At 36.3% G+C, this 72,089-nt stretch overlaps 1 protein-coding gene across 3 annotated transcripts; it reads left to right on the top strand.

Annotated features, from left to right (window-relative positions):
• Positions 1–22,604: 22,604 nt before the first annotated feature.
• OLFM3 (olfactomedin 3) lies at positions 22,605–66,259 on the top strand. 3 transcript variants are annotated; one of them, XM_042996553.1, is made up of 7 exons: positions 22,605–22,720; positions 26,872–26,905; positions 33,017–33,163; positions 40,160–40,315; positions 45,318–45,537; positions 64,389–64,495; positions 65,582–66,259. In XM_042996553.1, exons 1-7 carry the CDS (start codon positions 22,605–22,607, stop codon positions 66,257–66,259), a joined length of 1,458 nt encoding a protein of 485 aa, XP_042852487.1. The 3 variants fall into 3 exon arrangements, with proteins under 3 accessions (XP_042852487.1, XP_042852488.1, XP_007093681.1); XM_042996554.1 differs by lacking the exon at positions 26,872–26,905 and adding an exon at positions 23,324–23,337 and having other exon boundaries at positions 22,605–22,733; positions 33,028–33,163; XM_007093619.3 differs by lacking the exon at positions 26,872–26,905 and having other exon boundaries at positions 22,605–22,733.
• Positions 66,260–72,089: the final 5,830 nt, after the last annotated feature.

Genomic DNA, 72,089 nt, shown 5'->3' with positions numbered 1-72,089 from the left:
TTACTACAGTCTTGCAGTATAAGTCGAGGTCTGGAATTGTGACTCCTCCAGCTTTGTTTTTTGTTTGTTTTCTTCGGGATTGCTTTGTCTAATCAGGGTCTTTTGTGATGCTATACAAAGTTTAAAATTGTTCTAGTTGTGTGAAAAACACTGTTGGTATTTTAATAGGGATTGTGTTAAATGTGTATGTTGCTTTGGTGAGTATAGACATTTTAACAATATTTGGCCTTCCAACCCATGAGCATAGAATGTTTTTCCATTTCTTTGTGTCCTCTTCAATTTCTTTCATCAGTGTTCTATAGTTTTCAGAGTACAGGTCTTTCACCTCTTTGGTTAGGGTTATTCCTAGGTATCTTACTGTTTTTGGTGCAGGTGCAAATGGGATTTTCTTAATTTCTCTTTCCACTGCTTCATTATTGGTGTATAGAAATGAACAGACTTGATTTTGTGTCCTGTGACTTTACTGAATTTGTTTATCAGTTCTAGCAGTTTTTTGGTAGAGCCTTTTGGGTTTTTTACAGAGTATTACATCATCTGCAGATAGTGAAAGTTTTACTCTTCACTACTGATCTGGATGTCTTCTTTCATTTATTTTTTTTCTCTGATTGCTGTGGCTAGGACTTCCAGTACTATGTTAAATAGAAGCAGTGAGAATGCACATCCTTGTCTTGTTCCTAACCTTAGGGGAAAAGCTGTATTTTTCCCCAGTGAGGATGATGTTAGTGTGGGTTTTTCATATATGGCCTTTATTATATTGAGGAATATTCCCTCTAACCCTACTTTATTGAAGGTCTTTATCATAAATAGATATTGTCCTTTGTCAAATGTTTTTTTCTGTGTCTACTGAAATAATTATATGGTTCTCAACCTTTCTTTTATTGATGTGGTGTATCATGTTGATTGATCTGAGAATACTGAACCACCCTTGCAACCTAGGAATAAATCCCACTAGGTTATGGTGAATTATTTTTTAATGTATTATATTTGATTTGCTAATATTTTATTGAGAATTTTGCATCTATGTTCATCAGGGATATGTGTCTTTTTCTCTTTTATAGTGGTATCTTTATCTGGTTTTGGAATTAGGATAATGCTGCCCTCATAGAATGAATTTGGGAGTTTTCCTCCCTTTTCTATTGTTTGGACTAGTTTAAGAAGAATAGGTATTAATTCTTTAGATATTTCATAGAATTCACCTGTGAAACCCTCTAGTCCTGGATTTTTTTTTGGTAGGAGTTTTTGTTTTGTTTTGTTATTTATCACTGATTCAATTTCTTTGCTGGTTACTGATCCACTCAAATTTTCTATCTCTTCCTGTTTCGGTCTTGGTAGTTTATATGTTTCTAGGAATTTATCCATTTCTTCGAGGTTGTACATTTGTTGGCATATAATTTTTCAGACTATTCTAATTGTCTGCATTTCTGTGGTGTTGGTTATTTCTCCTCTTTTATTTGTGATTTTATTTGAGTCCTTTCTCTGTTTTTTTCTGGATAAACCTAGCTAAGGGTTTATCAATTTTACTGATTTTTCAAAGAATCTGCACCTGGTTTCATTGATCTGTTCTATGGTTTTGGTTTTTTTGTTTTTGTTTTTAGTTTCTGTATCATTTATTTTTGTTCTAATCTTTATTGTTCCCTTCCTTCTACTGGTTTGAAGTTTTCTTTGTTGTTCTTCTTCTCGCTCCTTTAGGTGTAAGGTTGGGTTGTTTGAGATTTTTCTTGCTTCTTGAGATAGGCCTGTATTGCTATAAACTTCCCTCTCATAATGCTTTTGCTGCATCCCAAAGGTTTTGGACAATTGTGTTTTCATTTTCATTTGTTTCCACATATTTTTTTATATTTCTTCTTTTAGTTCCTCATTGACCCATTCATTGTTTAGTACCATGTTATTTAACCTCCATATATTTATGGTCTTTCCATATTGTTTCTTGTGGTTGACTTTTAGTTTCATAATGTTGTGGTCAGAGAGTTGCATGGTATGACTTCAATCTTCTTGAATTTGTTGAGGCTGGTCTGTGGGCTGATATGTCATCTATTCTGGAGAATTTTCTGTGTACACCTGAAAAGAATGTGTATTCTCTTTCAGGATATAGGATGTTCTGAATATATCTGTTAAATTCAAGTGTTCCAGTGCGTCATTCAAAGCCACTGTTTCCATGTTGATTTTCTGTTTAGATCATTTGTCCATTGATGTAAGGGGGCTGTTAAAGTCCCTTACGATTACTGTATTATTGATTAGTTACTTCATGTTTGTTATGTTTTATGTATTTGGGTGCTATGGTGGGTGCATAAATATTTGTTATTGTTGTATCTTCTTGTTGGATTATCCCCTTTATTATTATATATTGTGCTTCTTTGTCTCTTGCTACAGTCTTTGCTTTAAGTCTGTTTTGTCCAAGTATTGCTACTCCAGCTTTTGACATCCGTTTCCATGATAGATGTTTCTCCATCCCCTGTCAATCTGCAGGTGTCTTTAGATCTAAAATGAGTCTCTTGTAGGAAGCATATTCTTGGATCTTGTTTATCTATCCATTCTGTCACCTTGTGTCTTTTGATTGGAACATTTAGTCCAATTACATCCAAAGTAATTATTGATAGATATGCACTTATTGCCATTTTATTACTTGTTTTCTCGTTATTTGTGAAGATTTTTTTCTGATCCTTTTTTGTCTTTCTCTTTCATGTGGGTAATAGCTATTATTTTTAATGTTAATATATTTCAGACACTACACTCAGCATTTTAGCTGGTCATTTATTCCACAATAATCTTCACAGTAACTTTATCAGCTAAGTACTAGTAACTATTCCTATTACAAAGATAAGGTGGCTGAGTAATTTCTAAGTTAATTAACTTCTTTAGAGTACACAGTTGTTAGGTAACAGAGCCAGAGTTCACACCCAGGTGTAGGTGACACTAGACTACAAGCACTTTATCACTGAGATATACTGATATGATTGGAAAAAATAATTATGAACTTCACTCTTCTTAAAAGAACAAAATACCGCCTACCATGAAAACAACTTAGTTTGGAGTAATATTTTAGTCTAGATTCCCTTTATAAGAACTGTGTAGCTGCCAGAGTATCACAATCCTTCAGTGGCACTCTCCATGGAATTTAAGAACATCAGTGCCTTAGGAAGATTGAAATGGCAGCTGTCATTTTTAGGTTAGTGACAATGTTCTGATAAAAAAAAAAAACTTTAGTCATAGAAGATCACAAAGAATAAAATGACTAATACCTATAACCTCCACATCTAAGAACCAGAGGTTTGATTTTTGTCTGCTACCTTGCTCTGTAACAGTGTCTTTAACCTCTGTGGGTTCATTATTAAAACAGATTTAACAATACAAAGCAACCACAAAAGTATCAGAAATGCAACTTCTAGTGAGGCATTTGAACATGCTACTTGCAATGTATTGTCATACCCCTATCCCCATGGCTGCAGGAGAGGCAGACCTGTAAGTCACTGCTACCCATGTCAGCAAAGAGTCAAGTACTTCAATTTGAAAGAATGGTATCATCCTCCAACATCAGCAAAATATAATGCCCTTGCTTGCTTTCTCTCTGGCACAACATATAGTAAAGCGAAATAAGTATTTTAAATTATACACAACAACAAAATCTAATATTAGTGAAGCTATCTATATTCCGGTACTGAGCCATGCTTACTATTAAAAAACACTTCAAATATTTGAATAAATGATAAGTGATTATTACATATTGCATCTCAATGATTACCTAACTTGCAATTTTTTATGTAGAATGCATATATAAAAACATTAATATGAATAGCTGAATGTTTATTTGCATAATTTACTGAATTTACATTAAGTACTACTAAATGTTCTTTAATTCCCCACATTCTTTTTTAGCTATTTTTTAAATTAACATTAACCAGCTTTTGGAATGCAGACTGCATTCCTAAATACTATGACATTTAACCACTACTTACAATTTTATGAAGCCAAGCATTTAAATTAAGGTACTCATCACTGTAAGCTAAAAAGATATGGCATTATGTTTTAAAATTTTATTATCTATTGATTCAACAAGCAAATTACAATATTTGAACAATGATACTGAAAGTATTTAATTTTGATAAAGTAGAAATAGAATATATATTGTTAAAGAAGTTTTATTAAATTTAATACCAGCACAAAAATACATTTTAATCCAAATGAATGATTCTATTGACTAAAACAGAAAAAGTACTGAGCCTCTACTTTCAAAAGAGCAATTACATTTTCAAAGTTGAGATAATTGTATTATATTCATTTATATTTACCAAACATAAATAATGTTTCCTTAAATACATTTGACTGTTGAAACAATTTTGGGGGAATCAGAGACATTTTATTTCATCTGTCTATATCTTAAATACACAAATGAATCATCATTAGTGTTCTACGTATTGATAGATTCCTTCAGCTGATGAAATATGATTGCTATTTTCTCTGTGTTCATTTAGAAATGCAAAAGGCTTTGTTATGTCTAATGGCATATGACTCGAGTTTCTCTTTAAGATTCTGACCAAACAAATGAACATTCAACCAAGTTGAAATGTGCAAATTCTTTAAGATTTCAATAAAAACTCCTTATCTTCTTTTTAAGAGTAAATCTAGGAGAGATAAATGCTTTAAAGTTTCATGTTTTCATCTAGTAGTCCTTGAACTTGCCAACTCTTGAGTTAATGTGAACATTACTTACCCTGGACTGATGGCAGCACAGTCAGTGTCTCCCAGGATTTGTCTAGGCTGTGACTTTATAGGGCTGTTAGATATGCTAGGATAAATACTAATGATTTTAGATTAAGAAGTTGTTATATGGTGCATTGGCACAAAACACTGCTGAATGACCTGCCGCTGATCTAAATTAATATCCCTTCTATACAAATTTCCTCCCAAAAGTAGAATATCATGTACTCAGTCTACCAGAATGTAAAGTAACTTTTAAAAACACTATGAAAGAAAAATGAAAGGCAGTTTAGACTGAATTCCACTTTGGCCTTGCACTAAATACATTACTTTTGCAGATATGAAGACCAAAAAGGCATAGTTTTATTGGAAAGTAATAGTGACTGTGAAAGTAAGCATGCAGGATCAAAAATATCAAAAATGTCATCATGCACTCCCATGACACTCCTTCTAAATCAACTTCCTCTTAAGGATCGGTTCGAGCTGTTCCAACCAGAGACACTGCGGAAAACTCAGCTTGGTTGATCTGGCTCCATAGTGCTTAGAACTGGAGCAAGGATGACAGAATAAACATGAAACCTTGCAGAAAGTCCATAATGAAAATACATGAAGAAAGGCAAGGTGAATTCCACATACAGAGGGAACAGAGATACTGATCAACTATGGGAGTCTGAGACAAGAAATTGAAGCCAAGGAGTAAAGATAAAGCACAATTATATTGGATAAGACTAAGTAGAATGGGCTAGAGTTCATTGAAATGGAAAACAAATGTGGGAATTCTGAGAAATTGTTTTTAAGAGCCAGCCTCTATATGTAGTGGTATGAGGTAGCTTAAAATTCCTGAGAGAAAAAAAGTGTCATCTTTTCAGCTATTCATATTTCTCATTTACCAAGGCATATTAGCACTGATGTCAAGTTAGAGGAGAGATAGACATTAAGGCATATTAGCACAATGCTTGAGTTAGAGGAGGGATAGGCATTAAGTTGGGTCAAGTTATAAGGACCCCAGGCACATAAAACCCTTCAAACCACATAGTTTCTCAACCAGTTCTGTTTGGGAGACACCTGATCAATCTGCAAATAAAATGCAAAATATACATTCCTGAAGAAAACATGTTTCCTGAAGGCATGTATTAAAAACAAGAAGGGTTATGGAGTAAATAGATTATATCAGACCACTCAAACCCATATAATTTGGTTAGAGAGCAAAAATAATAACAGTGTTAGCATACTAGCACAGTTAAAAAATAGCTTCTAATAAATAAGGAAGTATTTCAGTCAATATAGGATTTAACTTTCAAGAAAATTTGAAACCAACTTGATGGAAGAAGATGTAAGGATCTACTGAGGCTGCAAAGCTGCAGAGACAAGAGCAAGATGCACAATCTAGAAATACCACTAACAGAAGAGACAAAGTGTATGTCCACATCAAGTCAGGAAAATGGACATCAGATCAAGTATCATCATGTACAGAACTATATAACTCTGCAGCTTGCTATGTTCACCTGTTTTACTATAGTTTGCTTCTGTTGTTTCTCGTGCAAAATATTAATGAGTTGGAAAAAATATGTATGAACTAACAAATTCACATTATACTAACATCATTCCTGAATTAATCAGTTGTGTATCAGGTAACCCAATATGTTTGCGTTTGTTAGGAGAGTAAGGAAATGGGGGAGAGTATTGAATTTGAGTATCAAGTTCAAAGCCATAAAACAGAAGAGGCACTGGTGGCCTTTGGGCTGGTCTGAGTCTCAATCCACTTCTAAATCCACAAAACGCTTGGAGATCTAAAATGTAGGACTCTGAAATTCTCTGTAGATGTAAACAGCTATTTGGGAAACCCTAATCTACTGACTCCTTAATGGGATTTAAAGATGAAATATATTTTAAATCATCCTGTGGACTGATGAGAAAATTTTAACCTAATTCATCAGTAAGCTATGTATTATCCTAAGTACAAAATTACCATGTTCTCTGAAACTGGACTTGACTTTTAACATACAGCAGTTGTTAGAGTTAAAAATGTTTCTTTATAATTCTTATAATCATAATCACAATGCTTTAAGGAGAAGATATATTTACATTGTGATACACTTCATTAATCCTATAAAGGAAAAATGTATCATCATAAATAAGCCTTTTTACTTTTCTCCAATCTAGGCTGATCAGACCAACCTGGAGTATTTCAAAGAATTTCATTCTGTTCTTAGCATAGTAATATTGACCGACAAGAGTGTACTCAGATGAGAATAACCAGGAAGGTAGAAGCCCTGAAAGTGTGTCATAAGAGGAACAATCAAGAAATCTGGGCATATTCTTCTTGGAAAAAGACCTGTTTAAAAAACCCCTGATATTTTAAAGGGCCATTATGCAACAGTGAGAAGTAGACCTTTCAGTTGGTACTGAGAAGGCAGAACTAAGTAATGAACGGAATGAGTGGTAACAAGGACTTATTCGTGATTAGAAATGTCTGATATCAAAGCATCTAGTTGCACAGAATCGATTTAACACTGAAAGTATACAAGTTGAAAAATCAATGGCTCAGGGATGCTGCAAAATGCATTTCAAGATTGAGTGAAAACTGGACTAGACGATCTTTTTCAACCACATTCTTTGATGTTGTAAACCTTTACTCTTAACCATTTGGGAGTGACATACATACTGTGATGATCCTTCCCCATGCTCATTTGGTTACATGAATGTTTCTGAAATTTGGCTGTACATCATAATCAGAAGCTTTTGAAATGTGCAAATACATGTTCCATTTCAAGCCCTTTGAATAGCATTTCTGGAGAAGTGGGGCCAGAAATCTGTATTTTCAAAGGCAACAGGCAATTGTGCTGAATCCAGATCACTGTTTGAAGCACAGGGCTCCTAAGGTCTAGGCAATGGAGTCCTTCCTTTTACTGGTTGGTTAGGTTTTCAAAATTGTGCTTTTTAGTGACTAACGTGCCACTTTAACTCAACAGCCAATTCTATTATGGGGAGGTATATTCATCAAAGGACAGCTAAGCAGTAGTACTCCTACTACTAATAATAATAACAGTAATTGCTTATAAAACAGGCACTGTGCTCAGTCGGCACTTCGTATGCATGATCTAATTTTACTAGTATGAGCCTGTTAGGTCAACTTCTAAATACAGTTTTTGTTACTTTGCTGAAGGATGTAGCGCTGAGACACTTTGTTCTCTAAAATCATAGGCTCAGAAACTTAGCTGTTTAAAATCAGATCAGTTACAATGGAGCAGTCCACTCTTGTCTGGAAGATTTGAGTCACTGTGACACTGAGAAGCAGCCTTAATTTTCAACCCAGGTGCAAAACTTCAGATAAGAGCTTTTCGGACACAACGTTCAACATTTACCTTAACTTTTCCAAGGAAACAGAATCCAGAGTTCCCCCACTCAAATCCAAGCTTCATATTAATTATTTTACACTATAGCCTTGCTCTTTTTAGCATAAATTCTACTTTATTTATTAAATATTGTCTAAACTCTAATCTTTCCCAAGACTTATTTTTAACCATGCATCTTCCTTTGCTTACTGAAATGTTCCATGTTTCCTCAGATGTGCAATCTTTCTCGATGCAATAAGTTAATAAGCCCAACTTTATTGGGTTGTATGCACATCCTTAGTATTATTTGTCAGATGGGCTTCATCAGTAACTACTGTAGTCCTTAATTTACTACAGAAATGGTAAAATAACATTCAGAAAAGAAGTTACTCAGGATCACATGGTAAGTGACAGAACTGGGATTCCAACCCAGGTCCAATTAATTTCAAACTCTTCATGCTCTTAATACAAAGTGCATAAAGTCCTAGAATGTCAGAGCTGAAAAGGTAATGAAGGCATGCCATCCTGGTAACTTTAAACAAAGAATTAAGACTGGAATCTAAGTATTCTAACCTCCCAACCCTCATCACATAGGTAGTTTTGTTTTTACTCATTTGCCAGTCAGGAACTTTTCAGGCTTTCCTGTTTGTCTGCACCTTCTATGGACCGAGTATTTTCACGGGGCTTTTGGGACAGTAGGAGCCTTCTCTAAGATTCAAATGCTTGTAACTTGAGGCGGTACCCAGAATTCCCAGTATTTCCTGATTATCCCCTGACAGTTAAGAGTATAACCAAATCAAACTAATGCCTTTCAAAGTGTCCACAGGTGCTGAAACCCAATGCATCAACCTCCTAGGTATAGCTAATAGACTAAATTCCCAAAATAAGTGAACTGTGTGAAATTATCATCTTTTTCCTTCCTTTCCACCCAATCCCCAAATCAGAGTACAATGGCTGACTGCCTATTCTGCCTAAGTCTCTGGTCAACCCTGAGTTATGGTTATCCAAGGATAATTACCCCAAGTCCTGCCATTCTGAAGCTCTGTAAGGCAACGACAGCCATCAAAATTCAAAAATAGTCACTAATTAGTGAACCCCTTCAAATCTCACTACAACATCTCTCACTGCCTTACAGTAGCATCTATCCTGAGTCACTGATTTTGGGATGTTGCATCTATCTAATGCTATTAAATACAAATATGATAAATAGTCAAAATCATACAAAAAATACATGCTTTCATGAAATTGATGGAAGCGCTAAAAGGCAACTGCTCTGTTTAAATGCAAAGGGATTATTAAAGAGCAACTGGCAGATTTATATCATTTAACAATTGAAGAGAGAAATTTTAGGCTCTTCAAAAGATGATAATTTCAATATCAAAGGAATAAGAGGCGCCCTGGAAAAAAAAATGGAAGTTCTTGAAGAGTTTTGCAAAACCAAATCTCTTTTATAATTGTACTGTGAAACCAAATGAGATTGTTTTAAATCACATCAACACACACACACACACACACACACACACACACACACACTTTAACATTTCATGTATTCTTTGCTCATGCTGAGTTAATGTATACTTGTAAACACATCCTCTCAACTATATGGTTATTTATTTTGTGTTCATCTTCATTGTTTTCAAGATGAAATTTCAAATACAACTTTTCTTCACTTCTAAGAAATTTTAGTACTCATTTAAAGTGGATTAATTTTAAATTTCTGTCTCCCGGTAGTGATAGTCTCTGGTAAGAACTTTTGAACCTCTTCCTGGGTTAGAAACATGTTTGTTTTGGAGATTCTCACTCTCATTTCTCTAGCAGAACTGAACTTGTCCTTGCCTTTTCCTTCCCCTTCCTCCTTTCTTCTGTTGAGTTTCCTTAATGTTGTCCATACACATTAGCCTTCACTTAGTTCTACCCTCTGTGAGTGGGCTTCCTTGGCCCCTTCTACTCAAAGTATTGTCTGTAGACCAGCACTTCTCTATCACCTGGGAGCTTGTTAAAAATGCAGAATCTCAGGCCCTGCCCCCTACTTTTGAAGCAACATCCACATTTTAATAAAATCCCCAAATGATTCATATGTACCTTAATGTTTAAAAAGCACTATTCTAGAAGATTCCCAAGCACATTTTCTGCAATTTTGTGAAATTTAGAGGACAGTCTTGTCTCTGCATCTAAATTCACAAAGCTCTTTATCAAGTGCCCCCTCCTCTATCTTTCCACTAATTCTTATGGGGACACCAAAATATCCTTCTCTCCCAGCTGTCATTTTCCTTCTCACCCCTCTCCTCGATATTTATTGCATCTTTTCTGAGTGATCTCCCTCTAAATATTAAAGAGGCCTGGCATCATTCCACTTTCTGCAATTCTTCAAAGGCTAGTTGTAGTACGATCTGACCTCCTTGGAGAACCACAATCATCTGCTGGTTCTTGCTCCCTCCCCTAATCCCATCTTCTCCCTCTTCCACCCCATCATGTACTCTACACTGCCCCACTCCAAGCTAGAGTTCCCTAAATGATATGTGACTTTAGTGGTACATTTTCACATTCTCTCCCCAGAGCAGAATGGCCTTTCCTTCCTGATCTATGTGAGAAATTCTACTGAGTCCACCTAACCCTATTTTCCCCTGAAGCCTTTTCTATCCCACCCGGAATTCTATCCCACCACAGAATTAATAGCTAACCTGCTTTGTGTCCCATTGCATTTTGTACATACTATACATCACACTATATTGAAATAATGTTTATAGATATATTTCTCCCTTGTTCTTATCAGTACCCAACCAGAACATGAGATCTTGAATGAGAGTTAATTCTATTAATCTTTCATCTCTAGCATTTAGTGTCTAACATGTAGAGGATGATCAATGAATCCCTGTTGGATGCATTAATGATTCACAATGAAACAAATCCTGCTCCTGAAATAATTTTAAATGTAAGTTTATAGAAAACTTTGACTAACTTGTATATGTTTTTTGATAGGTACTAATAAATATATTATTAAAGGCAAAAATATATAGGAGAAAAAACTTAGTTTTAATCACTGATGTATATATTCATCACTCTTGGAAGAAAATTAATGAGGTTCAGATGGATGATGTACCACCATTCTTGAATAAAGTTAGGAGTTGTTCCCAGTTTTAAACTCAGTAACTTCTTAAAAACCATATGGACTGTAATCAGAGGTTGATTATAGCCCAAGCATGCCTAAGCTATAGCCTAAGCTTGAATGTTACAGGAAATTTTGTTTAATTTTGTTTCAAAAACTGCTGAAGGTGTACAGAGGTAAAACATAAAACTTCATATGTGAAGTACAAAATATTAGAATTAACCAAGCTTAAGTTGCAGACCTACAACCTAAGCAATAGTTAAAAATTGACAACACATCCGGGTGCCTGGGTAGGTCTGTCAGGTAAGCGTCGAACTCGATTTCGGCTCAGGTCAGGATCTCACAGTGGTAATATTGAGCTCCATATTGAGCTCGACAATGGGCTGTTCACTGAATGTGAAGTATGCTTAAGATGTTCTCTCTCCTTCTCCCTCTAACTCTCCATCCCTCCAGCACTCCCTTTTTCTCTTTCTTAAAAAAAAAAAAAAAAAAAAAAAGGAACACCTCAGTATCTCCTAGGGAGCTTTTGCAAACCATACTCAGATCCTACTTCAGTGCAGGACACCTAGAAAGGCTCAATCAAGTTCAATGAAAGTGAAAAAGAAAAATAGCACAAGAAAAAAGAAAAAAAAAAAAAGGAAAGGGGTAAGAAAGAAAAGAGGACAGGTGGAGGGGGAGAAAAGAAGGGCACAGAAAGAAAATGCATTACAAGGACAATCTACTTCCAATAATGGCAAATATTCAACATTTCCTCAAGTCAGGTCTCTGCAGAAAGCTATGCAGATACATAACAAGAAGACTCTACCCTAGAATTAAATTTTTAGCTGTATACTTTACCACTCAGATTATGTGTAAGTATTAGAATTCAAACTACTCCTTGTTGATGTGTGCATAAAATTTTGAATACTATATTCTTGATGATGCAAGGTCCTTCAGAAGCTCTGATATTGCTATTTGTATCCCTTCTCAAGAAAAATGCTGTTTTCATAATAACATCCATTTTCTCTTCATAGTCTCTTTACACTCAGTAACCCTATATTATAGTTTGGGTAAATATCATGATTTTATTTTATTAATCCAAAGAGAGGTCAAAATGTATTAAAATAGTATGACAAAAGATACATACTGACAAAGGGAGGGCTAAAGTACATAAATCTCTACTATTTGAAGCACAGAACCAAATTCCTTGTGGCTTAAATTTTATATTATTAAAAGACCCATAATAAATTACAGTCCATTTCCCTGAGGGAATAAAAAATTAAGAAATTAAGAACTAGACTTTTAAAATTAGCTCAAGCACTATTTTTTTCCAATGAAGTTTTTCCTGACCATTGTATCACATGGTACTAACCCTTTCCTTCTTTTTACTGCACCACATGTTCATACTTACATGACTGGAGCTATTCAGCTCAAATGTGCATAACTGTTTATGTACTATTATAGTCCCAGATTGATAACTTACTCAAAAGATGAGGCTATATCATACCCATCTTTCATTTTTCAGTGTAGTCCAGTTCTTGGCCCAAAGAATGAACTTAATAAACATTTAATGTATCCAAACCTTTAAGAGTCAATGAAAGTAATAACCTACTGCTGCTTATGTTTTTCTAATGACAGAAAATAATACATAATTAAACTGGAAAACGTGCAGAGTATTACAAAGCTGAAAAAATCCATTCACTTTCAGTAACAAGAGATAACCTTTGTCAACACTGTTTTCCTTTACTTATCTATTGTGAAGTTCATATTTTATATGTGTTACTTAGGCACTTTTAGATGAGTGCTTACAAAGGGAGCTATTTCTAAGTTACTATTTATGCCTCCTCCTAAAACCGTTTTTAAGGCCAATAGTTCTTAATTGCATCGAGACAAAAAAAGGACAAGGCAATGAGGTAATAATGAGTTTGTACAGCTTTCATCTATGTGGTGATTGTTTCAGTGACCTGCCCTCTTCTGTTTTTCTGACCCCCTTTTATATAACTGTGTAACTCTCACAACACCTTCAATGACAAAGCACGCCTGACTTGTTTCAAGTCCAGATCTTTAGACTTTTATGTTTATGTTTGTCTGCCCAGAGATTTCAAATCACAGAACAACCTTGACCACACATACTGATGAGGGGGCAATGCTGAAAAATAGTATGGCTAATGCTGCTACATGAGAATTAGCTCTGCAGAACTCCTGCTATTGATGAATTTGACGTGAATTTGTTAAAAACCAGGCTACACACATAATCTTTCATACTTTGATGTTTGGGGTTATTTACCACCACCAGATTTTTGGTTCCTGCCAAACGTACATTTCAAATTTCACAGCAGAGATAAGCTTTATCAACTTATGACAACTTTTCAGAAAATTGCACATTTAAGGACCGAATTTCATTCTTTCATGCTACCCCTGAAATCAGTCTTCTTTTAACCAGGCATTTTTCTAACCTCTTTGAGATTTCTCTACCTGGACTATTTCTTCCAAAAAAGGTTTTGGCAATAATTTAACATTTCAGTCTGCCCTGGTGATTTAAGTAAATTTTTAAAAAACCCTGAAAACAGATTCCAGTGAAAATGAGCAGAGGCTGAACTTACCTGACAGTCAGCGTCTTCAAAAATAAACTCCACAAGTGGAGATGTGTTATTTTCCATTTTTGTGCTCAGCTTTAAGGATTCATCTACCAAGAGAATGTCACTGACTAAACTGTAATGCTTCCCCCAAATAATACCAATTCTTTTTTTTTAAGAGACAGAATTGCAATCAGCCTTTGCTACAATACAGTGTGTTTGTGTGTGTGCACAACAGTCAAGATCATACTTAGAATGTGACTGTTGGGGTTCAAATAATGGCCTTGCCATTTATTAGCTGTGTGACATCAGCTAGCTTAACTTCCCAATGCCTCAGTTCCCCATCTGGTTTTAGTAAAAATACACATTAAACAAGTTCATATAAGTCAAGTTCTTAGAACAGTGCCATCAGGCAGGCTTACATAGGCAGCTCAAGGCTGCCTATAGGATGGGTACGTTTTAGACCCTTCCTAGAATACCATTAGCAGTCATTCTCTATGAACCAACCACATTATAATCAAGAGTATTTTGCATTTTTAAAACTCTTAAAGACAAGCCTTTATATCGGTAGTTCACCACAAAGTTTGATGATCTTCACCATTTTATCACTAACAATTTCTATCTTTCTTCCACAAAGATGGAGAAAAGATAAACATCTTTTGCACTGGAATAATGATGATTAACATAGATTGGAAGCTCTTGGTTTACCAGGTCCTATAAGTGCTTTATATGTAGAAGTTTATTTCATCCTTACAAATGCCTAAGAAATCAGGTTTTCTTATTGTCACCAATTTACACACAGGGAAACCAAGACTCAGAGATCACAGAGCCAGTGGTAACAGAGCAGAGACTGAGCTGTCTGTGTGACTACAGAGACAGAAGCTGAATTCTTAAGAATGGCACTTAATTATGGAAGGGACTGCATGGGAAATTCAGTTTAATACCCTCATTTCCCAGGTGAAGAATCTACAGCAAGACAGTGACTAAGCTCGTGTAAAATCAGTCTGGGGGACTTCGTCTGAGGGCCTCTCTGTCACACCACTCTGCATCCTTCTTTCCTCTAGTCTAATCCTGGATTTGTATTTCCCCACTTCTTCAATGTTGAGTAGAAAGTTAGGGGGAAAAAAACACGTTTGCCCTGAACATATTCCTCCCCCACACATCAATTTTTTTCTCCTTTGAAGTAGCAACAACAGCTGCCAACCACGATCCCCCGGGCTTATAGAGCATCAGTCGGCTTCACAGATGAAGGCAAAGATGAAAAGACAGAAATCCCTCCTTTAAAGAACTTTGCTAATGTTTTTCACTCTAAATTCATTCTTTCATTAGTGAATACTTTTAAGACAACTCTGAAAGCTCAAGGCAAGAGTAGCAAAACACTGAATTCTAGGAGCTACAGGTGGTCCCTAACTGATTGCCAAGGGCCAGATGAAGGGGAGTTAGGTGAATGGACACTCAGGTCTCCATCTTCTGTAACTCATTTTATTTAAACACATCCTTTCCAAACTTACGATCTCTTCCACCTTCCCTAGGTTATTAAAGACAAACTTCATTAGCCAAAGGCAAGAGGAAGAGAAGACCACTTCCACATTTATTTAGGGTTCCAGTGATTTGAGCCCTTTAGCAAGAGGAGACTTAACAGGAGTTAGAGACTCTATTTCTTGGCTTAGACCCAAAGTGTGTGCATTCTAAATCTGAAATTGGGAAAGAAAAAGCATTCCTAACTATAAGCATAAAGTTTCAGTATTTTACAAAATTGTTTTAGTCACATAGACATCCATCACTCACATAAAAACACATGCAAAATGTGTGTATTACACAGATTTGTTTTGCAATAAAATAGGCTCTATTTTAACTTCACACTGAAAATGATCTTTTAAAACCAAGGGCAAGTCAGGAAGAAAACAGTAACATTTTCATTTAGTCATTCATTTAATAAATACTTATTGAGAACCTACTATATTCTGTACTGTCCTAAGCACTGAGAATGCCCCAGTGAACAAAATGGGCAATGTTCCTTCCTTCCCGAATCTTCATTTCTAGTGGAGAATACAAATAATAAAGAAGATGAATATAAATAAAATATATTGGGAATCTAACTTGTAGTAAGTTCTAACAAGGAAAAAAAAATAATCAAAAGACATTAGAAGTAACCAGATAAAAAGAATAGAAACTTGAGATGGCGTGGTCAGCAAAGACCTTATGAAAAGGTGATCTTTGAAATGAAACAAAAAGGGCTAGAGAGATTGGATTTCACCAGAGAAGAGCAAGTCCAAAGGTCTTGAGTTGGAGGATTATCTTGTATCTCAGAGAAAAACACCCAGAAGAGCAGAGTAGCTCCAGTAAAGTTAACAAAGGGAAGAGTTGTAGAAACAAAATCAGAGATAAGAGGAAACCAGATTATGTACAACCTTACAGTTCAAGCTAAACATTTTGACTTTTACCATGAGCTAGATAGGAATCTATCAAAGAGTTTTAAGCAGAGGGGTAACATAATCAGACATATTTTAATAGAATCACTCTGGTTCGGGGAGTTAAAAATGGACTGATGTAGTACAAGGTCAATAACCAGTGGCTTCTATAATCAACTAAATGAGAGATAATGGGGACTTGGAGAAGTATGGTGGCAGTGAGCATGGTGTAAAATGCTGGATATATTTTGAAAGTAGAGCCTAGAAGATTTGTTGATGGAACTGGTAAGAGATGTAGGGGAAAAAAAATAAGGTTAAGTTTGAAACCTTTCTGGTCTGACCAACTGAACCACAGAGTTCAAATGGGAAGACTATAGGAATATCAGCATGCATCTGCTTTGTTTTGCTGTTTTGCTTTGTTTTTTGGTTTTTTTGGCTTTTTTTTTTTTTTTGGCTTTGTTTTGTTTGCTGGAGATGGGGAAGGAGCTCATTTTTTAACATGTTCAATTTAAGATGTCTATTAAACATCCCGGTGGAGATGTCAAGTAGATAATTGGATATACAGGTCTGAATTGATAGAAGAGGTCTGCTAGGAAGAAATGAATTTGGGAGTCATTAGCATATAGATGAGGAAGAATCAACAAAGAGATTGAGAAAGATAGGTCAGAGAGTAGGAGGAAAACTAGGCGAGTGTGGTATCCTTGAAACCAAGTGAAGAAATTACTTCAAGGAAGAGAAAGTATGAGTCTAATGAATGCTGCTCATCGGTCAAGAAAGTTGAGGTCTAAGACTTGACGGCTAGATGTGGGATCATTTAGCAATATGGGATTATTGGTAGCCTTGATAAAAGTAGTATCAGTGGAATGCAGAAGTACAGACAAAAATTTGATTAAAATGAAAGAAATTGAATGGTGATTATAGACAACTCTTTCAAGGGGTATGCTGGTAAAGATGTGAGAAACAGGAATAAATGGATAGAAGTAGGATCAAGAAAGTACTGTTTGTATATAAAATAAGGGATATAAGGAAGTGGTCCATTAAAGAGGGAAGACTTCTTGATGTCAGAAAGAATTAAGAAAGCTGTCTTTGAGTAGGCCAGATGAATGTGATCTAGGGCAGTCTACTCAAAGGGTAGTCCAAAAATGGCAGCATGAGCATCAACTGGTAGACCATTAGAAATGCCAATTATTTGGTCCTATGCTAGAGCCAAATAAGTAAGTATCTCAGAGAAAAACACCCAGGGTCTCAGGTGGGACCTAAGGACCTGTCTTCACAAGCTTTCCAGGTTATTCTCACACATGACAGTATGAAAGGTATTGATCTAGTGCAAAGGGGAGGGATCAATCTTACCTAGGAACACGGACAATTTATCTCTAACAGGAGGAAAGGCGGTGTATGTGGGCATAGGTGAGGTAGCTAAGCAGATATGGTAGTGGGACCTTATGGAAATTCTAATTACTCTGACTTCTCCATGAAGGAGGAAGCAAGATTATTGGTCCCTTTTTTCCTGCTTTGAGTTGGACTATTAGTTCCAGAGACACAGGGTGACTTTGTGTTGCATAGCAGAGTTGTATTAATCTCCTCATACACTCCAAGTCCAAACCAGCTAATCCTTGCAAAGATATGCTTCCCACCTTTTCAGGGCCTGATGTTCCTTAAACTGATCCACACTTTCTGCCCCTGCCTCAATCATGCCGTTTCTCACCAAAAATAAGGTTGCCATTTGCAGAGCATCTGCCATGCTACAGGCACTTTCAAATATATTCTCTCCTTTAGTCTTTCAATATATTCTCATTCTCTCATTCAGTCCTTCCACATAGGTTCATTTATCCATTGTTTTACACATGAGAAGGTGTAGACTCATAAATGAAACTGTTTACTTACCTAAACACTTACTACATACCATGACATACGGGGCATATAGCATCGCCAAAGTTATTTCAACACAAGCACTCTATTTTCCTCAATTTTATGCCACTCTTCCTACTTTTCCTACTTAGGTTGCTAACAGGAATCCATTTTGTTTTTTCCAGAGGTCACTTTGGTTTAAGTGTTCTTTTAACCAACCAATGCATCTTTCAGTATTCTACTCAATTGTTACTCTCTCTTCCCCTCCCTCACCTCCCCCTGCCATTTTCCTTCTCTTTTCCCCTTCCTCCTCCTCCTTCATCAATTTCTTTACTCACTACTGTATCTTTACAACTGCATCTAATATGTCATTTTCCTCTCTTAAACCATCCACAAAGTTTAAATATTTTAAACTACAAAAATAAAGTACAAGTAGTCTATTGTTTCTTAAAGTTTCTACTGTTAAACATGTAATATCAGCCACTTTCTCATTTTGCCTAAAGTCAAACTTTTTGGTTTTCTATCATGTTTTATGTGGCCATCAGGTCTTTTCACGTGTTTACTTTTTCAGGTCTGCCTAAGCTGGGTTCCCCAAAAACCCACACACAACCACCAAATAGCCCCCAAAGTAGAAAGCGTGTTGAGCATTAAAGCACTGTTAAACATTTGTGCTCCAAATCAAGGAAAAAAATTCTAATGACAGAATATGCCAATATTATTTAAGCTTACCTATAAATCTTCCTTGGTCAATATTTGCTTTTTAATTATTATGTAAGTTTATCATGAAATATCCTCTAGGTAATAAAAAGACAGGTAACATAAAAAATCTAATGAATAAATATATTAATCAATATTTAGCAGCAGTCCATGAGCAGTAATGCACTGTTGTAGGTTTTATCATTATTGACCTACACTGAAACTCTGAAAGGAAAGTAGGTGTGTAGTCAGGTCACATTTTCTGTTAGGTTACTAAATTTAGAAATATCTTCACCATTTACTAGTGACAGAACTTTTTTTTTTATTACTTTTCAAGAAAAGTATATAGGATATCATATATAGGTAATTAAATCTAGACATTATCTAAATGTCTAAATAAAATTGTTGGTAGTTTAGGACAACGTGTTCCTAAATTAACCATTTTTATCATCTACGTAGGACACGTTATTTTTACCAGGCCCTTGTGGTCTAGTGAAATTAACTCTTTTCTGAACTCCATGTGTAGGTATATTACCAACCAGGGATTCTCTCTACCATAGGCAACTCATATCCAGTATGTGACAATGAACTCTATCTTCTCCCCAAGTCATACATCTGCTGTATTTCTTTTTTACATTTATTTGAGAGACAGAGAGAGAGCACAAGCGCAGGAGGGACAGAGAGAAAGGGTGACACAGGATCTGAAGTAGGATCCAGGCTCTGAGCTGTCAGCACAGAGCCCGACGTGAGGCTCAAACTCACAAACCTTGAGATCATGACCTGAGCCAAGGACGCTTAACAGACTGAGCTGCCCAGGCACCCCTACTTGTATTTCTTATCCTGCTGAAGAGTATTCACCGCCTAAACCCCAATTCTGAATGAAATTCCTCCAGGTAAATTCCTCTCCCTCTTCCATCTATTCAATCTCTAAGTGGTGTCAATTCTACCTTGAATCTTTACAAAATCCATCCTTTTGAACTCCACTAAATTTCTTATTCCAGGACCTCATCCTCTTGCCTAAAATATGAGAATATGCCCCTAAGTGACCTTCCTGTCTCTGATATGCTTTGCTGTTCCTGCAACACCCATTTGTCTATCGTGCATCATAAAAATGTCAAAGCAATAATAATTTGAGATGGAAATCTCAATGACTAATGACTTCACTTCTTTGCTTAAAATTCTTGAAGTACAGAGAAGATAACTCACAAACATCTTTGGACGACCCTGAAGGTCTGGGAGCTGGTCACTGCTAACATTTCCAGACTCACTCTTGCTACTTGTTCCATCACCCCTTTCACACTATTCTTATGGAACTTCTGTAACTGTGGAGTCTCTTTCCCTTAAAATAGGTTGTGACATGGAAAAATCACTTCCCCCATCTGCAAACTAGAACTCAACTTCCAAAATGGAAATTATAATGATAATCACTTCACTAGATTATGAGAGCATAGCAAACTATTTAGTTCTTTACAAAGAGTAGCTATTTTTATTTCCCACAACTAATAATCACTGTAACTTAAGCATTTTTATTTCAATGTGTGCCATTTAAACCTGTTCTAAAAACAACACATTATAGATTTGATGTTGTCGATTAACACCATTGAATCATAAATTTTCACTATTGTTCTGTTTCCATTCCTTAATTACTTGCATCTATGGGGAATTACAAGAAGCATTCCATTTGTTTTGTGTTTTCTTTATTCCTTTTTGAAAAAAAATGTTTGAGAGAGAGTGCACGTGTGCACTGGTGTGCAAACAGGGAAGAACCAGAGAGAGAGAGAGGGAGAGAGAGAGTCCCGAGCAGGCTCCACTCTGTCAGCACCTGACACAGGGCACAATCTCATGAACTGTGAGATCATGACCTGAGCAGCAATCAAGAGTCAAATGCTTAACCAACTGAGCTATCCAGGTGCCCCTCTTCCTTTCTTAAAAATTTGCAAATAAGAGCACTGGTTCCCCCAATATTCAATCCTATATTCTCCTAAAGATGCTATTATTTTGTTGGCTCATAGTTCATTAATAACTGTAATTACCATCTGCTATGTTGCATCTTAAGTTACCCAGCAATCGCATGTATTAGTTTTCAATTTTGGAAATTAAGCTCTTGAAAAGACACTTCCTCTCCTAAATCAGGTAGAGTTCCAGGTGTATTTTTCTAATAATTACATTTGTAAGTCCACTTTGCTTTTTGTTATTGCCACATTCTAATACTAATGTAAAATTTCAGTCCTCTGTATGAATACCCTATTCAAGGCTAAGTGTAATATATAAACTAATTTACTTTTATCCTTGTTGATTTCTCATATGATAGGATTTTTGAAAGACACAAGTAACTAATATTTGGTTTTCTAGGCCTGTGGTTAAAATATGAGTCAACTAATATCATTTGGATATATTTTGAAGGAAAAAAAAAGAGCCTAGATTCCTAGTAATAGAAGCAAGGAAGATTTGAAAAGTGTCTCAGTATTCATCTTAGTTTAAAGCTCTTTTTGAGAATAAAGGGCATACACACCTGTGTAAATATGTATCTCTTTCAATTTTATTAGACATTTTCTTTATTTCTCCTGCCAAAACTGCTTATGAAAAATATATATCTTTGGCTGAGAATTCCAGCTACAAACAATTCCAGAATTCTCCTAAGGAATCAAAATAATATGTTTCCTTCTTATAACAGGTTCCTTTTCATTTAATTTTCATTCATTTTTCCCTTCATGCCTCTCTCTACATTTTTTATTTTAAAACACATACAAGACAAAGGTCTCTGATTTATTCCATTCAGGACCTGAGATTTATATATGGGCAATTCGTAGTATTTGTAAAATAATAATAATAATAATAATAATAATAATAATAATAAAACTACCCCTAAGGCCCAAATTTAATATACACATTTGCCAATGGAACTCTAATAAACAGATCATTGAATTTTAAAGCTGGAATGGGCCTTGGAGAGCACGGAGTCCAAACTCAAAAACTGTAAGCCAAAGAATCTAAGTCACTGGCCAGTCACTCAACTAACCAGAGGAGAATAGGACTAGACCCGCAGACTCTGAATCCATGTTCGGTGATCTTTTTTAATAAGTCACATGTTCTCTCATGACACAGACTTCTGGTATCTGTCTTTCATTCCTCATAAGGTAAAAATAGAGTTAACTGTGTTTGTCCTGTGTCTGAGCAACTAGGAAGCACCCATTCTTAAAAGCAAAACTGGGAACATATGAAATTTCCATAACAGAAGCTTTCCTCTAAGTCTGCATTTTCTGTCTATTCACAAGTAAGCTGCCTAGGGTAATGTTCTCTATAGGCAGTAGCTATTAATCTTTGACCTTTTTTTTTTAATTAAGAGGCAACAAAGCTAATTTTAGGTTACTGCTAAAAACAAAACCAAAAAAACAAAAAACAAAAAAAACAAAACCTCTTACTCTCAATAACTGATCATCTTGGAAATTGCAGACTTTGTTTTCATGCTCTGCCTAAAAGTACTCTGTCTATGCTGGGAGAAATCTGTAGATACCAAGCCTGATATTTGAAATGTGCACTTTGGCAGACCTCCATCTAAAGGTGTATTTTTTATGAAGGATAAAGAGCAGCTGATTATACTCACAAAAACCCCAGAGGAAACAGACTCTGTTGATGGTAACTGCCTACAGTGGAGCAGGAAGAGCTCAAGTTTCCCTCTCCCTCCAACCTTTGCTCTGATAATTACCAACCAAGCCCTACCAACAATATTTCATTTGATGAACCAGCAAAGTGCCCGGAAAGAAAGGAAAAGGAAGCGCAGGGCGCTTCCCACGAGGGTGGGGGAAAGAGGTTCTGTGAGCTTTCCCTACTGATTAGAGCTGGGAAAGTTGATCTCTTTTCATGCTGTAGATGAGGCGTGCTGCAGTCACGCCTCCCGCTGCCAGCCCAGCACCGGGATCTTAATCAGTCACTATGAAAACTCATTAGCTCCACAGCAATGAGTCCTCCACTGCTGAAGCTTGGCGCTGTGCTTAGTACCATGGCAATGATCTCAAACTGGATGTCCCAAACTCTCCCATCCTTGGTAGGACTGAACACCACGAGGATGTCGACGCCAGATACCTTAGTAAGTCACTCCAGTGGGTTTGGCCATCTTGGGAAGTAAGTGCATTAAATCAGTGGGCTTGATTCTGTAAACTGCAAAGGCTGAGATTATGCTTCTCTATTTACAGGGCAGCTTCAGTGATACAATATTTATGTGCTAACTTTAGTCATGGATATTTCTTTGTGAACACTTTAAAGTTACACCAAAAAAATAAATGGACTGAGAAATTAGCTGTGAAAGGAAATATTAGACTCATTAAATTCTCAAGAATGATAAGCTTTAATTTAACTATATTAATCTGAAGTTTGGAAGGATTCTTTAAGAAATATGTTTTGTTTTTTATTATTTTACTTCTTTTAATGTCTGTAAAATTCCCCTAATAGAATACATTCTATCTAATCTAATTTTACTATAGCAGTCTCTTTCCTTGGAATTCAATTCTTGTGACTGTTTGCAATGCCTTTAGTCTGAGAAATCAACTTCTTTTAAACACGAATAAAAAACCTCAGCAATTTAAAGCCTGCCAAAAAGACTTTAAGAGAGCTAAGAAACACAAGCAATATATAACTCACTTGATAAGATCATCTCCCTTTATTTTTTTTTTTATAAAGACCTCCTATCATAAGTCTAGCTCCTATAGTCTTTGTTTACCTAAAATTAATGTCTTTTTAACCCTTCCCACAATATAACAAAGTCTTTTCTGGTAATTTGAACCATGGTTTACTTAGCAATACTCTAAAACCTTTCCAACAAAAGGTTTTTCAGACAGAAGTTACAAATTCAAACAGAAGGAATATCCTTGGAAAAAAATTTCCCTGCTATCAAATAAAGGATGCAGAAAATAGTATTTGGAGCTCTTTCTCTTTTTATTTTTATCTATTTTTACTACTGGATTATTAGTCAGTACTAAAAACTCAGATACTAAAATAATGGTAACCCTACATTTTCAAGAGTTATTTGCAATTATTACTAATAACTAATCTATCAATGTGCAATTAACTGAGGAGAGTCAAATCAAATTAATTATATAATTTACTAGATTTACCCAGTGCTTAGGGTACCAGCAGAGCACATATGAGGCACACTTTGACCCACTTTTATGTTTACCTCCCTTAGGTCACTTATGTCACCTCAGCACCTCTATGGTTGAGTTTCCCCTCCTTACCTGTATGATGTATGTATGGCAGGAGGAATGTAAAAAGATTTCTAGTTACAAAGAAAGCATGATAGGTCATCAATAAACAATTATAAAATCAATTTACATTATATAATATATACTGTGCCCAATTTTCTCAATGTTCAAGAACCTTACAGTTCTCAGCACCTTAGTTGAATTAATTCTTTCAGAAAATGAATCTAAGAAATTCATAAATGAGTCATATTCCAAACTTGGTACCTTGGTTCTGATATGTATATTTTTTTGTGTATAATGGACACTGGTTTTGTTATTTCCTATTGTTGTTAATGGGGGAGAATCAAATTTCTAACAATATGCATGATTCTTTTAGGACTTCTAGTTATCATGTAAGGTTACAGTAATTCAGTTTCTTTACTTCCTGATTAGTAATCTGTTGTTTGAAAAATGTAAAGCATTGCTATAGTCTGGTTCTGATACAATCAAATTCTCCTTTGAGTGCCAAAAAAAGAAAAAAAAAATCAGGAAAGTTTATACTCTTCACTAAAAATAAGAAACCAGCTTGCAAACTTTTTTTTAAATGCTTTATAGCAGTAGCATACTTTATAGAACAATGGTCTATGACATTTCCTTACCTTAATTATTGAAGATAATTGCTCATACCTTACAATTCCCATGGTGAAAAATGAATGAATCTGTATTTCCTAGATTAAGATCATAAAATGTTAATGCTGGAAAGGATTTCTGAAACCATCCAGGCCAGTTATCATCACATTATTTTTGGCAGCAGTGTCTTTTTTCCCCCCAGAATTAAATGTAATATATGCTGAACAAGTATTTGTTGAGCAAACCTGAAGTGGAAATCCAATTTGTAAAGCAGGTCATGGGTCAAATAATAAAGGATGGGGGGAGGCATTTATTGGGCTTCTACCATCGGCTCCTTCCCCACACAATCAATCCCTTGCCCTAGATGAGATTCCTCCAGAGAAATCTTATAGCATTCAAAAGCTGAACTGGAAGTATAAATGAGCTAATCCAACAGCCTCATGCCGCAAGTAGGAAGAATGACCCAAAATGTGGGACTGAACAGATTTCCCCCAGCTGGTGAATGACAGAGGCATGGGTGGACGCAAGTCACCTGGCCACAGTCCTGTTCAGAGAAATGGTCTCCTTCTTCATGAGTCCCTGCCCCTCCTGGCCCTGGTGTCACAGTAGGCTCTTTCTGCTCTGCTCAGGTGGTTTCCCATAATCCTGGACTCCACCTCCCTTAGACAGAATGGTTAACCGTACCCTTCATCGTAGGTTTGGTTAGGATGTCCTGCACCTTTCAACATTCTTGATCTATGTTCTCACTTTATACAGTCTGAATGGGATGAGCCTGCAATTGTGTAAACATAAAAAAAAAAAGATGTCTTAAAATTTGTTTTGTGGGTGCTTATGGGATGTGGAGATGGTAAAAAGTAGAGATTTACACAAATATCAAATCTTTAGAAGGGTAGTTTCAAAAAAGCTGGAAAAAAAAGTGGGTTTTAATAATTAAATGCAATTAAATCTGTTTATAGCAAGTGTCTCTGAAATAGTGTCCATTTGATGGTCTCAAAAGCTCAGAGGTTTTTAAATTTCCAGGATGTTTTTGTTAATAAGTAGTTAAATACAGCTCCTTATTAAAGGAATATGCTCCCTCTTGTTTTTGTTAGAATCTTGAAACATTTCTTTATTCTCCTCTGTAGCCCCGTTTGCTTTCTTCTTTCCTTTCTTTTTTCCTTCCAATTTATCACTGGGCCCATCAGCCTTTGGAGAAGCTGGTGTCTGCAGAGGTGAGAAAGCTCAGGCTCCCTCTGGCACTTCTCTCTGATGCAGAGAACTGGCCCTTGAGGCTGAGCTTCTGAGAAATCCACCTCCCCCCCACTGCTGTGGACTCCACACCACGAAGAACCTGGAAAAGAGCAATTAGGCCAGCAGAGGACATTCAGCAGACACCAGCTGTCCCCAGTCAGCTGTGCTCCTGTGGTGACAAGAGGCCTCAAAGGGAACCTGTGGGCAGAAGTGATTTGTTTTGCCACAGTTTCAAACATCCAGCTGACTTTTCTTCATAAATAACCACTTTAATGAGTTAGTCAGTTTTAAGTTCTTTAAAATGAGTAGAATACCCTGATGCAAACTCCCTATACTTTTCTAAATATCTTATTCTCAGCTCACTGTCCTTTTTCAGTCTGAAGACACCAGACTTCTGTATTTTACAGACTGCTTTTCTTCCTCAAATCCTTAGGCAATATCCCTTTTGTGAAAGGACAACTAAACAAATTAAAGAGTGGGAGATGGATGAGAGAACAGAACTGCAAATCTTGAGAGCCACAGAGAAAGAGATAATTGCCTTTTTGGACAAGAACTGTGACATGGGCTTATTTATTGAGTAGATTTATTCTTGTTTAAGTACTTAAAGCACAAATAGGGCCAAGAGGGGAAAATTACAAAGATAGACATTTAGGTCAAGCCCCTCGGGTTTCCCCCAGTAGAAGGGGCTGCCTAGAGAGCAGCAAAATTCTTACCATGCAGAGCTCGAAAGGAACTACGGTAACAGACAGAAGCATGAGAGTGGAAAGACACAGGACCAGATACAACCTCTGAGTCTTTCCCAGCTCTAAGTCTCTTTATTCCAGAACATGAGGTGTCCAACCAACCTAAACTTTTATCTTTGTTTTTTGTTTGTCGAGTTTTTGTTGTTGTTGCTTTAATGGTTACTTTTCTTAGAGGCTTGAGGTTTCTTTGAGTGAAGAATATGCATTTATTTTTAAGAAAATACCACTTTATTGGGGAGCACTGATACTGTTTCAGATTGAAGTTTGCCTGAAAATAGACCAGTCATGCAGACAAATAATGTTAGCTAAGACTTGGTTTTGCCAATGGGCCAGGCACTATTTCAAGTGATTTACAAGTATTAACGCATTTAATCTTTATAACAGCCCCACCAGATAGTAATAAAACCTATCTTCATTTCCCTAAGGGACGCTGAAGCACAGGAAGTTTGAGTGGTGGAGCCATGAACCGAACTCAGGTAGTCCTGCACCAAAGAAAACTGGGCACAGCCCTGGGGACAGCCTCTAGGACAAGCCCCAGAAGGAGGGGCAGCATGCTGAGTGACCTTTCACTGGTCACCACCTCTTAACCAGCTTGTTCTCCAGGATTACCAGACCATTAGTGGTTTTCCAAGGGTTCAGGGAGGAGTCTTCCCATTTTTTATTCTATTTTGTTATACTTCTTGTTATAAAGACAGCTTTTAAAGAGGTGAAAATCACGACTCTCCTACAGAAGAATCTGCATTTCTGATTTCAGTTCCAACTAGTCTCATATGAGAAATAGGAAGAAAACTGCTGCTATGCAGTGACATCTTTATTAACACATCCTCCAGAGCACAGCTTCTTTCAGCGTGGTCTGTCAACATCTCTCATTCCTTTCCTCACATTTCTCCTCTCTTCACAACGAAAGCCATTAGCATGCTAAGCCACATTTCACTCGGAGACCAAACCTATCCTCAGACAAAAATTTATAAGGGGTTTCATCACTTAGGCATCTCCACTCTAAATTGAATAGCGTCTAACAAATGGATTTTTTTGCTGCTTTATTTTCCCTTACCTTACACACCACTCTCAGTAAGTAGATTCCTTATTCTTTTTTTTTTTTTTTTGCCTCAGTCTGTACTTTTATGAAATGTCTAGAAACTCAAGATAAAACATAAGACTAGCAATGTTCCACTAGCTGATTTGGTTCTCTTAAAAGGATCAGAATTCTGTCCCTTGCCTGCCTCTCCACCTGGACCCTAAGAAATGATTGCAGGGTCTGCCACAGGAATATCCAGTTGGGTTTTGCTGAGCTGGTACTGCTAACAACTCCTCCAGGTGCTAATTGCTACTTATTTCCATACTGTTTAGATAATGCCCTTCACCTGCCGGGGTGCATTTCCTCCAAAGCAAATTTTCTGGCTATTGGTAAATGGACATAGACTATCTGACTCATTCATCTGTACAGGATAAGAGTAAAGAGCTCTGGGCTGAAAGTGGAAGAAAACTGGTTTGAGTGCTATACATGACATTTACTAAATGGAGGACTTGAAAAAAATTGCTTATGTTGAGTTTCAGCTTCCTCATAAGATAGTGTGTATATCTAAGAGTAGTTGATTGAAAAAAAAAAAGTGAGACTAATACAAAGGGAAGGATTTTAAAAACATAAAAACAAGTTGAAATGCAAGATGTTTGTATTTATTTGTACATTTACCTCAGTCCTTAGGATCTTTCTTTTCTGCTACAAAGACCCAGGAGTTTTGGGAGAACTCTCACCCAGTAGCTTTATATTTATAAAGCATGGCTTGGTAATTAAATTATAAGCAAAGAATCCAGACTTGAAATCCAATTGTTAAAATTATCATTTTAATTCTCCTATTTAGAACATTCTTAAATATTTCATGAGTTCTGCAATATTAAAAACTGCTAAATAGTTCATTTAGTTCTTCTAATTAACACAAAAGGTTCAAAGAGAGCTGCATCAGTAACCACTGTGATTAGCAATGCTTTGGATAGCAATAAACCACATGCACCCTCCAGGTCCAAGTACTGGTCTTCATAGCAGTTCAGAAAATGCTTCCAGGGGCGCCTGGGTGGCGCAGTCGGTTAAGCGTCCGACTTCAGCCAGGTCACGATCTCGCGGTCCGTGAGTTCGAGCCCCGCGTCAGGCTCTGGGCTGATGGCTCGGAGCCTGGAGCCTGTTTCCGATTCTGTGTCTCCCTCTCTCTCTGCCCCTCCCCCGTTCATGCTCTGTCTCTCTCTGTCCCAAAAATAAATAAAAAACGTTGAAAAAGAAATTTTAAAAAAAAGAAAATGCTTCCAGGGTTATCTTTATCATTTATAAAAGGGAATTTCAGACCACTGGTGGGCAGGGTGGTGGTTAAACTTTCAGTCTCTGACATCAAAGTACAAATCCCAGCTCTGATTATCCCCTGCATGACCTTGAACAAGTTCCTTACTGTCTCGGTTTCCTCAACTCTAAAATGGGCAGTGTAACATAACCTCATCCTTAAAGTTGTAATATTCAAAGGCAACAGTACATGCAAACTTCCAAGTAATGGCTCGAGCTCCATAAATGTTTGCTATTACTATTACGGGAGTTTTACAGACACTGGTATAATTGCTATTACAAGTTAAAATGGGAGGTCTTTTTCCATTGGTATCCAAAAGCTGTCCAAATATTTCCTTCCACCTGAGGTCTTGGTTGGTTTTATTTTGAGCCTCTTTTCAATGCCAGTATGGATGCCCTAAAAGAGAGCACCAGAGATACTCATAAAACTTCCTTTATTTATCACTGACCCTGACACAGAGGTCTCTATCAAAACCCATAGGACTGTCAGGCACTCATCTTTTATATTAGCTTTTTTCTCTTTTGAGTTACCTTTGTCTTGCCAAAGAGGTAACTTGTTATAGTTGGGATCATTCAAACTAACTCTGTAGTAGATAAGGTCAGGGCTCTTTTCACGGATTCTTACAAGAAGACAATTGGAAGTACAAACAAGGCTGGAGTCCACTTTTATTAAGCTGACACTTCAGGGAGAATGCTAAATGAACATCAAACCCTCTTCACCTTTCCTGTTTCCCTCATTCCAGAAAGCAACTGACACCTTGCCCTGTCATGATAAGCTCCTCACTAGTTAGCCAAACACTTGGCAAGTGAACACCAATATTAATGCTGCCAGGTTTAATAATCAGTGTTTGCACTGCTGTTAAAGAGATAATATTATAATTGGGTGACCCCTAGTCCTTTATCCAAAAGCTAAATTTATCCTGGTAACAAGACTTAATTTTCTTACATGTTGGAGATTTGTGTCCAATGTTAGGTGAAACCTAGGTGAAACTATAGGACCCATGTCTAGATATATTAATCCCATACCATTATGTAGCTTAAACCTTTCATTTTATCACTGAAACTACTCTGCTAAACTATTCCCATCTCCATTCTGTAATCTCTGCATTTTTCTTCCTTAATATGAAAAGGATAATATGATAATCTTTAAGATGCTTTCTGATTCTGATAATAACTCTAGGTACCTATTTCTATCCTAACTGGATATTCAGGCATAAATGTTAGAAGGAGTAGGAGAATGAAAAAGAAATGGTCATGAATCCAATGCTTCAGAAATAAAAGGCAGCATAGGACACTTCCATGAATTATATGAAAAGGGAGATTAAAAAGAGCACTGGCACCAACTGCTTCTCATTATAGATCAAGGACAAGGACTATGACACCTTTATGAGTTTCCTGAGTTTATAACGTATAGCTTCCCCAGTATTTGTTCATGATTGTTGTTGGAAGGCGTATCAGCACCCTGTAGTGATTATTGCCAAAGCCCTTGAAAAGAAAAAGAGCTGTGTGTTGGTGGATGGTATGCAATGACCTGGGACAGAATAAGTTGGAGATTATATCTGTTCTGGTGTGAACTCCAGAGACAGAAGATCTCACAGACCATAGCAGATCTGTGGAGAGGGAAGTCAGCTTGGTTTAGTCCTTTAAAGGGTTTGCTTTAACCTGGTAAAACACTCCAGTCTATGGGCAAATATCCAAGCCCAGTACACTGAGCATTTTCCAAGACAGTCCTCTGCTGGCCTCCCTTCACCTCTTGGTTCCTAGCCTCATCTCAGCTCCCAGCCCTCAGGCTTTCTCTCACCCTCCTCAGCCTCACACCTCTAACCTGATTCATGAAATACCTTATTTTCTAAACTAAATTCATCTCTTTCTTCTCCTGATCATACAAGAAATACCTATCTGCTGAATCCCTGGAAAACATAGAAGGACAGAGAGAAAGGCTGACAAATTTCAGATCCCAGCTGTAGAAGCAAGCCAGAGCTTAGCTAGGAAAAGGCCCATTGATTTATCTGATTATTTCCACAGGAAAAACAAATTTGGATCAAACTGGATGGTTTGTCTACAACATCTGTTAGGTAGTTTTTTCAATATCCATGATTGACCCTTGAAAACAGTTATCTGGATGTTCAGCATCATACTGATATGGCCATAGCATAATTAAAAGCAAGACTCTAGAGCTGCACCGTCCAATGAAGAGGCTACATGTAGCTATTGAGCATTTAAGATGTGGCTAATTCAAATTGAAGTCATAAGTATAAAATGCACAATTTCGAAGATAGTAATTTTAACTTTTCTAATAGGCTTAAAAAAGTAAAAATTACTTTATTTCCATTGGACAGTCCTTCTCTGGAACATACTGCCTGGCTTCATACAAGCTAACTGTTCCCAAGCATGTTAACCCATTTCCTCTTCTGTGAAATGGAAATAATAATTCCTGCTTCTTAGGGTGCTTCACTGTACTGCTGCATCATCAAGTCAATGCATGTGAGTTGTCCCTTGGAATAGAGCCTGACCTTGAATAAGCAACATTCTTCAGCCTAGGCAATCCCCAAAGAGAAACTTAACTGAAAGCCAAGCCACTAATAATCTTAGCAGCTGGAGGAATGAATGAGTGCCTCTCTGGGCAGTACATCATGGCATCCACAATGACTTCTCCTTATACAATGGAGAGTGTATGTTTAGCAGCACCTGGGTGGCTCAATCGGTTAAGCATCTGACTCTTGATTTCAGCTCAGGTCATGATCTCATGGTTCATGACATCAAGCTGACAGCACAGAGTCTGCTTGAAATTCTCTCTCTTCCTCTCTCTCTCTCTCTGTTCCTCCCCATCTCTCTCTCTCAAACACTTAAACTCTTCCTGAAAAGTAACTAGATAAAAAAGAGGAAACTTATCTTTGTACCTGATAAAATATACTTAATATGATAGAAAATATCTAATATGTCTAGCAGATGAATATAAACTAAGCGTTGAAATAAGACATACGAAAGGCAAATAGCAATACTAGACAATACACATGAAATGCCTAATGAATAACACAGAATAGGTAGAAACCATAAGGGTTTAGTAAGCTGAATGTTTATGAAAGAGGTATTCCAATAAGGAGAAACAAAATGAGTAGCATATAAAGAAATGAATCAAGGTAACATACTTTCAGGACACACATGGACCAATTTGTTGGAAAGAAGTTTCCTATATAGGAAGATACAGGAGGTAAAACTAGAAATGTAAATAGGAGGCAGACTTTAAGCCGCCTCATTCCTAGATGGGAAGGCCACTTTAAGCTACAGTTCTAGGGAGGTAGGGTGATAAGTACACAGAAGTAATTTGGGAAGATGGATTTTGCAGACCATGTCAAAATACTCTTTAACCTCTCTGGGACTCTGCATCCTTTGCAAAACCATGCTGATCTAATCATTTTACCCTGTATTCTTACATGCTACTTTTCCAACTTTATTAATAATTGGCTCTTCAACGCATGGGAAGTGCCCTGGGATAGGGCTTTGCTTCAGAATATCACAAGTGAATAATCAGAAATGTGTATGTATGTGTATATACATATATATGTGTGTATATATATATACACACATATATATCTGTATATACAGATATATACATACATACACACACTACTATTATTTACTGTTGAGAAAGACAAGCTAACAGATCTTATGTAGAGAGACTGGTGATATGTGATTAAGTGGTTATCAGATGCTTCTAAATTGCACTGCCATGTCCAAATACGACAAAAAGCATTAGGAAATGTTGTAGGGTCAATAAATAGTTACTAATATAGCCCATTGAAAGAAAAATTGGGGGTGCCTGGGTAGCTCAGTGGGTTAACTCTTGATTTCAGCTCAGGTCATGAACTCATCGTTGTGAGACTGAGCCCTACATCAGGCTCCGTGATGAGTGTGGAGTCTGCTTGGGATAGTCTCATTCATTCTCTCTCTCTCTCTCTCTCTCTCTCTCTCTCTCTTCCCTCTCTCTCTCTCTTCCCTCTCTTCCTCATGCACACACGCTGTCTCTCAAAAATAAATATTTTAAAGAAAAGAAAAACTATCCTGGGGACAGATAAGGAAGGTGTAACTGAATGAAGTTATGCTGCCTATAGAAGTTGTAGAAGTTGTTTAATCTTTCTTTTTAAAGAATAAAAACAGAAACTTTATCAAAGAGGATCCTTTGTTTAAAATGTTACAAATCCACATTCTCTTTATCCTGTAATGGGGGTCTGTGTTGTGTGTTTGCTATTGGTTTCCTCAGACCCAGATTAGTCCCAAAGAAGGGTGGCAAGTGTACAGTTCAGCACAAGACCCTGATGGACGATGCATTTGCACAGTGGTGGCTCCAGAACAAAACCTGTGTTCCAGGGATGCCAAAAGCAGGCAGCTTCGCCAACTTCTGGAAAAGGTACGTGTCCTGTCCTCCATTTTTTTTTTTTAATCTACCGTTCCTTGAAAAGGAAATGCAGGAAAGCAGGCAATAATGAGGAAGGTCCTTCCAATTTTTGTCCCCCTTTCTCAAACTTTTTTTTCCTTCCTTGAAAGGAGTACCTCAAGATTCCTGCTCTACTGTTTATTTTTATTACTTTTTTATTTTTCTGTCTTACCTTCTTAAGACTGGATATCTATCATATGCCTTAATATCCAGTTGGTCTCTTCTTAAGGGGAAAAAAAGGCAAAAAGTCTTATTCCTATGCCAGAAATTTATCCTCAATTCCCAGGATCACACTAGGCTGTTTGAGCTCATGCATTTGAATCACATTAACAACCTTGCAAGGAAGTTAAAATAATGGAATGCAATATGCAAGCTATCTGAACAGATAATGAATAATTTCAAGTATTTATCATCATTCTCTAAGTCATTCCTTTGAACATTAAGCTCTTCAATTTCATTCAACAGCAATCTCTCCATATAATTTACTTAAGCCGATCCATAACAATCAAATGCAGAATGCCCTTGATTTATTCTTTTTTACAGATAAAAGTCAGCTCATGAAACATTATTTATGTTTAGTTTGAGGAGGAAAAAAAAAACAATGAATGGTTCTTTCAATTATTCTCATTCAGAATTTCAGTGTGTTGGGCTCTGAATATAGTAGGACAGCTGGGTGGCCAGACTGATGGTAAGACGGCAACATGTGGGAATTTTAAGTACCTTCAGGGATAATAAGATAAATTAGGTAGTATGTGCTTTTAGAGAACATCATGCTCAACCATTCACTCACTGCAATATCATTTCTATGATCATTCATACAATGATGGCATTGAATAAAAACTTTTTAAGGAAAGTTAAGAGAAGCCAGAAAAATGAAAGCATCAAATTTGTTAATATAGACATGCCTACTTTATGCAATTTCAAGCTTAGCAACAATAACTTTCTTCTACTACCATATAATGAAAATAAATTTCCTCCATGTACATTATTTGGAAGTCTATTGATGCTCTAAAATTTTAAAAAAGCTTTTTTCTTGTTTTTATAAAATGATTAGTCCTGTTTTCCCTCCCCCTCTCCTCAGAGCTATCATCAATCTATCGATTCTCTCTTCTTATGTCTCTTTTTATAAGATCCTATCTTCCCTGCTCCTTCAATATCTGTCCCCCAGACAAAAGCAAATGTCATTTTCATTCAAGTTAACGACTCTAGCTAATATGCCTCTCAGCTATTAGAAATCATGACAAATGAACTGTGATTTTTCTTGGGTATACCTTACCAATCTTGGTTTTCTTTATTTCTATGAAAAAAACTCCAAATATATAGTTTAATATTGTTTGGTTACTAGGGATATTACATTAGTAAAAAGATTTAATCTTTTAAATCCAATTTTGCTTTTCTATTAAATTTGCTTTTCTATTAAATATTTCCCCTCAAATTATAGACTTTCTGATCCTATATTCTTTTTCTGTGCAAAAGCACCTTTTTTCTATATCAACTATGGTGAGGAACATTCTTAGATACTCTATCCTTATTTTTGTTATTGTTTTTCAATATAGCATTACATATCCATACCTCCCCCCATACAGATTCAGACATCTCTTCTGAACCTGTTGGGAAAAAAAAAAAACAAACACAGATTTCTTCTGAAATCAGCTGAGAAAGTTCAAATAAAGCGTTAGAAGGTGGATAATACCCTCTACAGGTCCAAAGTGAAATGTACTCCAGAACTATGATAAAACCGGGAATTAGTGTAGGATGAAGAAGGCAAAAAAATACAACCAAGGAGGTTGACCACAAGCCATCACTGATACGACCACCCCATCTAATATGCAATGTGTTTAATGATTTAAAGAAATTCTAGAAAAATCACACCTTTAAAAAGTCATTGTATGTAATTAACAAAAAACCCCACAAAATTTATTAACAAAATCTAGGTCTCTACAAGTTATGTTTATTAAATTTACCATTTGAGAGTATTATAGGAGGGAATAGTGAAGGGAATAGTATATAGGAGGGAATAGTAATAGTAAATTATGTACATTACTTGGAGTGGGCTGAAGAAGGGAGTAGCACTGATTTGCTGCAATGACCCAAAAAAAAAAAAAAAAACCATCTGAAATAAGCACTCCTTATTCAGACTGAGCCAGTTTTTCTTATTGACTTCTCTATAGTTTCACAAATATCCAAGGCACCGGATGGAAAACCGGAGCAGGAGTTTAGGCCGCCCACTCACCATTAACCAAAGAACTAATTTAGGCACATAATAAGGAAATGTTTTTAAAGATTTATTTATTTATTTATTTTGAGAGAAAGCATGCACATGAGAGAAAGAGAATCCCAAGCCGACTCTGCACTGTCAGCGCAGAGCCCAATGCAGGGCTTGAACTCACAAACTGAACCGTGAGATCATGACCTGAGCTGAAATCGAGTCGGACACTTAACCAACTGAACCACCCAGGTGCCCCTAAGGAAATGTTTTTAACAATATTGATAACAGTATTTCCCATATCTATATCCACTCCATTCAATCCTCACAGCTGAGGAACCTGCCCTTGTAAGTTTACGTAAAAAGAAACTGCTTTTTGAGGTTAAAGAACCTACCAATGTCACTCAACCAGTGTATTATGGGGCTTTACCAGATCAGTTCTGTGTTTTCTCAACACCATGCTAGTGTCATCCAGACTGACACAGGTGGTACCCATACTAATTTAAGCAATGTTCTGTCAAATATTTTTAACCATATCTACATTACTTAATATTTAAAGAATTACAATTGTTTTCCCAATATTTCAGGTCTTAATATGCCCAAACTACAACTGTTCATTTAAAAAAATGTTTGTTAGCAGGGCACAGGTGGCTCCATCGGTTAAGCATCTGACTCTCGATTTCTGCTCAGGTCATGATCTCACATTTCATGATTTCAAGCCCCATGTGTGGCTCTGTGCTGTCATCTTGGGATTCTTTCTCTGCCCCTCCTCTGTGCTCTCACTCTCTCTCTCTCAAAACAAATTAACATTTTTTTTTAAAGCCTGTTAGTTGGGGCACCTAGGTGGCTCAGTCGGTTAAGCATCCAACTTTGGCTGAGGTCCTGCTCTCGTGGTTCACAGGTTCGAAGCCCGCACTGGGCTCTGTGCTGACAGCTCAGAGCCTGGAGCCTGCTTTGGATTCTGTGTCTCCCTCTCTCTCTGCCCCTCCCCCACTCATGCTGGGTGTGTCTGTCTGTCTGTCTGTCTCTCTCTCTCTCTCAAAAATAAATAAAAACATTAAATGAATTTTTTTTTAAATAATTAAAAAGTTTGTTAGCTGTGTAGCTTCTCTGTACAGTTGAAGATGTCCTGCATGTCTAGGACAGTATCTCCCAAAGTGTGATTTTTGGAATAGGATACCAGTGACACCCTCCTAGTAAAATGATTTTAAGAAACTCTATTCATGATACTTCACTCTTGAAGATTTCTACCACACAGTTTAATACTAAAGGTTCTGTGAAGACCTACAGCAAAGAATTTCTATTTAGTTTTGTTAACGTCAAGGCTATCCAAACATACTGAACCATAGTCTTTTTTTTTCCCCCCGAGTAACCGCAACCTTAATTATGAATTAGAGTGAAAATTTAAGTTAATTTGTTAAGTTCAGAGAGGCCTCAAACATTTTATTTATACAAAGATCCAAGATAATTAGTTTAAAAAATTATTAATGAAGGGAGACAATGAGCTTGCTGAACGATGTAGAGAAGGGTCTAAGCACAGGGACACATATGAAAAACTAAACTGTAAAACATCAGAGATAAACAGAGTCAAAGAGGAACCACAGCAGATGGGTGTCCTTTCTACAAGTGCAACTATAGGGATCTAGTATCGGGTATCATCAGGAAATTGATCCTGGGGGTGGGAGGGTCTCTGTAAACAGTGGAAAACTAAACATTCCTAGGTATAGTCATCAGACAAAGCAAAAGACAGCCCAGACCCAAATCCTCTCCAATTAGACAGCTCCATCTCTATCCATTATCCCAAATGCAGCTCTTATAATTATGCATATTTCTACAAATATAGAAGGCCACAATTCTCCCAGTGCGTTTGCCACAACACAAATAAGTTGAAAATTAATAGGGCAGAGGCAAGATAAGAGAGGCTGTTTTAATTTTATACAGAATATTTCACTTGCCTATCATTTTCTACTTGTATGGACTCTGCCCAACCCACGGCATTCCTAGGAAAGTATCAGTCATGCCAGTGATGGGCAGCTTCAGAGATGAATGCCATATTCAAATGTGTAGATGGTTTCTTTAATACAAATGGCTTTTCTTCATTCATACTTAACTGTAATGAAGTTCAAAATTATTTTGAAAGCGTTACATTTATCCAAGATGCAGTTACATCTCCAGGTTTCAATGCTGTCTCAGTAATTTTGTGCTCCACTGAAGATTTAAAAGAATGAAGCTTTCTAAGTACGAATGATAGCAAATTAAGAAATATTTGGGAGTCACGTACTGCTACAGTGTCACAGTGACAGAAGGAAGGAACTTTCCTTAAGATACTAGTAACTGGGGTGCCTGGGTGGCTCAGTTGGTTAAGTGTCCAACTCTTGATTTGGGCTCAGGTCATGATCTCATGGATCGTGAGTTCGAGTTCTGGCATCGGGTTCTACACTCAGAGTGTGGTACCTGCGTGGGATTCTCCCTCTCTCTCCACCCCAACCCCCACTCATGAGCTCTCACGCACTGTGCATGCTCTTTCTCTCAAATAAATTTAAAAAATACTAATTACTTATTACAAGTATTGGAAGCATAAGATAATTTTAACCAACAGGTATTTATTGAACAATTATTCTGTGCCTGGTTCTGTGTAGGGTGTTGGGAATAAAAAGTATGAATAAGATGCAGCTTGTAACCTTTGGAGCTCACAGAAGGGCAGTCACTTCTGTGCTCCCACCCAACATATATTACACAATTAATTTTAATATAAGCTAGACTATCATATGTCTTGAGAAGACAGGATTTATAAAGGGCAGGACTATGGATCAAAACAGCAGAAAAAAAAAAAACAGGAAAAGATAACCTTCTTTAAAAAGAAAAATAGAGGAAGTATGCAAGCCACGGCAGCAGAATGCTCTGCCTTCTTGGAATGTTCCAAGCTGAGGAATGTACCAACAATGGGCTCTTCATAGCTAGCTAGTCCACTGAGCTTTGTGACATACCTGATGACAAAAATTTGTGTCTGAATAAATCACTCCTTCCTTATTTTCAACTCACAATTGTTGCAATGAAAAAAATTTTTTACTTATTGCATAATACATATTTAAAAATAAACAGAATAGAATAATGCATAAAAATCTATGAAACAAAGTAAAATTCATCTCAAAGTCCACCACAATTTTTTTTGGTGCTTTCATGTTTCCATTTCATGAAAATAAAACATATAATTCTAGGCAGATTTATATATATTCTGTTTAACAGGGACTCCTTTCTACAATATTTATTACTTCTCCTCTTACCCACATTTCACAGAAAACTAACAACCCAGGGGTGCCTGGGTGACTCAGTCAGTTAAGCATTCAACTCTTGATTTCAGTGCAGGTCATGATCTCACGGTTCGTGAGATCTAACCCTGCATTGGGCTCTGCACCATAACAGTGTGGAGATTCTTTCTGTGTGCCTTCCCTGCTCACTCACTCTCTAACTAAATAACATTAAAAAAGGAAAACAACCCAGTATGTATTCTTCTAATCTTTAATACCTTTCTCCACCATGATTTTTTGCTTATATGCCCCATTTTCTTTTTTTTATTATATGAATTTTTTTGTCAAATTAGTTTCCATACAACACACAGTGCTCATCCCAAAAGATGCCCTCTTCAATACCCATCACTTACCGCCCCATTTTCTTTTATGTGTATGTTACACACACATACACACACACACACACACACACACACACACACACACACACACACAAGCTCTTCTCACTTTTCTCATGGAAATTTCTCCATGTTGAGCAAAATTTAATAAACACAGGAATCACTTGGGAATTCTGATAAAATGCAGATTCTGACTCAGTAGCTGTGGCATAGGCCCCAAAATTGTATATTTTTAAGTTTCCCAAGTGATGTCAAACTTGCTCTGTACACAATACTTTGAGTACCAAGATATGAAAATCTAGCCTATCCTTTAAAATAGCGTATTTATACTCCATTCCACAATTCATCTAACAGCTCTCCAACTATTAGAGGTTTTCACTTTGTTTTGAGGTTTTTGCTGACACAAAAATTAGAGCATGTTTCTTTCCTCATTTTTATAGGTCATCCATTTCCTACTTCTACATAGCCTAGGGCCCAATAAACCTAACAAGGTACCATCAGCTTAATCTGTGTTTACTGCCTACCTACCAACCATTTGACCGAGCTGCTATTTTCCAGGTCTCTTAAACAGTACGCTCTCCAAGCTTGGAGGCGTCCCAGCATTGCCACCATGTTTCTCGGTCAATTCAATCTCACCGTTGGGAGAACTTAGGATGTCAAAGAAACCATACAGGAATGAATGTGTTCTAATTCTGTTGGACATGTCACTATCATCCACAGTTGCTAAACATCCCACATCTTGAAGAAATCAGAGTTAGTACTTATAGAAACAAATTATTTTAACATTTAATGGCTTGGGACATCATAAGCTTGCAAAGTCCTAGAATGAAAATTCCGTATTTCAAATTTACTTTTCTGATTAAATTCTTATTTGAAGTTATTTATTTCTCTCTAATCCTAGGATGTCAATTTTATTATTATTTCTTGCCTCAGTTTAATTTTCCCTTGCTGCATTTTTTGAATGTTTATCATAAAGAATTGTCTTGAAAACCTATCGTGTGGGGATACAAATACGGATTTGGCACTTACAGTTCTTTGTCATTTTTGCTACTTCAGTAGTGATTGCATATACTTGTAAATAGACAATAATGTATAGCCAAATGTTCTCGTTTAACAGGTTCAGAACATGTCCCAGTCTATTGAAGTCTTAAACTTGAGAACTCAGAGAGATTTCCAATATGTTCTAAAAATGGAAACCCAAATGAAAGGGCTGAAGGCCAAGTTTCGGCAGATTGAAGATGATCGGAAGACACTAATGACCAAGCATTTTCAAGTAGGTTTGACTTCTGCAATCTTGTCAATCCAAATCAGACACTGAGTGCAATGGACAGCCAGCATGGCCATCAGCTAGAAATAACTGTGCATCTGCCCATATGTGCAAGGTTAAAGACTCACTGGGGACATCAATCATCTCTCCACTGAAACTGACCATTAGCTGGTAGGAATGCATAGAAGTCTTGCTATAAAAAGAGCATAATCCTCCTAGAGTTTGGTGGAGTTTCTGGATAGATTTACAGGCCATTCAATATCTAAGACAAGGGGAAATCTCAAGGAAAATTAATAACTAAATTTATCAAAGTTTTTTTCTGATGACTTAATGCCCTGCTAATATGAGGAGACAGAGAATATAAATTATTAACAGAGGCAACAATACCATTATTAATATCATACAAAAATAAAGAGGGCTGTTTCCTAATTTTATACAAAGTCTTCTCTTAGACTTTAATTTTTGGCAATTATCCAGAAACACTGAAAATAGAGGAATAGTGTTTTTAAGCATGCTATGTGGACTTTTCATACCTATGTGTGACAGTGCCATAGATTTTAAGAATCTGACTATGATACTACCATTTGAATCTCTATTAAAACAAATTATCTGCCTACAAAGGGATAGCACATCATTTATAGGACATCCTGTGGTTTTACAAACATAATGGTTTGTTTTCCCTCCCTTCTGTCATGAGTGAGATTCACTGCTGATGGTGAGGGAGTGGGCCTGAGTTTAAGCATCAGAAGTGCTTTTCACACAGAATTGTGAGGGCAGGGAGCTAGGATGTAACAGGATCTCTGCACAGCACATTTTGATACGGCAGATGTTTTCATGGCTGTGTAATTGTCTTCATTGGTGCTCAGGAGACTGAGTAGGGATGTACAGGAAGCAGTTTCTTCACTGAATCAGTTTTAAAGTTATACTAGAGAGGGGTGCCTGGGTGGCTCAGTCAGTTAAGCGTCCAACTTGGGCTCAGGTCATGATCTCGTGGTTCCTGAGTTCGAGCCCTGGTTCAGGCTCTGTGCTGACAGCTCGGACCCTGCAGCCTGCTTCAGATTCTGTGTCTCCCTCTCTCTCTACCCATCACCTGCTCACTCTGTCTCTCAAAAATAAATAATAAACATACATAAATACATAAAGTTTTACCAGAGAGGTACAACAGAAGGAACAAAGGAGTAAGAAAGTTGAGGGTACTGACAGGAGATGAGGCTCAAGTGATGAATCATGAAGTTTAAATTGAAAAACAAAGCTAGTAGGTTAAGAAATTAGAATTAGAGCAAGACTTAGAAGATACAATAAATGTAAACACAATTGGAAATGAGAGAATGAGTGAACTGGATGAGTCCAGAATTTATGGGGGAATGGTAAACAGCAAAAAATAAAAAAATAAAACAAAAAATAAGGCTGAGGAGCAAATGAGTTAATGCTAACCAGTATTTATTGAGCATGCACTGTGTACAAGGCAGTGCTGGGCCCTCTGCTGGATATATAAGGATCACTCTTCTATAAAAGACAACTAAAACAAGGCACATGAAATTGACAGCAAATAGAAGCATAAATATTATTTAGCAGCACAAAGAGTAATTTTATTTAATTTCATTCAGAGAATATCGGGGAAAAGTTATAAAATTTGGCATTTTTTAAGAAAGCAGTTTGGACCAGTCCCCCACAACACACACACCAAACAAACAACCACCTGAATCACAGAGGATATGAGAAAAATAGAAGATCAGAAGATTCTCAGTGTTCAGGGTTAGGGTGTAGACTGTGGAGGGGTAACATGAGCCCAATGCCAAGGCCATCAACAAAGCAGGAAATGGTAAGCTGGCACTGACAGCATAGGGGGAGCACTCCCAGAAAGGAAGAAGGACACAAAGAGAGGTGCTCAGGGTGTCGGGCGTGGAGTAAAAATTATTCAAGCTCAGATGGACAGTGCCGAACTCTGCGATGCCAAGGGACAGTTTTAGGATGCCAGGCCTGGCAGGGTTGGAAGCAGGATGAAACATGTGCATCTGTGGGAACTCTTGAAAGAACATTGAAACAGAAAGATACAAAGCTGAGACAAAGTCAAGGCAATAATTGGCCTTTTCTAGAAGTTTGCCTAGTAGTAGGCAGGCTGCCAGTAAGAAAACTTAATTTTCAGGCAGCACCATATGAAGTAATGATTTTGATTTTACATGTAATCCAAGTAGATACTTGAGTTATACGCAAAAATCCAAATAGCAATCTTATTATTTTTCTGAAGAATTATATTCAACAGTTTTGACAAACCTAAATACATAGTAACTAATTTAATCCTCTCAATACTATAAAGTAGGTTCTATATTTATCTCCATCATTCAGATGAAGAAACTGATGTAATTTTTTCAGCCTTGTATATCTAACATGCATCAGAACCACAAAGTCCAGCTCTAGAGGTAAACCTCCTAATGCCAGTGCTGTATTGCATCTGAGTAGATTACAGATGAAATTTAATGATAGTAATGACGTGCTCAGTGTGTTTGCTGAATTTATGTATTCCCTGAGCCTGACGGCTCAGTCAGATTTATATATCCAGTCAGATTTGGCACTATGTGCTGAGGTGCCATATTTGAGAAGAAGAACTAGAACATTCCAAAAGTCACTTTAATATCAAAGAATCCTTTTAGACTGAAGAAAATCTTCCTCTGGTAAACTATTTTCAACTTATCAAAAATACTGAGATTTTGTCTTCTATACTCCTTTGAGAGAGAGCATGATTGGGGTAGAGATGTGGAAGGAGAATGCATGAGTGAGTAAGTGAGTGAGTGAGTGAGTGAGAGAGAGAGAGAGAGAGAATGAGAATATCTTAAGCAGGCTCCACAGTCAGCACAGAGCCCAATGCGGGGCTCAATCCCACCACTCTGGAATCATAACCTGAGCTGAGCTTAAATCAAGTGTCTGACACTCAACTGACGAAGCCACCCAGCCACCCTCTTCTACACTGTTTAAGACGGAAATCTTGTTGTAGGTATCATACTTGAGACTATCATTCTTGTATGAAGAGATCACGGTTGGGCAAAATAGTCTAGCTACAACCTTTGCTACTGTAAGAACAACACAGCAGAAGGGGAAATTCTAGAAGAAATTAATAAGTAAAGATCTATGCTATTCTCCTTTAAGCTTTTAAGTATTTGACATGTATATTGGTCAAACTTTCCACTGTTCCCTGACTAGCATCCAGGGTTTCAAAACTCGTTACCAATAATCCAATTATGAATTTTTGAAAAGATCCAAAAAATACAATTACCTAGTTTTATTTTGTTTGTTTTTTTGGTTCAGGGGGAAGAAAAAGTCACCAAAATTGTGACACTGAATTGCTCTCTTTTCAGTATTCCCACAGTGTAACATTAAACTCTTCATAGTAACTGTTGCTATAATATGCAGCAAAGGCTACCAACAGAACTCTTATTAAAATCATAATGAAGCAATTGTGTTTTTCTTTTGGGATGCCACAGAATGCTCAGACTACTAAGTTTATTTCAAAATGAGCCACCAAAATGAGTAAAGCTATGCAATTCCACCTTTTCATTGTGATATTTATGAAATCTTTCTCATTATTAAGACTTTGTCCCTCCCACTCAACAATGGGCATATATACAAATTCAAAAAATTCTGAGCTTACAGAACGAGTGGAAACTTCCCCACAAGAAACCTAAGCCCATAAATCAGGGCAGCAATGGGAGCTCCTGCCATTTTAATGCGTTTATAGTAATAACATCTTCCAAATGTAATTTTAAAATGCAATTTTCAGCTCCTTAAATTAGTTAGTGTGCAACATGGTTCCTGACAGCACGTATGGATTATTCTCAAATGATCCGCACAGTGACAGCTCTTTCCACAAATGAGACCATTGTAAAAAAAAACTCACAACTGAATCTCACTCATGAAATATTTTCACTGACCACCACCACCAAATTAAAGGAAAAGAAGAAAAGGTGACACACCTAGAACTTGAAAGTAAAAACTGCAGGTGGGGCTCAGTTCCATGATGCTAGGAATGAGAGACACCATGTTGCCAAATATGCTTCTTGTTCTCCAGATGAAAATCAACTTTGCAGTTTCGAACAACTCTGTACGACTAGGTCCTGTGTTACATAAACTGTGAGCACTTTGGTCTCTGAAAGAGTTAAGAGAGTTAATTCACTCCCTGGGTAAGCAACTCTGCCTTCCTTAAAGAGCTCTAAATTATCTATGCTAAGGCAAATGGAGTCAGAGTGTGGGTAATATTTCAAAATGGTAAACAGCAACATGCATTTCTCTGAGATTTGAGAAGCTTTTCATGATTTATTATGCTTGCTGAACTTACCTTCCTAATGATACTGTGGTAAGATGGATATTAAGAAGCGTGAGGAATACCTGAGCACTCTGGAAGGACAGAAATGGAAACATTCTAAGTGTTACAGAAAAGCTGTTGTTCTAGGATCCAAAATTTCTTCTAAGCACCCCCATAACAGAGACAATTAGTCATTGGGTAATTAGAGTTGACATAGGATATTTGACGAAGATGAATCCTGATTTTATTTGCTAAATAAATACTGCATTGTTCGCTTCATAAAATGCTCCTAGAAAGTGAAATAACACAAACTATTAAATGCTATTGTAAGAAGTTTTTGTAATTATGATAAGGATCAATTTAATAGAAAAGCACCTAACCATTTAAAGAGAGGTTCTAGTACTGAGATAAATGGATTTACTACTAATGATCACAGTAGCCACTTACATTTTCACAGTACTTAATTTCAACCAAAAATCAGTACGATTTTGATCTACTTTGATATACAAATATTGAATCATTATGTTGTATACCTGAAACTAATGTAACGTTACATCCTGATTATACATCAGTAAAATTTTTCTTCTAATTTAAAAAAAAAAAGGAATTTTAAATCTGTTTTAATAATCCCCTTTAGGTATCATATTAAAAAGAACATAGCTGCTTGATCTGTTTAAATGACTCTCAAAAACAGCTGCCTGCTTTTTGCAGGAGTTGAAAGAGAAGATGGATGAACTCCTGCCCTTGATCCCAGTGCTAGAACAGTACAAAACAGATGCCAAGTTAATCACCCAATTTAAAGAGGAAATCCGGAATCTGTCTGCCGTCCTCACTGGGATTCAAGAGGAAATAGGTGCCTATGACTATGAGGAACTGCACCAGAGGGTGCTTAGCCTAGAGACCAGGCTTCGCGACTGCATGAAAAAGCTGAGTGAGTACAACAACATGTTGTGTTTTTAAGTGGTTTCAATGAAAACTGCATTCCTACGCTCTGCAAATAGTCATGAATACCTATTACAGGGAAACCGATGCCTGCTTTCTAAGTGTAAAGTAAGTATTCCTCAATGACTTAAGCATGCCTGTGTAATCAGTATTATTTAAAGGTTGCCTAATTTTCAGAGCACCCTGTTACCATTTGGTGACTTGAAATAACACAATTCTATTGGCTATATGATAATATGGGATGGTCAATCATTGCTTGCCTAGAGGGGAGGAGAGGCAGTTTTGGTAGTGGAGAAAGAGGCTAGGAAAAAAGTTACCCTGGGACCAAATATGAAACAGCAGTGATTAAATCAAACAAACGCAATTCCTCTATTATAGACAGAGGCCATCATTTGGCTGTTCTGATCCACACAAGAAATAAAAGGGAGACACTTACTCAAATACATATTCACTACTTTGCAAAGGGCCAAGCATGTAACATGAGATATGGACTCTAGCTCTTGACTCCTAATGGTTCAACCTGGTCTAAATTCACAAACTCTTCCATTTTATTCATGAGGTAGTAATTTTTCAGATGAAATCATCCTGGGACTAGTCTTTAACTTAATGCAAAATAAATATGTGGACACAAATTGAATAAAGAGGAATTATTAAATTCATTTAGGAATATTATTTTAGTTGCCGACATGAAGTAACACGACAAAGAGGGCAAGTCAATGACCACAGGAAAGTATTCTCCAAAAGGAAAGACAAACTTTTCTCGAATAGAAAATAAACTAAAAAGAGGAGTAAAGAATTTGGAAAAGATCATCAATTTCTATTAAAGACAACTCCAGAGAATAAATGTAAACATTTGAAATTTGAATGGCTGACAAATATTTTAAAGACTATTTTACAAATGCAATTCAAATGAAAAAAAGAGTGAAGATATAAAAAGTTGCATTCAGTACAGTTAAAAATGTGGGGAATCACCACATTAGAGGCCCCACTACCATTATCCCAGGGTTTCCAAGAGATTCCAACAAAATTACTCGGAAGGCAATTAATGTAAGCCCTAAAGCTTAACACAGGAACCCTCAGATCTTTATTCCTCATCAGTCAAGGCCCACACTTTTTCACCTTAACTAGTCTACTAGCAATCATGACTCCAGTGGATTCCATGACTCCCATTCTTGCACCCCTTCACACATTGTTAACATTATTGCCAAAAGGATTTTTTGAAGCCTCAATCTGAAATTACCTTGCACTGCGGAAAATCTCCTAGACTCCCTTACGTCCTGTGATACAGTCCACAGCTTATGCGGCCCTCCCTACTTCTTGCACCTTACGTCCTGCCACTCCTCCCCTCACACGCTACATCCCAGTCATGTGTATTCTCTACTTTCTCATTGCAGGGAGGTGTTGAGATGCTGTCCCTTCTCCTGACAAATTTTATCCCCTGCTTATCCTTTCTGTGTCAACATGCTTGCCATATGAGACAAACTTCCATTCATTCTTCAGGTCTCAGTTTAAATATCATGTCTTGCCACACTCCCTCACTGCTCTCCCGATGTATACTATGTGCCAGCTAGGTGCTCCCAGACCCTGATAGGTCACCAATGATTGCACTTTTCATGCTTCATTATCATTGCATGTGTAACTGGATGGCTATCTTCCTAGATTTTTGTTCCATGGGAACAAGAACAATGTCTATGATACTCACCTAAATCTCATATTCCCCAATGCCTAGAAAACTGCCTAACAAAGAAAAATTACTCAGTGAGTATTTGCTGAATAAATTCTACAATGAGTCATATAGTAACAATTTATAAATTTCAAAGAATAGATATTAGCTATTTCAAGTCTTATTTGAAAAAAAAAAAGCTTTCTTAGCCACATATTTCAATCAGGTGGTATAGGACTTAAGACTAAGCTAAGCAAAAGTTATTTGACATATCACTTAAATATTTCCTTATATGTTCTTCTTTTATAATTGTTATGAAGTTTACTGCTAATATACACTAGGTAAATATTACTGACCTAAGTGAATTCTGTTATATAATTTTTAATGTTTATTTATTTATTTTGGGAAGGGGGAAGGGAAGAAAGAGGGATAGAATCCCAAGCAGGCTCCACACTGTCAGCACAGAGACTGAGGTGGGGCTCAAACTCATAAACCCTGAGATAATTACCTGAGCCAAAATCAAGTCAGACACTTAACCAACTGAGCCACCCAAGCGCCCCAAGTTGTATTTTATTTTTAAATCATGAAATACCTTTGGCTCACTGTACATGTTACATAGTTTGCCAGATGAAGTCTCCACCAAACTAGATAAGAAAATCTCAAGGCAAGACTTGTTTGAGTACCCTCAATATCTAAGTTACTTTGGGGGTTACAAAAAAAAATATCCAGATGAATTTTTATTAGCTCAGAAAATATTTGATTAAAGATTCTCTGGGGGCACTGGGTGGCTCAGTTGGTTAAGCGTCCGACTTTGGCTCAGGTCATGATCTCACAATTCGTGGGTTGGAACCCCACGCCAGGCTCTATGTTGACAGCTCAGAGCCTGTTTAAGATTCTGTGTCTCCCTCTCTCTCTGCCCCTCCCCTGTTCATGCTGTGTCTCTGTCTTAAAAATAAACATTTTAAAAAAATTTTTAATTAAAAAAATATATATTTTCTATAAATGACAGTGCATAGGATTGGTCTGTGTAGGGCTTTGACTTGCTTTGGAAGAGGACTAGTTGTTACAGATGAATCGCTCTAGAGCCTGAGAATCAATTCACTTGGTTGTTCCTAGAATCTCACAATAAACCAAAGCCATCAACTTTGTATACTGACACCAGTTATCTGCTAAGTATACATGCAGTCAACTAAAAGAAGGACAGGTAATAGAATAGTTCTAGCTAGTAAACACCTTGAACCTTAAAGGGTGCCAGTCAGGTTTTTGAGGGACTGGCATGGAATATTCTTGGAATTTATTCAATTTTAGAAATGAATTTCACTTCTAACATACATTCTGAGTTGACTCAGCTGGAAATAATGTCTACCACAGTTAGGAAATGAAATCTACACAACTCTCAGCTCTTTCATAATTCTGCTTGTTTTTTGTCTACACATAACTCCTACACACAGCCTCCTTCAATATTGAAAATGATATTTGGGAAAAATGGTTTTAATTTAAGTGGACACAAATTCATCCTATTCCTCCTTACTGAACCATGGATAATGTTTCTATGGTGTCCTTAAACCTTAGGACTGCAATCCACAATATATAGATTTTTTTTTTAACAACAAAGGTTCTTTTTATTAGTTTTCCTTCATAAACAACAAAGTTGAAAGAATGTGACTGTCAAATTAACTGCATTAACTAGTTAATATTTTATTTTAACTAATTAATATTTTTATTTTAACTAATCAAAAACAAAATCTAGCAACTAATACAAATATTAGACACCAGTAAACAGTATTCAACTTTCTTAATGAGATGGTTGCTGTTTGAATTAATTGATATGACCTTACAAGAGACTGGAAGTAATTTTCAGATGTTATAAACTCTTTCCTGGATTATTAGCAGCCCTCAGATCCCTACTTACCTAGTAGAGAGACCAGTGGCTCAAACAATGACTGTAAGTCATTTATGCTTTTTGTCCCAAGAACTGGGTACTTTTCTATGTCACACCATTTTTATGTCCAATAGCAAACCTACCTACTGAGAGTATCCTAAGCAATGAGGATATTTATGATATTTATCAACTGGATCATAATCGTTAATTACAAAGTAAAAAACATGTTCAGGTAGAGACAGACAGCCCTAATGCTATGAGGTATGAAGTCACATGGTCCCTGAAAAATTAAGTAATCTTCATATTGTCCATTTAAAAATTATTCCAGTTTGAAAGGAAGTATCTCATACATATGTTTCCAGAAGAAAAACAAACATGATTGTGAGTGGTGTCTTAAGATCTAGTTTGATTAATACTACTTAGTATTTATACTTGCTGGAAATTAATAAAGATCGGATCAAATGATCTTTTAACACCATGCCTACTATCAACTCATAACTAAATGCCCAATTATCAACATCTCAGATCACATTGACTCAGAAAACAGGTATTAATCAACATCAGGACCATTAACAGGACATGTAAAGAAAAAACAAACACCAGGGGTTCAGTGTTCCAAAAGCACCTAAAATCCAGTTGCTTTTGGATCTGCAGTGGGACATTGGATAATTATAGTATCCTCAATATAGTAAGAAGAGTAGGAAGGCTCATCCATCAGCGGCATCTTCATTCTTCACAAAAGCCTTTCAACACAAACAACCAATTAGCAGAGGGCAGAAATGGATTGGGGAAACAGAATAAAATTTCAACAATGATGAATGCATTTCCGCTCACCTTTTCAATGAATTTGCTTTTAGGGAAAATGTCACACTGTATATCACATAAATTTTAAGATACTAAAAGACAAACTAGCTTCATTGCCTGCAAGGTCTAAGTTACTCTTAAATAGTAAATAAGGTGCTGAAGGAATCACAAGTCATTGAGAGCACTAGGATACCATTCAGCTTATCACTACTAGAGAGTTAAAGTTTTGGAGAAAGTAGAAATTACGGGGGGAGGGGAGGGCTTCAACAGTAATGCACTCTAGGGGCCTGAATGAAGTAATGTTCTTTCTTAAGCGCTTAATTTTCTCCTATGAGAGATTAAGTAAAGTCCCCTGTGCTTAATCTTATAAGTATCCCATTCTTAGACATGCAAAATATAATTATACGCATGTGAGAATCTGATGGAAAAAGCACAGCTAAAGCTCACACACACACCCTGAGATCATCAACAGGTGTTTAATGTGGATTATAATCAGTTCTCTGCCCCCTTACTCCCTCAAGTTAGTTCTACTTTAGGGCAATGGTGTGGTGCCATCTAGTGAAGCACAGGATGCCATCTTTCTATTAACACTAAGTTTTGAGGCTTCACGTTCAACAGAAATATCCATAGCACTCAAAACTTTAGGTCACAAATAATGACATTTGGTTACTGTCTTTGCCATGTTTATGCCAAATTAAATTTTAAAAGGGAAACCAAATTGTCTATGTGTCAACAGTCTTATTTGCTCATTCAGCAAGTATCTATTGACTCTCCGATATGTGCTGCTACTTTGGTAGGTATTTGGTGATATAAAGATGAGAGGCAGACTGTCTCCCTCTACAGTCAAGAAGCCTGCATTTCAGTGGCGACAAGGAGCACAAAAGTAGCTCACTACAGCAGTACTGAGAGATACTGCTTGACTAGCAGTATGGCCAGCTGTTCTAAATGTTTTAAGTCTAACTGCTGCAAGAACTCTGGGTTAGGCAATATTACTGGCAATTTATACTCAGTTTAAATTATTTTACCAAAAGTGCATGTTAGAGGCAACATATTTAAATCCAAGCCCTTCTGAGTTCAAAGGCAGATTTCTTCCCCAGCTTTCTTTCTTGATGTAGAAAGCAAGGAGCCAGAGAGTCCTTTTTCATTCTTCCCTAAACCTCACCTACATACACTCACACATCATTCCTCTCTCCAACCAATCTCTCAAAAACACCTCTTTCCTGCTTCCTCACTTCTACCACCCTAATCCAGACAGGCCTTCCTCATGCTCTCAGTTGCATTGCCACAATGGTGTCCTACCCACTCCCCTTTACCTGAAGTTATTCCCTCTCCACCACAGTAGGTGTTCAGAGTAGTCTTTTCCAAATGCAAATCTCGTCATATTACACCTATGTTTAAATGATTTTCTTTAAAAATTAAATCCAAATAGCTTTTCATGGTCTGTCTTGATGACATGGCTTCTGCCTAACTCTCTAGCCCTTTTCTCCCAAGTTTTCCCCATGTATTCACTGTAAGTTTTAACCATCCCAATCTTTCAGTTCCTCAGTCATGCGTGCTTTCTTATCCGGACACTGACCTTCTTCTCTCCTTTCATGGAATGCTCTTCCACTTTACCTATCAAAATTCTAATGATTTTGCGTTTTACACGAGACACCAACTTTTCTGTGGAGCCCTCTCCGACTGCTCCTTTATGTGGCTGGATTCTCCTGGCATAGTCTTCCACATTCCCCTGTCCCAGTTCTCATGAAACTTGGAAATTTTCTGAAAAAATGTGCCATTTTTTTAAATTTTTTAAATCTTTACTGCCTTAAAGACAAGTTGTCCTTTCTCTGACAGGTCAGGGGCCATCTAGGTCTTATTCCAGCTGAATGAAGTATCATAAAACACCCATAACATAATGGGTAAAAATTAGTGTCTACAGAGAGTTTGAGAGCAAATATTTTCAAAGCAAAAAGCTTTATGTTACTTTCGACAAATAAATGAGGATATGTCAAATATATAAAACATCTGTATCTTTTACAAAACCAAAAATCTTTTGGGGAAAAAAAGACAACAAAAGCACATCCTTTTTTCACCTTTGTTTCTGTTGCCATCTGTTCTTTCTTCATGGCAATGCAACATTTCACTATAAAACACATGAAACTGTGTTCTACCTAGCACTTAAAACAAGTGACATTGAAAATCTCAGTGAAAGCAGGAATTAACAGAAAAGTCAAACTGTGAGATTTAACTTGGAAATTTAATAGGGGAAATTAACAAAAATAACCCCATGGATTAAATTGAGATCTTCAAATGAGTCATTCACCAAGGACAGCCCTACACTCCCTAAAATTCTAGATTGTAACACAGAATGCAATTGCTCCTACCCATGTACTTGGTGATGACACATTCTTCCAGAATCCCAGAACCTAGTTATTTTAGCACATTTTTGGGTAATAGGTATATTTTACCATAAACTTATTTATTATTTATCTTCCTTTTTATGTCCTACATTGCCCTAAATTATAACTAGATTATAAGACGTTCAGGGATATAAAAATTGTGCTTTCAGAGGCAAGCATCAACTGCCAATTTATTTGGGATTTCATAATACAATTAGTTCTTCATTCAATCTGGATGTTACATAGGCTTCTCCTTAAACCTATGTTCATAGTATGAGCTCTCTTCCACAAAAAGTTGGCATAATTTTAAAAATATTTCATGAAACAAATCAAGACAAATAAAATGGTCACTTTCCTCAACTACATATTGAGTATATTTATCATTATACAGAATCATACACATGCATAAACATCAATTATAATTAGTTTAAAACTGTTAATTTTGGAAAAGTGAAAGTACTTAGAAATATATTACTCTTGATCTTTTTTACTAGACACCACTGAAAATTCATTCTAGTGCCGTCTCCGATACTACATCGATTATATCCATCATGATCGCCACCTTTCTCTCAACAGTATAACGGTAGGATTAAATATGCAAATAAAAGTTTAAGTAATACACACAGATTTTACTATACTTTACTGAATTCACTATGTAAAGTAGGGACAAACTTATTTTAAGTAGCTTTAATAGACTTTAAAGATCAAATCATATCTACTACTTGCTAAATGAGTTCCCCAATGGCCTTACGTAAAAAGAAACAACATAATGTCATAAATATATTCACTACTCCATTTAATTTATTTACATGGGCATAGCCTTAGGATTTAAATCCAGAAACTGTTAGTCCAGGATATTAAAAATACAATTATATATTAAAGAAATAAACAAAAGACAGATGGTTTTTATGCTTCGTTGATCCAAACAACAGATCTGCTGAATCCCAAATGATAGCTTTCCCCAAGCCACTGATTGATAAATATGGATCGCAATGGATTATAAAAAGTTTAAGATCTACAAGTCATCAGAAAATAAAACAGTCACTTTCCTCAGTTATTTGCATATTTTGTGAACATACATAACCATACACATGCAATATATTACAAAATGCTAATATTTTCATGTGTCTCACAGTAGACGGAGAAGCACAGCAGGATAAAAATCAGTGAAGCAAAACTCTTAACTTCCTTCTTTGCCATCCACTTTTGCAGGAACATTTGTCTTCCAGGCATTTGGGGAAATTATCCTTTCTGTCTGGCTTTGTCCTCATAAAAAAGTGAGAATGAAATAAGAAAGATAATGATTTATTTGAACAAAAACTAGTCTATGGGAGCCAAGAACTAGAAATGACTTCTATTGTTTATTTTACTTTTACAATTTCTGCACTCCATCAGAATCTGAAAATACCTTTGTTTACTTAACACTAAGATCCATAAAATTATATCTAAAAAACCAGCCATTGTTTATAAATTCCTGAACCTTAATTTTTGGATGAATTTTAGCTTGGAATCAAGTAACTATTTGGAAGATAAACTTCAACTGGAAAGAAATCAACAGTGAGAGCCCTGCTTTTTTTGCTTCCCAAGAGTAGATGATGATGGCCAACAACCATGATCACCCTGATGGTGTGTATGTGTTTTACCACAACCACAAATACCACCTTCTTCTCAGCAACATGTAAAAAAACGTCTGTTGATTCCATGTCCAAAGTTCCCTTAATTAGAATAACAAAATGGCAAGCCTCAGAACTTCCATTTTGGAGATGAGGAAACTCCACTCCACAGAGTAAGTGCATTATCCAATTTTACATGAGATTTAATGCTGCAGCTTGGATTAGGAACCAGATTTCCTAACACCCACCTCAGCATTCTAAGCTGAATGGAATATACTACACAAACAACATTTCCTTGGAAATTTTCTGGAAATTTGTGGAAGTAAAAACACAGACACCTCCCCCAACCAAAAAAAAAAAAAAAAAAGTATAGAAGGACAGAGCATGGTTACTCATGGTCCCTAAATAGATTAAACTACCATCCACTCATGGGGTTCATTTGTTTATTCTCTTTTCCATCTCAGTTTCTCCCTCTCTACTAGATTAAGAAAAGTTTGTTTGCCTTTAGGAATAAACAGTAGCACCAGCACAATAAAAAGTCCCCATGGCCCGATATTTCTCCACCCCCATCTCCCCTGTTGCTTCTCCTTTGAAACAATCTTCAATAGTGAAGCTTTGATTTACAGTCTTCAAAACCAATTGTGATCCAGCTTCTGTTCTTAACACTGTCTTCATTTGATTCTTGTGATCACCAGTGACTTCTTGTTACTAACTTCCATGGTCATTTTTGTTATCTTATTTTTATTAGATATCTCAGTGGTATTCCCCCCAAGTCAGAACTTCATCCTTCTTAAAAGGTTGTCTTTTCTTCCCTTAACACGACACTATTTTTAAGTCCCATTTGTAGCTTCTTTGGGGCTCTTTTGCTGGGTTGCAATGCCCCAGACCTCTGTTCTAAATGTTTTTTGTCTTTTCTGTATATACCCTCCCTCTAAGGCAGTATTTAGCCTCTGCCTTTCACTAGACTGTCCAAACTGTGTCTCAAAGGGTGTCTCTGCTCCCTAGATTTTTATATTATCTTCTTTACACCTCCACTGGCATGCATACTAATCATGAACAACTTAATCTGAATTCTTGATCTTCTCTCTCAAACCCATTTCTTCTTTAATCACTTCATGTGAGTAAACGGCACTACAATCTTCCCAGCTGAACAAGCCAAAATTTGGATGTTATCTTGGACTACCTTTTTAATTTAAGGTTTTCTTCAGTTTCTCTTTTCACTTTACATCCTAGCATCTCTTCTGAAGCCAGTCCTATCAACTTTATCCCAAAAAAACCATAACCCAAGCCATCTGCTATTTTCTATCCCCGTCACCACTTCCATCATCTCTCACCTGGACAAATGAGCCAATCTCTTAATTGGTCTTTTCTGCCTATACTGTATTCCCTCTATAATTAATTTCCATCATACTAGCTAGAGTGATCTTTTTAAAATGTAGCTCACATACCCTCACTCCCCCCATCTTCTTACAACTCTGATAGCTTCCCATCATAGCTTGAATGAAATACAAATATTCTGATTTTACAAAAGTTTATTTTTTGGAACACCTCTCCAATCTCTTCTACTTTTCCAAGTGTGCCCTAGACACACTGGCCTTTTTTTTTTTTTTTTAATTTCTGCTTCTCTTGCTCACCAAGTATGCCCAGATATAGACCCTCTGCAAAAACAGTAAGAATAACATTTTTTAAAGTTGTACACACACACACACACGTATGTATCTTCACGTGTGTGTGTGTGTGTGTGTGTGTGTGTGTGTGTGTGTATAATTTAAACTTACCAATGACCCTGTGAAATAGATATTATTACTGTTGTTATCCATTTGACACTAGGATGTTAAAAACTGTAAAAGATCCCTGGAGAGTAAGTGATAGAATCAGGATCCAAATCTAGACAGTCAGACTCCTTAATTCATACCCCCAGCTTTAAGATGCTGCCTTCTCCTAGCTGATCCACTGTCTGAATGGCCTTTCCTTCAACTTATGGTTTCAGGGCTTCTTGTCAATTAGATCTCAGATTAAGTATCACCCTTTCTGAAAGGTCCTCCCTACTCATCCAATCTAAAACAGCCCCAGAGTCACTATCAAATTATTCTATTTAAATATCTGCACTAAAATTTTTCCTACCTGATATATTCCTTATTTGCTTCTTTCTTTTGTCCCCTCTTTCTTCCCATCAACATGGAAGCTTCACCAGAAAAAAAGGTGTCCTTTCTTTCTTACCATTGAAATTCTAGTACATAGGAACAGTGCTCCATGATCATTAAATCTCAGCTTGATAAATGACTAATGAAATGAATGAGTAAATAAATGACTCATTTAAGCTATTATTTTAAAATGTTTATAACTTTAGGATTTTAATTTTTCGCTTGAAGTGTGCTTTGTAGATTAATGCTATAAAATTTCATTTACTCAAAGAATGCCACTGTGCGATGGGAAGTTACAGTGGACCCAGGTCAAACGCAGGTGGCACCAGGAATATAGAGGCTGGCACTGCACACTGTGAGTCACTGGGCAGATGGGAGATAGCTAATAGGTGACCGACATGGAGGAAAATGATGGAGAGAGGAGTCACATAGAAGAATCAAAGAATGTAAAACACAAAGTTCATAAATGTTCACAGGAATATCTCTGGCCAGAGACTTATATATAAAATATCTTTATTTGGAACCAGAGCCTACATGGTTTCACATGCATATTTTTAAAATGGTTTATATCTGAGAGCACATGGGTGGCTCAGCCAGTTAAGCATCCGGCTTTGGCTCAGGTCATGATCTCACAGTTCATGGATTCGAACCCTGAGTTGGGCTTTGTGCTGACAGCTCAGAGTCTGAAGCCTGCTTTGAATTCTGTGTCTCCCTCTCTCTCTGCCCCTCCCCTGCTTATGTTCTGTCTCTCTCTCTCAAAAACAAACATTAGAACATTAAAAAAAAAAACAACAGTTCACCTCTAACTTAAAAACCATTCACTGAAATCTCAAAGTTTACAAAATTGTATTGATTTACTAAATAATAGAGATAAGTTTCCTTCACACAGACAACTACCAATAAGACACATATGTAAGACCAAATAGGTCTAATCAATACAATTCTAAATGTGTCCTTTTAGACCCTCATATTTTTTTATAGAAAATTAAACATGGGAAACTAACTGAACTTGCTTGTTTCTATGTTTGACAGTTAACAAGTATGTTTTGTAGGGAACTAAAGGTAAATGTGGTTTAAAATGAGGTAAATTTTAAGGAGGATTATCTTAATGGAAACAGTGCCATTATAAATTTTAGTACTCAGGGCTGGCTTTCTAGAATTTTTATTTAATATCAACAGATATTCAGTGCACTTGATGCTACATCCTTTTCCTCTCCATGTAGTTTTAGTCTAAAATAACTTCTTTAACTTTCCTTGTCTGTTGATTCAAAAAAGAAAAAGAATAAAATAAGAAATGGGAAGGATAAGCAATGGTATTTTGAGAAGCTACAACATATGGCCCTATTTTGTCTCCCTATTCCCCATATATCCCCAGCACCTAGCACAGTATTGGTACTTAAGCTCTCAGGAAATGGTTGTTAAATGAATAATTATTTTACATTTAAATATTAAATATTGGGGGTGCCTGCATGGCTCAGTCGTTGAGCCTTTTACTCTTGATTTCAGCTCAGGTCATGATCCCAGGGTTGTGGGATGGAGATTCTATTCGATCTCTCTCTGCCCCTCTCGCCCACTCTTGCTCTCTCTCTCAAATAAATAAATAAATATTAAATATTAATTTTATTCTCTCATGTATTTAGATAAAATGTCCATTGCTACAAGAAGAAAGCCAAATCATTTTTAGTTTATGTGTCAGAAGCTTTTAAGTCCTGGTGTAAATTCTATCTTAATTCCTCGTCTAAGTGATCTAGGCTCAGCAGTATCCCTCTGCCATATGGATACAATGCTGGGTAAATCCAGACACCACAGAGGCCAAGACACCCCAAGTGCTGTCAGTTTTGGGAAAGGTTGATTATATCAGATTCTTGGCATGATTCCTAGTCCCAAATATAGTTCTTATACAGGTTTTATCTATCCAACTCAATTCATATTAAAGCTATGTTACATAAACTGAGTCCAGAGGCTCATTCACACCCATAAAATCAATCAGCATATGAAATACACACATATCTGAGGCATATATTGACTGTCCTGCTTTGTCCAAACTGTGCTTCAGTCATCAGGCAGTAGACCTATGTTAGGGGAGGTGACTTTGCTGATAAAGGTTAAAAATCTCACTCTGAGTTTTAATGATATAGTCTGGCCATCTAAAATGTTAAGTCAAACTCCATAACTATAAATTCTCCATTCACTTTCAGTATTAATACAATTTGAGATCAGTATAACTTCTTACTGTGTTTTCACTTGGCCATTTCCTCTGGATATAAGGTGTTATGGAAATGAACATTCCATTATGTTCATGTTTCATACTGAGACATTATACTGATCTATATCCAGATAAGTTTTAACTGACTTCTGAGATTTCAGGTATTTTTTTTTCAAAAGTTCATTCATCTTTAAAAGATACTTTTCACTCTTCCCTTTTGTGGCCATCACTGAATGCCAGTGGCCAAAATGAAATTGAATCCCTTTGTGACTTCTGACTACAGCAGGAACTGTAAAAGGCATTTCAGTGCACCTTCACACATCAGCAGGAAGACGATGTCTTCCCCTCTTTCCAAAAGCTCAGACAGAAGTACAATATTCAACCCATGCCCTTACAAAGAGATGATAAGGTGCAGGTTGTATGAAGACACTACATAAGGTCAGCAAATTGGCAAAGTAGTGTAGATTCACAAGAAGAAATATATAACCTACACTGAATGAGTACAGTGGGAGAGGCAAATGGCACAACTATCCGTGTGGGCACTCACACTAGCAAGGTGCTTATCGGTAGACTAAAAGTGGATAAAGATTCTCGAACATAATAAATCTAAATCTTACCAAGTAAGAAAGGAAGAGGGCAAATATAAGGAAGAAACAATTGAGAGGTACAGGAAAAAGTAATCTTATATACAACTTCCAATAAAAACTGTTAAAAAATAAAACTAAGATATTTTCCAAGAAATTTTAGATGCCTGTGCAAAGTGGGTCATGTTTTTCCTAGGTCATAGTCATTAGTTTGAAATAAAATGCACACCATTTCTCCTTGAATTACATGCATAATACCTCTTAGTACAGCTCCTACACATGTACTAACAAATGTAATCACCTATTAACTTTTAACCTCTCTACGAAATAACTGATGGATGTAATTCCTGGTAAGGATCCTAATTTTTTAGGATTGAAATAATTAGAGGGAAAGGTTGCCATGTCCATTGTGAGAAGGAGATACAAGTTTAAAAAACACAATTTCAATCTGGTCCTTACAGGACTAAAGCCTAATTAAAAATCAGAATAATAACAGGCTTCATTTCTGGAGACTATTTCTATCTTCAATTTCCATCTACTTCCTGAACTTGCATGGAAGCAAGGCATTTAAAAACCTGGAAATTATTTTTCAATAGAACATATATAGATGTGATTTTTACTTTTTTAAATTTAATGACTAATATTAAGTTTTTGCAACTGTTTTAACTTTTAAAATTATAATTTAATTACTGTATGGACATGACTAGAAAATTATATGCTTAGAATAAAAAGCAAGCCTCCTTTCTCCAGGAGCAACCACATTTCAGTTTCACTTTAGGGCTTCAGGTGGTGAAATCCAGACCTCTAATGCTATGTTTATTTTTCCTTTTTTTTTTTAATCAATTTTGGACAACATTTACTGACTTTTGCTCTGCAAAATGCAGACTTAAGTCACTTAGCCAAAGCCACTTCCTTGTCTCCTCATTATATGCTTTTAGGACTATTCACAGTTCAACCCTTAGCAACTTTGTAACTTCAAGCCTCCTATTTAAAACTTTATTGTTTTTTCAACAACTACAGGAAAGCTCTTAACACCCTATTTTTAAGTATGATGTGAATTACATCTCCATTCTTTCTTTCATCTCTTTTCCTAATTTTCAGTTCTTTCATAGTGTGAAGTTTATTCTTCTAGGTTATCATGGTTGGAAACATTTTGTCGTTTCTATAATCACAGAATAGATGAAATATTTATTAAGTATTCTGTAATTAGTTCATGGGCTGATTCTACAAGCAAAACATGAGTTTTATTATTTGTTATTTATGTCATTATTATGACCATGCTCATGTTGTTCTTCTGGAGCTCAGTGGGGGACTCTGCTATATTCCTTTTCTCTAAAAGCCCAAGGTCATATCCGTGCCATTCAAAAGTGAAAATTACTACAGTTAAGTTCAAATAAATTTTCTTTTTACGTATGTACTTCAGTAATTGCCTTCACTATACCCACCTTTTCTTAGAGGATCTCACCCAATATTTCTGTATCAATTCCTCTTCTGAGACCTCCTTCCTGCAGATGTTTGTTCTGGACTAATCTCTCTCCAGATCTACTGCACAGTTGTCCTCCTTGGGCAAGAAGTTACTGTTTTCCTGATCTCATGCCTTGCCCTGTCTTGGCTTACTGTTTATTTTGTTACAGTATATCCTCAGGTAACTTCTTAAGAAAAAGTACATTGTAGGTAACTTTTGGAAAGTTTTCATGTGAGACCAGATCCTTATTCTATTTTCCTCTGATTTTTTTGTCCTTGAATATACTGATTATTGTCTTCCAGCATCCAGTATCGCTAAGCCCAATGCCAGTCTAATTCCCTTCTGTTTGCACGTGACCAATTCCCATTCTTTCTCTGAAAAAGTTCCAATGTCTTCTCTATTATTAATCTAAAATTTCAGTAATTTTTTTAAGAGTAAATCTTTTTTCATTCATTAGGGCATGACCTTTTTTTAAAAAATTTTTTTAAGGTTTATTTTTAAGAAAGAGACAGACAGAGCATGTGGTGGGGAGGGACAGAGAGAGAGAGAGAGACACCCAGAATCTGAAGCAGGCTCCAGGCTCCAAGGTGTCAGCACAGAGCCCGACGCGGGGCTCGAACCCACAAATATAGGTATCATGACCTGAGCGAAGTCAGATGCTTAACTGACTGAGCCACCCAGGCGCGCCCCTATGCATGACCTTTTAATCTGAACAAAGGTTTCCCCCACTATCTCAGATTACTACAGAATTCCTATGAAAACTTTCCAAAGCCAAAATGGTAGAAAGTAAAGAAGCAATTACTATTAATGTATATGGAAATTTCTAAGCATTTCCAGACCCAAAAAATAATCTCTCAGGCTTTTCTGATCCCTTAGGGCACATCTGCTAACAGATGCTCAAAATAAATCCAGATAAAGCACGGATGCTCTTAGACATAGTTCAAAGCTATGGCAGCTTGATGGTAAGATGCCAAGTGTGGTTCCCAGGGAACCATATGGTAGTATGAACTCCCAGGGAGTTTGGTGACGCCATTCTCACTTCTAGGGGTAACACAAACTTTTGAAGGGCAGAGGATACCTGTTTTTAGGTTTGGTAACTAGGGAAATACCCTGTATAATTTCTTTGATAATTTACTTTTTCTCTCTCCTTTCATTCTAAAAACTTGGCCTTCAGATGTAGGAGCTTCTGGGTTGATTCTACACGCATCCATATTTTTTCTGTATTGTCTATCTTTTTGATTTGAGACCGATGTTTATCTTCCAACCTATTTTTTAAAATGTACTATTTTTTAATTGCCAGTAGCTCTTTTGTGTTTTCCTTTTACAGTGAACAGTTTACAGTATGCAAAACTCTACAGATACTAGGATCTCTTCTCTCTGTATTATCTCTCTTCTTATGGGGTCTGTTTTCTCTGCACTTTTAGTCATTCTTATTGTAAGCTTTTTGAAAATGCGTGCTTACCTTTGCTTATCCATTCATTTTTAAAGATCTGAACAATAAATCTACTTGGAAACTGTATTTAGGTAGGGCTTGTCACTCTATTCCCTAGTGAGTAAGGTAGGAGACTACCAATGTCAGAATGCAAGAGCCTTCATTCTGGAGCTCCAATGCCTACATCAGTTGCCCTAATCCTTTTCAAGTATTTAACACAGATTTGTAGATTTTTTAAAACTGCCTCCTGGGGTCCTGGATCTAGGGATGAAGACAGGATCAACTGCTCTTCAGGCATGCTTTCAGTGGTGACCTGCTTTCAGGGCCCTATATCACCAATACCCTCACAGGAACCGTTTCTGAGTCCTTTCTCTTCTTCAAAGCAAAGCAGCTCCCTTCTTAGCACTTGCCTCCTCTGCCTGGACACTAATGCATCTTACCTTATCCTACATCTTTAATTACCACTCTCCATCACCTTCTGCCTTTTAGAAATTGGTTGAAGTTTCTTCTCCACTGTCTCTTATACCATTCTCTCTGCTTTGGGCTTTCTTCCACCAGTGTGTTTCTCCCTCATTATCATTTTAATTAGATCTTAGACAAGAAAGGAGATGAAAACATTTATTAGTCCATCATATTTAAGCCAGAGTTACTTTCATATTTTACCTAATTTATCTACTTCTATTTTGTTTAATAAGAATTCATTATTCATGCCTAAGGGAGCAAATATGTTCTGTGGTGTTTTTCAGTAGATGGGATATCTTCCGATTTCAATTCACTTGAGATTTTCATGCACTTATCATCCATGAACTTAGAAATGTTTACATAGGACATCATTAAAGATCATATTACTTTCATTTACTGTGCTTTCAGAGAACATACTCAACAAGATTCATTCAGAATGTATTTGTTTTTGTCTAGTTCAAACTGATACCACTTACCCACATACTGTTCCTATGTTTACATCGAGTTGATAGTCTAAACAGGTTTAACCCAACAATTTGCTATTCAATATAGATAATGTCATAAAATCTGTTTAATTATCTGCCTAGTTTATCAGGTATAAGGAAACTAAATTCATTTATATAAAGTATATAAAAATGCCATCATATCTAATTTCTTTCACAAAAGGAGAAAAAAATGTATTCCATTCAGGTTTCATGAAGTGTTAGAGATTATTAAATTTGCAGTTATCACTGAAATAATACAAAATATAATGTTATCACTCATCATCTTCCTACCTGAACAGCTTAGTATTCTGCCAGTTACTAATTATTCTTACCAGAAGCACATATAGAGAAAAAGAGTCAAAATAAACTCCAAGCTAGAGAGTTAGTTATGTCCTTGATTTGCTTTAGGAATCTTTTTTTTTCCTTGAAGTTTGTTTATTTTTGAGGGAGAAAGAGAGAGAGCTGGGGAGGGGCAGAGAAAGAGAATCCCAGACAGGTCCCACACTGTCAGCACAGAGCCCAACAAGGGGCTGGATCTCATGAATTGTGAGATCAGGACCTGAGTGGAGATCAAGAGTCAGTCATTAACTGACTGAGCCACCTAGGGGCCCCAGGAATCTGTTATCTTCCAAATACATGGGAATAGGAACTAACTAGAAATTTATAAATTCCAAGGATAGGCAGAGAAGGGTGGAAGAAACACTGAACAAACAGAACAACAAAGAAAAAGTAGGTAAAAAAAACATAAAGGGGGGAAAAGGGGGTGTAAATGGACAGGATATTCTTTTACACTAAAGGTCAACATTGATAGGCATTCATATTGCCCTTCACAATGTGTAAAGGTCACTTTTAATTTTTGCTATTTAAAGTCTTTTAAAATGCCTGGGTTTCTGTTTGGCTTATGTTTTGGCATTTATGAAGTCTGAACCTTTCCTAAAATCTAACACTTAGAGTGATAAAAACATAATTTTTCAAGAAAGTCATTAATTTTTCATGTGTATTGCATTGATTGATACTCTATATCTTTCACTGCATGTGCCTACAGGGTCTGGAGGGCTTGAGTTTTTTGTGATTTTGTGTTTGTTTGCACCTTCAATGGCTGCTGTATCAGGCCCTGCCATCTGCACAAGGCATACCCTTCAAAACTCTACCTCTTTCAGGTAGACTGAATTTTTATTGTATATTCTATAAATGTATCTTTCAAAGGAGCTGCTCATTCATCAACACAAACTTTAAATCAGCTTACAGAGTTCTTTCTGGCCTGCATAAATTGTCCAAAATCTCAAGGCATGGGGTGGAGGAGGGATAGGAGAGCAGGTGATCAGGTAAACAGGCCCGTGGTAAATTTGTTTATTTTTTCTGACTTCTTATTAAGATGAAGCAGCTGCTAAAGTGGTATAAAGACAATGGCTTTCCTCACTATCTCTTTCCAGATTGTACAAATCATTTCCCATTTTAAAACACCCATTCTTGAGATTTAGAGCCCTGAAAAAGCCAAGTACTCATGGTTCAAATTATAGTTAAATGCACAGTACCCTACATGAATGATCATTAATTCAGAATATGTGATATTAATCTCATGGTTTTGCTTTATTTCAGAATCCTTTTCTTACTCTTGAAAATCGTATGAGTGTGGTAGGAGTTTGACTGTGGTTTAAATATGTGTGTTGCAATCATTGGTCATGTTCACCCAACATGTTTATGTTTTTCTAATTTCAGCATGTGGCAAATTGATGAAAATCACAGGCCCAATTACAGTCAAGACATCTGGAACCCGATTTGGTGCTTGGATGACAGATCCTTTAGCATCTGAAAAAAATAACCGAGTATGTTGTTTCCACAAATGTCTTTGTTTAGGATTATGTTTTATTTGCACTTTATATCGATTGAACTATTTGTTTTCTTCAGGAATATTAGTTTCAACTTGAAAAGTGTTACACTGTTTGCAAGTATTCTTAGTTTGATAACATTAGCATATCTACAGCAACCTTATTTTGGTAAAATGTTCTATCTTACAATTCACAAGTAAGTCTAATTGCTCTAATAGTCTGTTTTATGCTAAGAAAAAATGCTTATTACAAGTATACAAAATTTTCTATATACTCCTTCTAAAACCTGTTCCTTAGCGTAAGAAAAAAAAAAAAAACACTAAATGACAAACTCAAGAGCTAACCAATTTGCTAAACAAGGTGAAGCGTCTCTGGAATCTAAAGGTAATTTTAAAGTAAATAGCACTGAAACTTTTGGGGTGCATTTTCATAAGCTCACAATGCCTGTATTAGGCAAATCAACATACTGGAAACCTACCACAGCTCTACTTACAGTCTATTACAGAATTCAGTTTACATTAACATTCTCAAGGGTTACATCCAAATGAGATTAGTAGCTAAATTAGTAAAATAGTTTCACTAAAGAGTAGTTGTACTTATAAGGCGATCCAGTGAACAAGCATTACTAGAAGTTTCTATGGTATCAATAAAGGAGAAATAAATTAAATGTGTAAAACTAGGCCATATATTTTTCAGAGCAAAAGATGGAATAAATTTGCTGCAGGTGATATTTTTTGCAGTTATCACATTGCACTGATTGTAAAACTGGACAAAGTGATGTGATTTGCATTGACACGTGTTTAGTTCACTCGGTCATATGCACTGAATGGTCAAATAAATAAAAAGGGCAAAAAGAAAATCAACTTCAAAGCAGTAAAGTCAGTTGTTTACTTTCCACATGGAAAATGCCACTATTTTTGCCTGTAGTACTATCACATTGTAAGAGGTCACCAGTAAGATGATGTGGTTTCCAGATCCTGAGAACAGGGATATTAATATATGCTGACTCTGTCTTTATTTTGGAATTCTCAGAAAATTACAGAGTTTAGTCACTCCTTTTATTTTTTCCCCCCTTTTCCTCAGGTCTGGTACATGGACAGTTATACTAACAATAAAATTGTTCGTGAGTACAAATCAATTGCAGACTTTGTCAGTGGGGCTGAATCAAGGACATACAACCTCCCTTTCAAATGGGCGGGAACTAACCATGTTGTCTACAACGGCTCACTCTATTTTAACAAGTATCAGAGTAACATCATCATCAAATACAGCTTTGATATGGGGAGAGTGCTTGCCCAACGAAGTCTGGAGTATGCTGGTTTTCACAATGTTTACCCCTATACATGGGGTGGATTCTCTGATATCGACCTAATGGCTGATGAAATTGGGTTGTGGGCTGTGTATGCAACTAACCAGAATGCAGGCAATATTGTCATCAGTCAACTTAACCAAGATACCCTGGAGGTGATGAAGAGCTGGAGCACTGGCTATCCTAAAAGAAGTGCAGGGGAATCTTTTATGATTTGTGGGACACTATATGTCACCAACTCCCACTTAACTGGAGCCAAGGTGTATTATTCATATTCCACCAAAACCTCTACATATGAGTACACGGACATTCCTTTTCATAACCAATACTTTCACATATCCATGCTTGACTACAATGCAAGAGATAGAGCTCTTTATGCCTGGAACAACGGTCACCAGGTCCTGTTCAATGTCACACTTTTCCACATCATTAAGACTGAGGATGACACATAAGCAAATGTAATTTGTTTTCATTTATCTAAACAGTGTCATTTGTGATAAACTCTTTAGAATCCCTTCTGTTGTTCCTTTATTAGAACTCCTCATCATTTCTCCAAAGCATTTTTTTATTATCAAGTTGGTTTTTCAAAAATACAGCTGAGCCTGTCGAAATCAGCCTGTTGGAAACACATCTTAACTCCTAAATTTACAGGGCCTATCATGTCCTTGTCATGAAAAGCACTAAAAAGAGTTTAAATGGCTAAAGTCATAGTTTTGCAAAAGATTAATGATCTGCCTTATATTAGAGTCAGAGACTAATGATGGCTTAAATGCATGAATGTCTTTTTTTTTTTATCGTCATTTTTTTACTGTCTTTTGCTCTACATCAGGAAATATTTTGGTAGGAATTAGGGGAAAAAAAGCACTTTCCTCCCATTTCTAAAAAAGATTTAAGGATTTTATTTATATGGAAAAATTATAGTACTCATTTTGCTGTTCTAGAATTCTCTGATGCGGTGCTGTACAGTCATTTTTAAATCTCTTGCTAACATTTTATTGGCAATATGTATTTCTACCATTGCAACCACCATTGTGCAATTGTATCTCTTCACTTCTGTGAAAGTAAGTAATATTTTTTATAAAATACACTGAAGTTTAATCTCAGTAATTATTATGGGCCAATTTTCAAGTGTGGTCAAGAAGGAAACATCTTCAACTTAACCCTTTATTTAAAACTATAAACCAGAAGAAAAAAAAAATCAAACTAAATCCCTTACATAGAATATTTATATTACCCCAGGTTTATCAGATCACTAACACTGAACGCTAAAACTGATTCCGTAAGGATGAGTTACTCTGTTCACTGCACTGAAAGCAACCCTTATTGTCGCTCGCAAAAAATGCAACAGAGTCAGAAAATTTGGATTTGACTGGATTTTACTCATTTATTATTCAACTAAACAAATTTTGTTCTTCCTAATATATAGTGTTGTAACAAGTTTTTACACACAACTTGCAACTTGTGTCAGGAATCTGAAAGTACATGAAGCACATAAAAAAGACTCTTAGAAAGAATCTTCCTGTGATGTCATCTAGATTTACATTATGAGCTGTAGAGGGTTACTGGCAATATCAGTGTGAAAGAAAATAGCAAGACTTGGAAGTTGTCTGTGCGGTTTAAATGTACAAAAAAACAATTCAGAAAACAAGATGAGAAAGCAACCCTTTGTTACCCTGATTCGCTATGTGTGCAAAATAATGTAACTAAAAAAGAAAGCTTTAGTAATATTTTATGTTTATAACTCCAAAAACATAATCAGTATTTATCACACATTTCACTGAGTTTGGACGTACTTTTCATATATTAAGAATACTTACCTAAGGCAGTTTTGCAGAAACTAGTGTGGGTTGGTTTCATAACTTAAAAAGTATATTCTATAACAAATAATGTATAACTTAAATTGTGGTAAATGTTTAGTTTCACACATACATACTAACAACTTCCTTTTAAAGTAAGGATATAATAATTCAGATAAAGCATTGTGTAAAAAAAATGCTAACACTTAAGAGTAATTCATTTCAAATGTCACAAGTAAAAACATACTTCTCAAATATCTCACTGTCAGTCATAGGATTAAATAACTCACTCTCGAGACTGTGAAAGTTTAGCAAAGATTTCTTTTCCTTTTTGCCTACAAAAAGTTAGCATGACTTAGTGACCACTCGGGTCCTTTTGCAAGGTTGTCTTCTCTTTCAAAATGTTTTATATGAGTTCTCCTCTGTTTTTGAGAGTTAGAAAATTTAGGGGATTCACTTGCCATTGTATACACATCACAAATATAATCAGCCAGTACTTTGTATATCAAGAGTTTGTATGAAGAAAGTCAATTTCAAAAATGAATGAATTTTTAAGGAGATGGCCTCTGATGGATATCTGGGTCTTCATTACTTGTTTTTGTTTTTTTTTTTTTAATGATGTAATATAGTATCACACACATTGGAAACCTGGATGATCACAGCTTTTTTGTGAGATGTGCAGCTTGTAAAGCACTCTATTGTTTTCTATGTAAGGTTTCATCACCATATCCAATTTACAGTGTATGTGCTGCTAGGGCAAGCACAGATTTTATTATTGTCATAGAGTTTAAAGTGTGATTTGCATTAAACATTTACAGTTCAAAAGCATTTTTCTTAATAAATTATCAGTTTTGTGCCTGAAATAAGAACTTACTCTAATCACTTTTTTTTAATCTCAGATTTTATGAGGGAAATATTTTTAAATCACCTACATAATCCAATCAGTAAAAAAATCCGAGCTCAGAAAGTCTTAATCCTAAATGAACTGTGCAACTGGTATTTTCTGAATTAATCAGATCATTAACAAACTGCCATGTCATTCAAGTAACAACAGAATCATGGTCTGATTGAGTTTACGTGACATCTGGATTTGTGGCACTTGAATCACAACACTTATTATCTAAACTTACATCTATTAGTTCATAAAATGATAGTGTTTTAGTATATTATCAATATGTAGGATAAAAGAGAAAATAATGGTAGATACCTAAATATAACATTATAATTGGATAAGATTTACCGTAAACTCACAATCTTTGGATTTTATCACCATACTCAGTCATTTCATTTTTGCAATCCATAGTACTCCTTCTAATGCAACACTGTCTTCAGAAATAATTTATTCCTAAGAAAATGGTCTTTATACCGGAAAATATCTACCAAACTTACAAGTATAAATTTTTCCAACAGAAGATTTATTTTTTAATGTAACTATATAAAGTTTTTCTTATGTTCTCCTAAAAATAAAAGGTATTTTCCTACTAAGGTAAGTGTTACATATTATAATCCTTTATTTTCCTTTTTTTCCCCAAAAAACAAATTAAAAATAAAATCCTACTGGTCTCCTTACCACTCAGGATTACCAAATCATTTCTGCAAATGCTAAATTTGAATGTAATTGATAGCAAAATTTAAAGTATCCCTTTGAGTTAGAATCAATATGGAAAATATAGACATTTCAGAGTTTCTAAAAGCTATGCCTTCTAAAAATATATATCAGATACTTTTGTAAGCAGAATTTTAAAATGGCATCTTGCTGACTTGACAAGGAAGGTATGATTATATCCTTTATGTACACCTTGAGTTCCTAAGGCACTATAAAACAATGGGCATTTACAGATAGTTACTTTGCCGTCTTCATCACCACATGGTAAGTCGACCACAAGAACTACTATAAAGTGGTCTACCTCTCACTATAGGCAGGGAGCATTAAATTAAAATTTAGCTGTTATAGGATGACACCAAGCCTTAATCTCTGACTTCTCATAGCTAGAAATAGTCATTTCTCAAAAGGCTCAGAGGCACTAAATATCACTCAATTCAGTAGGCTGTATCCATACTGAAATTAAGATCATGGAATGGTTTCTGGTTCTACAATTAAGCAAGCTCAGCATAAATAAATCTCTTAACTAAAATTTTTTCATAATGAGTGACTCTCCAGAGAAGGTCTGGGGGCTTTATAAAATATATTCTTTTGAATTGAGCTTACACTGGAAAAAATACAATGAAAACATTAGCTTATGGGAGAAAAACTAACTTCAAATTCTTTTAGCTATTTTTCTATAAAATAATGAATTCAACTGATGACAGTCTATTGAATAGAAAATTGTTCTACCCTTTAACCAATCAGAAAGAAAGCCTCCCAAAATGACTTTACCAAGCTGATTTATCTGATTCCCATCTTAAAATTATGTTATACAGTTTATCCCTTTGGGTTGAACAATTCCATTACGCTTAGAGGAATTTTAATCCTGTTTAGAGCCTGCTTTGTCTCCAAAATGTCAAACCAGATGGCAGAAAACTTATCCCCTTTGAAGCTCAGTTTATTGATTGCCATATAAGCTTTACAAGTATAAATTATTATTAAACACAACTTGGAAATGATATAACGACATAGAATTGTACCTTGCCAAAAGTACACAGTACCTTTCATAACTACAACCATCTTAAAACATTAATCCTAGTTACAGATGTGAAACAGCATGGTAAATGTGGAGAAGTTATCAGGAATACCTTAGTGCTGCAAGAAGTTTCTTGATAAACCATACACACAAAAGCAGTTCAATACTAATTTGCATCCCTACCAGTGCCATAGTCTGCCTAGAAGAGCTTGCACCCATTTTCTTAAAGAATATAAACTAAAATATTGCCATAATATATCATTCCCTACTGCAGCCAGACCTGGAAGTATCACATTATCAGCAGACATTTCCAAAAAATGAATATTTATGACAAAGGTCTTGAAGAGATCTCAAGAAACAGACTGACTAAAAGAAACATTAGCCATTTTAAATTTAAGCAGGTCAGAGAAATTTATCATATTGAGCTTGGTAAGACACACCCAGCTAAGTTCTTTGTATCACTCTTTTTTTTTTTTTAAGGTTATTTTCAGAGACAGAGACAGAGCGAGACAGAAATGTGAGCGGGGGAGGGGCAGAGAGAGAGGGACACACAGAATCCCAAGCAGGCTCCAGGCTCTGAGCTGTCAGCACAGAGCCCGACGCTGGGCCCAAACTCACAGATGGCGAGATCATGACCTGAGCCAAAGTCGGATGCCCAACTGACTGAGCCACCCAGGTGCCCCTGTATCACTCTTAACTTCACATGAATTCATATATATTACCAATATATAGTTTTATGGGCTTTCCAACTAGTTAATACTGCATTATTCATTTATTTGAAAAATAATTCCTGAACAAAACTATGTGCTAGACAATACAGTTGTCAACAAAGTCTTCATGTGCTTAAATTTTTGTTAGAACAGGCTGCAATGAAAAATAAGTTCTGATTGTACTAGTTGTTGTGAAGGAAATAAATACTTTAAGTCATAAAAGTGAGTGGATGTTTACTAGGGCAGAGGTGGGTAGGAAGTGATGTAATGAGGAATAGTGAAGAGATATCTCTCTTAGAAGCAGCCTACCATGGTAAATTCAGTCAAAGAATGGAATGTCACAATCCCATCCCCATACAAAATGTAACCTCTTCCTTATGTTCCTATATATCCGTAGATTAAATATTTCTTAATATTTCTCTATTACAGAAGGTTTTTTTGTTGTTTTTTTTTAACTCAGAGTTTAAGGATACACTTCTGGGGATGGATGAACCCTGAAAACAGGTGTTAAATTTAGTGTTTATATGTGGCTATACATTCTTTCATGTAGAGGATTTACAACTTTCATCATATTCTCAAAGAACCATGACCCAAAAGATCACCACTATGTCAATGCAATCTAATTTAATCCCAAATTTATTAACGTTTTTATGACAAGCACTGAATGTCTGTTATCTGTCTTGTAATCCAAGAATTTCAGCAGAGAGGAAAACTTGCTTCTATCAACATCCTAATATCAGTATTTTTTTTTCCTCAGAACTCAAGATTCAGTTGTTCTCTATAAGAACTCTAAAGGGATTTAATATTTTACAAATCTTACTATTTTTCTACAATCCAGTCTTTAGGGCACCTTCTTGCCAGATTCAGTGACCCAGAGTGTCTATTATAAGGCTCCTGTAACTATTTGAGTCAGGAAAACATTCTTTTTAATTCTAACGCAGCCTCTTGGCAGCCCCATTAGAATCTGACTGAAATTGAGCAGATGTGGTGTGCTTCATCAAATTTAACTGCAAACTCCTCTTCTGAAATTAGCAACTGCGGCAACACAGAAATAGCAAAAAAGAAAGGTTCTAACACTTGCCTTGGTTCAGACGTTATTGTAATTGATATGCATGCAATCTACAGCTATAAAAAATAAAAAGATTTTTTATTAAA

Source organism: Panthera tigris, chromosome C1 (assembly GCF_018350195.1).
Source record: "Panthera tigris isolate Pti1 chromosome C1, P.tigris_Pti1_mat1.1, whole genome shotgun sequence".
NCBI lineage: Eukaryota > Metazoa > Chordata > Mammalia > Carnivora > Felidae > Panthera > Panthera tigris.
The sequence above is the reverse complement of the archived record's forward strand: the minus strand, read 5'-3'. Positions and strand labels throughout refer to the sequence as shown.

Bases quoted from the DNA above. Each gene is read 5' to 3' on its own strand.
- OLFM3 (XM_042996553.1), top strand. From the start codon at position 22,605: ATGAGTCCTCCACTGCTGAAGCTTGGCGCTGTGCTTAGTACCATGGCA. The intron at 22,721-26,871 runs GCCAGATACCTT...AAGCACAGGAAG, and splicing joins AACACCACGAGGATGTCGAC to TTTGAGTGGTGGAGCCATGA. The intron at 64,496-65,581 runs GTATGTTGTTTC...CCTTTTCCTCAG, and splicing joins CATCTGAAAAAAATAACCGA to GTCTGGTACATGGACAGTTA.